Genomic DNA, 72089 nt, shown 5'->3' on the forward strand with positions numbered 1-72089 from the left:
TTGATGCGCTACTAAGTAGCGATGGAATAACTAAGAATTCGCACTACATGAAATGTTCTTGGTTGTACAGAGGAATACTTCCCTATGAATCTAAAAAAAGAAATACAAAAAGAAGAGAACCAGATTAGCCATTTATGATGTTATGATCAAAATATTTGAAGTGTGAAATTTCTTTATTTGTACAGTTAACAAAAACCATTACAAGCTTCTAAAAAGAGACTGAAAAGTAACTTAACATGGTTTCAGATGAGTGCTCTCAAAAGCGAGAAAGAAAAGCAAGAAAGCTAATTACGAGTCCCTTAGGAACTACACGAAAAGACAAAACTTTCTGCCGCTAACGTGTGAGTCCTATATACATAGGCCCGTATTTATACTTTTTTAGCGCCGCATTTGCGCCTCTTTTTGACGCCAAAGCGACGCAAACTTACAAAATACAATTGAATTTTGCGAGTTTGTGCCGCTTTTGTGCCAAAAAATAACTCAAACGCTGCGCAAAAAAGTATAAATACGGGCCATAGTGCGCAAAGGCTTAGGGATAAAAACTAAACATGATTGGTTAAAAACATATACGTTAAAACATATGTATTAAAACATAGGTATCAAAACATACAAGTCAGTGCATAAATGACTGGATCTATGCCCCCACGGAATGGGTAAGAGGGCCCCCAAAATGCATGAAGTGATTAAAGTGCTGCTGGTGTTACTGTAGCTTCTTCGGTCATGGTGGCAATACGAATTACTGTATTTCCCTGTCGCTCTTACCTTTTAAAGATAAATCAGTTCTCAATTCGATGAAAGCGGGCATGTTAATGATATTAGGTCCTTGGGCCAGTTGTATGACAGAACCACACATGCCGAAACCACGCATGCCTTAACAACACAGTCAGAACCACAATCGTGTCTTTTCCATGCATGCCTTTATCATGCATGCTTTTACAATGAATTTTGTTGTAAAAGCATGCTTAGTAAAGGAGTATGTGGAAACGGCATGAGTGGTTGTGTCATACAACCCCCTTAACCTAAAAAGTACCCCAAATGAGGCCCAAAACTATCCCCACCACTAATAAGTAAAATACCCAGACACCCCATCCACCCTATGCTGTAAGAAAACTACCCCAACCTCCACTGCTACCCCTAAAAATGAAAATACCCCAACAATGAGCCCTAAAACCTTCCCCTGCCCCTAATAACTAAACTACCCCAAACGCCACCAACCCTAAGCCCTAATTTTTTTTTACCCCAACCCCTAACCCTGCCCCTAAAAACTAAACTACCCTGACACACCCCACCCGTCCTGAGCCCTAAAACCTTCCCCTACCCCTAATAACTAACCTACCTGACCCCCACCCACCCTAAAAAACTACCCTGACCCCCTCCAGCCCTGCACCTAAAAACTAAACTACCCCAACACCCCCCACTGGCCCTGAGCCATAAAACCTTCTCTGACCCCTAATAACTAAACAACACTGACCCCCACCCACCCTAAGCCCTTAAAAAACTACCCTGACCCCTCCTCTTCTGTACCTAACAAATAAACTACCCCGACCCAACCACCCACCCTAAAATCTAAATCCACCCCAACACTAAAAACTACCCTGAACGCTGCCCCAACCCCACTTACCTCACTGCGTCCTCTCCTGATCCTTCCTCCTCTTCTCTCCTCCCTCCTCCCGCCTTTCCTTAAACGTTCCCACACCCCTACAAAATAGACTACCCCTCCTCCCCACCCCTAATAAATAAACTACCCTGACCTCCCACCCACCCCAAGCCCTAAAAAAAAACTACCCCAACCCTCCCACCCCCTAAAAACTAAACTACCCCCCAACCACCCTAAGCACTAAATCCAACCCCACTTACCTCACTGCATCCTCGCCCAATCCTTCCTTGCCTCCTTCCGCCCTTCCTTAAACCTTCCCTGCCCCTAGAAAATAAACTACCCACCCCTACCCTAAGTCCTAAAAAAATACCCCAACTTCCCACCTGCCCCTAAAAAATGACCTACTCCGTCCCACCACCCACCCTAAGCCCTAAAAACAAAACTTCCCCAAATACCCCACCCCTAAAAAGAAAAAAAAATAGCCCACCCACCACAAGCCCTTAATCCACCCCACCCCTACAAACAACCCCCTAACCCTGCCCCAGCTCCACTTACCTCACCACCTTCTCTCCAGATCCACTAGCCTGCTCTGTGCCTTAACCACACATATGCGTAGTTTGGCACATGCGTGGTTAAGGCACAGAAAAAGGCAGCAGTTGTTACAGCAAGCATTGTTATGCTTGCATGATAAACGTCCGTGTTGTTTACAACGCGTTGTTTAGGGCGTTTCCCCTTGGGCAAACTAAGATATGCAAGTCCATACACAGGCTTCATGATTGCAAAGTGTTTAGACCCGCAAAAGTGCATTAAGTAAACAAAAGTGCTGCCTTGACTAGTTCATTGGCCGGTCCCTTCTCAGTACGGTGTGGGGCCCCCAGTGTATCGACAATGGGTGAAGTACTGACTACGCCGTTGGGCCCCACCGTGAACATGCAGAGAATAAAATGCTGTCTGGGCTGCTGAGCTGCAGGTCAAGGGCGTAGGAATGTTGCCATCAGCAATAACATGTTTGATTTCGGATCAGGGCATCAAGACCTTGTTGCAAGCACCAAACACACGCTCACGCACACTCCGTCAGAAGATATGATGACATCTAGCATTTTTACACTGCATATGGTGAACATCTGATAAAGAGAAGGCATAGTTACCAAAAATCGACTTAGCAACTAAAGGTGATAAGATAAAAAGGAAGTGAGCACAGATGGATATATCTGTCAGAGGGGTTGTGCCTGGCTGCGAAGATGCTATGAAACTGAATGTAAAGTTGCTGAATTTGCAACAGCTGTCAGATCGGAATACCTCAAAGAGGGTAGATAGTGTTAGGAGATATTTGTGTACACAGAGAGTTGTGACCGTGCGACTCAAAGGAGAAATATCAAAGGCAGAAATGGATGTTGTGTTACTCTTGTACACACAAACGAATCCTTGCATGGACATTTTCTTCACCTCTGAAGATTACATGTGAAGCAATGTACCCTGTACTCGCGGCGACATGTGGGCTATTGTTCCAAGTTCACGTGTGTCCTATTCCCAGAATCCCTCTGGAGTTCTATATCCAGCTGTGGAGACCTGCTACGGAGTACACTGCCCTGCTCTTAAGGGCACATGTGGAGAATTGTGTTCCATTCTTCAGGCCACCTCGGAAGTATTGCTGCTGACTCTGGATACCACACCTCAAGCTTTCGCAGTTGAGATACTTCATCTTGAATATTTATTGTGGTGAGTTCTGTGGGGCACATCTGGAGTACTGTATCATTTTTTACATGCCACATCTGGGGAAATGCCCACAGTACTGGACGCCACATATCGATTATGTTGCCAGGTAAGGATGCCTGCATCTGGGATGCTGTTCCCAGCTCTGAATTTCACATCTGGAGTATTGTATCACTTTTTACATGCCACATCTGAGGAAATGTCCGGAGTATTGGACGCCACATAAAGAGTATGTTGCCAAGGTCTGGATGCTTGCACCTGGGATGCTGTTTCCATCTCTGAATTCCACATCTGGAGTGTTGTGCCCTTTTCTGATGCCACATCCGGAGTATGTTGCCCAGGTATGGAGTCCTGTGTCTGTCATGTGGTTCGCAGTTCTGAATGGCACATCTGAGGTATTGTGTTATTTTCCAGATGCCACACTCGGAGCAGGTTGCCCAGGTCTGCATGCCCGCAGTAGCTATATTAATTCAAGTTCTGTATGCCACACATGAGATATTGTGCTCTTTTCTGATATCACATTTGGAGTACATTGTCCATGCCTGCAGGCCCACATCAAGGATTTTGTTTTTTTTTCATTTGACAATGCCACAATTGGGGTACAGATGCCACGCCTGGAGCATACTGCCCAGGTGTGGATGCCAACCTGAGGGATGTTCTATTCAGTTCTGAACTGCACATTTGGGGGCCTGTGGATTTTTCCAAATGACGCACCTGCAGTGCAATGTTCAGCTCTAGGTGGCATATCAGAAGCATTGTGTGCTCCTGTCCTCATTTACATGGCTGCAGGAACTTTCCTCTTGCAACACTTGAAAGAGAGGGGCTGGATGAGACAAGAGAGGGAAGTGAGAAAAGCAGGAACTAGCACAGGGTGTTGGCTAAGCTCACAGCAGGAAAATCAACCTTCGCGTCCTACATCGGGAGGGCGGACTCTGAGATCGGAAATGTTCGAGGACCCCCGGGAGCTAGACAAGCAGGAGCCCTGCAAAGGTACCATCCAAGGGTGCGCCAGGGAGACTGATGGGACACCGATTGGCGTAGGACACACCCGAAGGGCAGGTGACGCTTCCCAGCGCAACAGGCTTTTGGGGTCCCAGTGTGTGATTTCATGTGCTGGGCACTAAGGGGCCAGGGTAGAGGTGGGCGGGTAGAGGTTGAGGGCGGGAGTGTGTGTGGGGGGGTGGTTTGGTGGTCCCTTAAGGAGTTGTGCGCCTCACCAGTGAGCCACTCAGCGCGCGCAAGGGCGATTAACTCTTGTTTATCGTATGCACGAGCGGCAGGATTCAGGGCGCTAGAGATGCTGTTGTGCCCGCAGCCTGGGGTGGGTGCAGACGGAGATGCCGTGGCAAGAGGAAGCTACGGGGAGAAAGTTCAGTCTCTTCTCCCTCTTACCCGGGGTTAGTTCACTGCTCGAACCCCAGATTCCGCTCCACAGCTACAGAGGCTGAGGACGGCGACGGTTGAAGCGCGTTGCACACCTGGAAACATGAGATAGCCTGGCCAAATCTCGGTACCGCTACCGACGCGCCGTGTGACTGTGGCAAGGGCACATATGTCTGACTGCAGTCCGGCCAACAGAGCTGCTCAGTGATAATCACTATGAGTGATCTACTTCACCGAAAAATACCTATTCTTTCTAATATGATTTATGCTGTAACCTTAAAAAATGATGACCTGATTGTTATTTTTTTACAAGATAATTGTATTTATATGTAGAACATACTTACAGTTAGTTACTTTCCCCTGCTCTGTATCATAAAACCCTATTAAAAATAACACCGCATTGTGGTCTCCTTATAGCGCCCAAATACGTGCCGTGTACTCGTCATCGGTAATGTGTGCTGTCTTACATACAGACATGAGGTAGAATGGTGGTTTTGTGTTCTTGTTTGAACAATCTGAGTTACTATATTTTCCTTGTGTATGTTTCTGATTTAGTGGACAGCGGAGCAATGTGTGACAGGCATCTCTCGAAGGGAAAGAGTATTGTTTTAAATTGTGTCGGACACATCTGGACTAAAAGGTCCAGATCTGGAGGGAACTAAAAGGTCCAGATCTGGAGGGAACAATGTTTTACTTCATGTGTGGAGTTTTGTGTCAGGTTCGGAACATTGTGCTTTGTTGTGCAGGCTGCATCTGGAGAACCGTGACCAGTTCTAGAGCCCAAACCCAGAGGGTTGTGTCAAGGTTTGAAGGCCACATTTGGAATTTGTTTTCTGGTTCTGGCTCCCCCATTTGGAGAGTTATGTCATGTTTAGGAGGTAGAACTGATATTTTTCTAGTTCTGTTTACTAATTTGGTAGTTTTATGTAGAGCAATCAAGACACAAAGGTTCCCAGAGCGCTTTACACATGAAAGGTTATGTTTTGCTAAGTTTGATCACTCAGAACATGCAGGTTACATGCAAGCAAGACTTGTCTCGTTTTGATGCTGAGGCCAAGTTAACGCACCACCTACTTTGTGGCTGTACTCTGCCCGAGGGGTGGGGCTGTACAGACATATAGAGGGCCAGTTAAAGTTTGGTGGGTGCAGGCGACCGGACAGAAATTGCTGGATGCATGTCTGCAGTATTTAGAGTGTGTACCCCTGTACACACTGTAGGGCAGCCAGGACACCCCCTCATTTTTAGCAGTTCGTCTTCATGCACCCCACAGTCTGCCCCTGGTTAGGTAGGAATGTCTGCTGGGAGAGCAGCGGGGCTGCAGGATCCCCTGGTCCAGCAAAGCCGACTCTGGTGTGGACAGCTGCCGTGGCTCATCCTCAAAGGAAAAGGGGCAACCTAGTAAATCTGGGACCAGGGTGGAATAATTATTAGTAGAAGAACAAAAGGTCCCTTTGGGGAAAGTGTAAGCCTCAAAATTCGTGGCAACATGTTGAAAAAAAAAACAATAGATTGGTTCAGTCTGAGATGAAATCAGAGTTTATTCAATACATTCCCTACGGTACCACTCGAAGTATGTCATATTCAGTGTAAGAAATAAGTTGAAAAATATGGTGCTCCAAATGCGCGGTGGCGCAGTGCAAGTGAAAAGGGTGAGTATACACTGAGCAAGTACTCTACAGAAAGCAAATATATACAAGTGACTGGTAAGCGACTGATAAGGATAAGTACAACACTCAGTGTGCGGGTGTTGTTATTAAATCAATTAAAAACAGTCCACTGAAATAGTTGTTGACGTTTCAACCCTAAAGTAAATTATTTGAACCAGAGTCATCATCAGGACGAGAAAATAATGGAAGCACCTAATAGTTGTGACAATGTTTAATACCACAAAATAATGTGGTGTACTGTAGATTGACTTGGTAACATCTTCTTCTGAGTGTTAGTCTTGGTAAAAAGCAATTCACTACATTGTGGGAACACAGTCTGAGAGTTAATATGGCAGTCTTTGTTAGTTTTTGCAACGGATATAGTGGCGAGGAGGACGGATGAAGTCTATTCACCTTTGTAAAACTGTGTTTAATTCTGTTTGAGTATTAAATAATTAAACTTGCTCGTAGCAATCACATCAAGTTGATCAATGAGCCCAGCCTTTCCTAGTCAGTCTACCGAAGAAGAAACGATTATCTAATGTAGAAAACAGCGTCTAACACTCTCTATTGGTGTCGACCGAGCGCACCAGATTACAAATACACAAATCAACAGACAGTATTTTCTACATTAGACAATTGTTTCCTCTACGATAGGCTGACACACATATGGGTTGGCTTTATTGTGACTGAGACTAATTCATGGGATTATTGGTCATTGCTGTCAAAATATCCAAGTCAATAATAAAGACCTGCACATAATTTGACTGCAGACTATCAGCTACCAATATACTGCAAGGGTAAGCTTATATAGGGAAGTATAGATTCTTAACTCAACATCTACTTACTTTGTCAATACATTGGTAGGCAGTGTTGTGGAGGCAGGATAAGCACAGCTCAATATTTTTAAAAATACTTCCTATTTTGTTAGAACAGAGCCAAGGGTGTGTGGGGGTCGGGTTCTCAGCCCTCCCTTTGCATAAAAAGTTAGTCGAGCTTGAGCTGAGTCAGTCACTCTTCCCAGAGTAGCCCCTGAGGCTGGAAATGAGATGAACCAACTAGTTCACGTAGATGGAAAGGAAGACAAAGCTCAAGAATGTTTATAATATTCACATATTGATATTTATTGCCTGTGTTAATTTCAGAGTCGATATCACGTTTATGGATCCCTGCAACAGTGCGCCAAGGGACTACAATATAGCCTTAGAACCCACCGTAGCGGGCTCTACCGGCTATTAAAGGCCTGCTCCAGCATTAAAGGCCCGAGCCGAAGTGAATACGTGCACCATCTGTTGTCCTCTTTATGTAACCAACTAGAACATTGTGGACAAAATATTAAATACCAAAATATTGAAAGTTAAGTGAATGCAAAAGAAGTATAATTTTTACTATTCTTAATTCTACATCTACGTACTTTGAAGATATATATCATCAAGGTACATATATGTGGGGCTAGGTATGGATAATATATACTTAAATCTTTTGCTATTTTGGGATTAATATTTTGTCCTCGAAATTTGTATCTTTCAATATTCTAGCTTTGATACTCAGGGGACAATCCATAAATTATACATTCTAAATACCAGTGAAATAGTCCACTGACTTTAAACGCCTACCATATGCTATTTCGGACGAGCCACTTCAACCATATATCCTTGCAAAGTTAAGAAAATTACAAGTGAGGAGTCAGGAAATCGCAATACCTATTATTATGAACTCAAGAGGCAATTCAGTTTGTGGTGTGCACTATGTCTATGTCTATGTATTTCTAATGGTGTTAACAGCATTGCCATGAGAAATTAAATAGGGCATCTAAGTGTGCCTCTATATCTCAGTGTATCCTAGATCCTGCGTTGCTTTGTTTGTATTACAAAATCCTTCAAAGCATCCTCATGTACTAGAATAGGAAATCTTTCAAAACACCCTGGGTAACCCCAGGATTAGGAGAATAGGGGATAAAGAAAAGCGTCTCCAATTATTCCTTATAGATGCGGGCTAGTTAACCTGATGGCGAATGGCACTAGTCTAAAAATCAAGGGGTGTGCGTACATAGAACGGACCCTGGTACTACTTGGTTTGGGGTCATATTGGAAGGATCCATTATCTATCCCAAAAAATGCATCACAGACCCTGAAGGATACATTTTGGCTCAATGTCCAACTTACACAACTGTCTGCAGTCTTCTCATCATCTATGACTGGCAGCTTTCTAAAGGTCAAATGCCACTATGAATCCGAGCAATATATGGACGCAGTACTCGCTCCACGCGCATTGTATATCAGATTTACGATAGGTTCTCTTCCCTTGCGCATCCTAACACACAAATGGATCAATACTAGCTGTACCTCTAAGATGTGCCCGATGGGCTGTGCCAGGGAAGAATCCATAACCCATGTCCTTTTCCAATGTCCTGCATACTACAAGCAGAGGGTTCGTTGGATTATTCCATTATGTAGGAAAATGGGCTTTAGGAATTGTCTACTGGCTCTGAGAGTTCTTATATCGGATCCATCTGTTTTAGTGGCTTGTTGTCTGGCAAAATATTTGGATTCCATTTGGCACCTTAGATTGAACACGCTCAAAAAAATAGGGGAAAATCCAACAATAGACGTTGGAAGTGGCCATTGACGAACTCACTTGTGAATTTCAATGTATGTATTTACTAATTTTATCACTTTTTTATTGTCTAACAAATTTTTCTATGTTCATATATTTTTATATCTTTTAGGAATGTCTTATCCTTATTTTAGTTATTGTGTTTAGTCAGGCACGTTTGCATGATCCCATAATATGGTAAAATTTTTAGAGGGAAAATGTTTATGTTTAAAGTCTTTTAACGTAATTTAACATTGTACTCTTGAGTTTTTTTTCCTTTTTGTATATATGAGCTTGTTGTCTTGTAAATTATGAATTTGCGATTTGTGGTGTGCTTTTATGGTATTTATTTGTACCGAAATAAAGCTAACGAACGAAGTGCATTCTGGGATGTGGAGTCCTGTCACATTTTCAAACAGGGCAGTGAGGTTATGCATACTATATTCCATTGATAGCAAAGCTAGAGATCTTAATGATTATTATTAAAAACAAGCATTGGCATAGCCGATAGGTCTCGCCTTTGGGACCTTATAAGTATTTAGCCATGCAGCTCATTATCCTGGGTGCTAAAATATCTACTGTTCTTTAACATGGAAGCTTTGACACTAATAGGCACATTATAACACTGCATTGAGAAGTACTTAATTAAAGAAACGTTTTTAAGAAACATTTGTAGTATACAAATTAAGGTAGTTGGGTTGTCTGACGGTACTAGCATAAGGTTTAAAAACTGGATTTGCAAACATAATTTATTTAGTTTGGCTCGGACTTGCTGGTTATTGTACTAACGCCAGATAGCATTTCCAACGTTGGAAATTGGGCTATTAGTTATGTGGCCAGCACAAGAAATAGTTCCTCAATCTCAGTTGTCCTCATTGAGAACCAAACACCCCATTGTAGTGCTTGACTTTCACAGGGTAGCGAGGCGGAGCAGTCTAAGGCCTACTACAGGGAGGTGGTGTGAGCTAGGACTCACCAATCACTGGCACGGAATAATAACACTCAATAAATGATTGTCCAGTCAGTACTTTTTCTTTAGAAAAGGAGAAGTACATTTATTACATATACATTACTAAATACTACTCAATAATTTATAAATATACATTGGCAGATGGAACATACCATAGCTGACATAGTGCAACTACTGGTGACCTCCTGGAAAGGTCACCCAAACATATCAAGAGCGTTCAAGCAGTAATAGTGTAATAGGATGTTACATTGGCATGAATCATGGTCAGAATTGCAACAAGGAAAAATCAATAAAACATATACAATCATCATGCAAACCCAATAAAAACCTTTATCAGAAATACACTTTGTGTTTGTGCTTTGTTTCATACTCTTGCATTAGACTGTAATGTCAGAACAGCCCTTACAGAGCACAGCAATAAAAATAGCATTTGGAAGAAACATGGTCATCTAACCATATAGTCAGCCCCTAGAGGGCACCACAATAAAAATAGCATTTGGAAGAAACATGGTCATGTAACCATATAGTCAGCCTCTAGAGGGCATAACACATGAAAACCAAATGGCAGAGAGCATTGCAATGTAACCATATATTAGGACCCTAGAGAGCATAGTGCATTACACATTTTCAGGCCTAGCAGGCCTGCTAGAATATTGCTACAAACAAGGCCCTTAAAACACAAACTACTGCCAGTTATAATGCAAAAGTTCCAGCCATGAGAAAGCTTAAAATACATCGAATGGTCTAGAAGTTATGATTTTGGATCCCCCCAACCTAGTGCGGGAACTCTGAATGTGACCTGGACAGAAAGAGCACATCGCGCTGAACATTTCTGTGGTGGTTCCAGTGTCCTAGGACCACCACAGGCTGAGTTATGGGGAAACATATGTTGTAAAAGGAAAGCAAAGCATCATAGGGCGAGTTTTCCGAGTACCGTGAATATTGTAGTACCAGCTCTCTTGCTGTGCTCGGAGAGCCGCTGTTGAGGATTTCCCTTTTGTTTTATCTATTTAAAAGGCGCAAGCTTGTATATTTTTCACCTGCTAAACCAATGTAGTACAAGCATCACACACAGAGTGCAGCATAAGGAAGAGGATGTGGTTTAAGGGCCAGCACTGCCTACTTTCGAGCTGGGGAACCAGGTTCGAGTCTCAGCGTCGGCTCAACATCTTGTGATTTTGGGCAAATCACTTAATTTCCCCATACCTACTAAAAATGAATGTTTTTTTGTTTAATGTAACTGGTGCTCATGTAAAGTACTCCAATCTTCGGGTCGCGTTCGCACTATATAAAACAGCCAAAAAAAATTAAATAAAAAAGAGCCCCCTTGCGGTCTTTTTTTTGGGGGGGGGGGCAGACCTCACAAAGCAACTGTGAGATGCTGAGATGCCCCAAAATAAGCAAGAAGAGGAAACAACATACCACCACAGAGCATGAAGCGTAGAAGCAAAAGAAAAAGTAGTGCACCGACACTGAGGTACATGACTGATGGTGCAATAATCCATGTAACAGGGTCAGCCACCAAGGCGGTAACAAAACAGTCTCAAGACAGGACAAACATAAGGCATTTACTTAAAAAACCAAAGAAACTTTGAAAGGCAGACGAAGGAACAAATGAAAGTGATGGGCGTGTGATGGGCATGGTGAAAGCCCTCAAAAGTAGATTACAACATGTCGAGAGACAGCACATGTGCGCTGCCTAGGCTCAACCTTAAAAAATGTAGCGCAAAGTGTTATTTAGAAAAGCATCTTGGCTCTTACCTATCAGAGACACGTCAAGACATGTGCAAATAAATTATAGAAAAAGCTTTCCTAAAAGCACAGCGGTTACTGATGGAGCAGAGCTATATAGGTTGGTGGTTCTAAAGACTGGCAGCCTGCACGGAAAACGCTCTGCCACCAGTCCAAGCTTTGTTAAATTTAGGAACCTTCAGAAGATTAGCATTAGCTGGGTGTAAAGATCTAGGCAGAATGTAGCATTATAGTTTTTGTCAAAGGGGGTGAGACCCGATATGATGGAAAACTGGATTTACATGGCTACAGGGAGCCAATGAAGAGAATCTAGAGTAGCTGAGGTACAGTAATGACGAGGCAAAGAGAGTGCAGCCTGTATATGATGCAGGCGCTGAACAAGGTAGCCCGGTGCACCTAGAGACAAGGCAATGCCATGGTCCCATCTGCTCAAAATGACACTTCACATCACAAGAGCGCAGAAACTGGTTGGCAATAAAGGTAATATTTTCTGAAGTACCCTCATTTGGCCAAAACAGGTGGAGGAACAATTATTGACATGACTAGAGAGAGATAAACCTTTATTCATATAGACTCCCAAATTGCGAACAGTCGTTGCAATAATTGGAATTGAGTTCTCCTCTGGCAGCCAAAAGTCCCCAGCCAAAAGATGAGAAAGGGACCCAGAAAACAAATCATAGCCTCTGCTTTATCCCCATTAAATTTAAGAGAGTTAACTCTGATCCACTGTGAGGTTTTGAGCATGCAATTAAGAAAAGAGGCCATTGAAGACTGTGAGGTGCAGTCCAGTGTAAGAATTAGTTGTGTGTCATCCGCATAGTTTACAAACCTTATGCAATGGGAGCTGATAAATTTAGACACTGGTCGTAGATACACATTAAATAATATAGGGGGCTTAAAGAAAAGCCCTGAGGGAGTCCCTGCACTACTAAACTGAAGGAGGAGCAAAAAGAGGGGAGATGGTTTGCTTACATCCTTCCTTCCAAAAATGATGCCAGCCACTGCAGAGCTCTTTTCTTGACCCCTATCTCAGCCAGCCTTGCGATCTGGATGTCATGACTGACACTGTCAAATGCAGCAGACAGGTCAAGTAGTACTAAGACTACCTGATGCCACTTATCTACTGCCATATGCAGATCATTCATTGCCGTAACAAGAGCCCCTTTGCTTCCATGGAGGGGATGGAACCCAAACTGGAGCTTGTCTACTAAGTTATGTTCCTCCAGTATTTTATTCAGAAAATGCTCCAGAATTGAACAAGGAAAGGGTAAAAAAAGAAATGAGCCTATAGTTACTGAGCACTGACAGATCTGAAGAGGGTTTTTTTTTTAAAGAGGAAGCATTAATGCCTTTTTGCATTCTGGGGTCACAGTGGTAATCTTCAGAGACTGATTACATATGGCTGCTAGAGGTGGAGTGAGACAGTCACATAGCAGTTTCCATACTCTGTGAGGTAGTAAGTCCAGCGATGAACAAGATTTAGCAGAGCTAGCAATAGTTAAGAAGCTCACTTTCCTATACCTGATCTAGGTCATCTAACAACACCCGAAAATACCATACATTTAGAGAAACCAAACTGGTATCCAATGTTAAGAGAGAAATTGATGCTGAATATTGCATATTTAATTGAGAAGTGAAGGTTGCAAGAATATCTTTGATCTTAGTTTCAAAATAGGCTGCTAACTCGTCACAAAACGACTGAGTAGGAGTATCCTGATGCAGCACACAAGAAGGAATAGAGTGTGTGTGATGATGGTCCTGGTCAGATTTGAAGATGACAGAATTAAGGCCTGGTCAGCTGTAGCCAGTGGTTAATTTGTAAAATAATAAGTGCCAGGGCCCAAACCTTTTCCTCAGACGCCCGCTACTGGCACCTCCGAATCTTAGGGTTGCAGAATATCAATGCTAAGTAGTCCTAACTCCACATCCTGCCTCTTTCATCTACTGCCTACGTCTTTATTTCACCTGCTGAGGTTCTTTTTCATCCCTGCTTTCTATCTTAGTCACTGTTTTTTCATCTTTCTCTTACTCTTCCTCCTTTTCTCCTTTGGCATTTTTTCCTCTCTTGTTCATTGGGACGATCTGAGGCTGTTTTATCTGAAGTGCGCATGCCAGATTGGCAGGTGTTCTCACTATGTCCAGCCTGACATGAGGAGTCCAGGCTTCTGCAATTAACAGCTGAAGGGCAGCTGATAAGCAGAGGCACAGCCCCTTTGGTTTTCGATGAAGAGCCGTGTCTGCCTGCTTCAGCCAATCTTAGCACTGCTCTTATGCTGTTTAGTCTTGTAAGCCGCACGAGAGCAGTGTTTGGATTGGCTCAGATGCCACTGGTTTGCAAGCAGCGTGAGGCAGAAGGAACTTCAAGTGTATTCATCCATCAAATGAGGTAAGTTTATTTTTCAAGGTTTTAATATAATTTCTGATGTGCCCTATCACTTTTAAAACATAGCAGCTGCCACTGGGCCTAAGGGGTCATCGTGGAAAGGCTTCTGTCCAAATGACGGGCTGGCTTGGACAGAGGTGAGAGGGCTGATAGTTGGAAGAGATCATCTTCTGTCTGTCCTCTAGACAAAGACAAGGCCTTCCACTTGTTTTATCGATTACAAGCAGGTCTTTGGCAGGCAAACCGAGGCTTCTTGTGGATAAAGTTATAAGGTTGGGAGATGTTCCGCCTCCACTATTGAAGGCCATTCAACTCTTACATCATGACATCTGTGTCAGGGAGACCAGATCCTCGGGCCTGCACACATTCCCAATATGTCCACCACAAGACAGCTCCAAAACTCTGATAAGAATATCACAGAGCCTAAGAGAGTCCAAGTGGGGAAAAGGGGATTAGGTAGGGAACAGCTGGGAAGGAGACCTGTAGGAAGCAAAAGGTTAAATAACACAATATCAGAATATAATCACATTGACTTTCACTAGACTATGATTCTAGGAGTTCAATGATACTCGAAACATGAAATAACACTCTGTTGAATCTAAGGTTCAATGATACTCAGAACATGAAATAACACTCTGTTGAATCTAAGGTTCAATGATATTCAGAACATGAAATAACACTGTTGAATCTAGGGTTCAATGATACTCGGAACATGAAATAACACTTTGTTGAATCTGGGGTTCAATGATATTCGCAACATGAAATAACACTCTGTTGAATCTAGAGTTCAATGATACTCGGAACATGAAATAACACTTAGACTGAAGGAACATGAATGGCCTAGAACTAGACTCTAACTAGGCCTCAAGAAATCTAGGTACCTGGAAAAAATCAAGAATGGGTTAATACAATGTTTCATATGAGCTCGTCATGAAATATCACATACAGTCTAGAAATACAAGAACCTTCTAGAATACTGTTTCAGAACAAACACTGCTTTTTTAACATGGGGGCAAAAGACAATCTGAAACATTCCCTGGAAAACAATTGGAATTGTACCAGAGACTTAATATGCACAAAGTGCGTCACATTTTGAATTTGTCATCTTCACAGGAAATCCATAGGCTCAGGATAAATGTGTGCACTTCAACAAACATTACACATCAAAGTTTTTACTTCTCATGAAATGATCGCGCACACTGTTGCCGATCTGAACACCAAGTTTTACATGCGGGAAATGAATTGCGCACACTGCCGATTCTAACAAGAATATGTAAATGCCATGAAATGATAGCGCAAGCCTTTGCCGATCTGAACACTAAGGGGGTCATTCTGACCCTGGCGGCCGGTGACTGCCAGGGTCACCGACCACGGGAGCACCGCCAACAGGCCGGCGGTGCTCCCAAGGGCATTCTGACCGCGGCGGTTCAGCCGCGGTCAGAAAGGGTAAACCGGCGGTCTCCCGCCGGTTTACCGCTGCCCCATTGAATCCGGATTCAGACACCCCCTACCGCCATCCTGTTCATGGCGGGAAACCCGCCATGAACAGGATGGCGGTAGGGGGTGCCGCGGGGCCCCTGGGGGCCCCTACAGTGCCCATGCCAATGGCATGGGCACTGTAGGGGCCCCCGTAAGAGGGCCCCACAAAGTATTTCAGTGTCTGCTTTGCAGACACTGAAATACGCGACGGGTGCAACTGCACCCGTCGCACCCCCGCAACTACGCCGGCTCAATTCTGAGCCGGCGTCCTCGTTGCAGGGGCATTTCCGCTGGGCCGGCGGGCGCTCTTTTGGAGAGCGCCCGCCGGCCCAGCGGAAATGTTTGAATGGCCGCCGCGGTCTTTTGACCGCGGTGCGGTCATTTGTCGGCGGTACCTTGGCGGACGGCCTCCGCCGTCCGCCAAGGTCTGAATGACCCCCTAAGTTTTACTTGAGGGAAATGAATCGCGCACACTGCCGATTCTAACAAGAATATGTAAACACCATGAAATCATCGCGCAACCCTTTGCCGATCTGAATACCAAGTTTTACATGCGGACAATGAATCGCACACTCTGCCGATTCCAACAAGAAGATGTAAGTGCCATGAAATGATCGTGCAAGCCTTTGCCGATCTGAACGCCAAGTTTTACTTGCAGGAAATGAATCGCGCACACTGCCGATTCAAACAAGAATATGCAAATGCCATGAAATGATCGCGCAAGCCTTTGCCGATCTGAACACCAAGTTTTACTTGCGGGAAATGAATCGCGCACTCTGCCGATTCTAACAAGAATATGGAAATGCCGTGAAATGATCGCGCAAGCCTTTGCAGATCTGAACACCAAGTTTTACTTGCAGGAAATGAATTGCGCACACTGCCGATTCAAACAAGAATATGCAAATGCCGTGAAATGATCGCGCAAGCCTTTGCCGATCTGAACACCAGGTTTTACTTGCGGTAAATGGATCGCGCACACTACTGATTCAAACGAGAATATGCAAATGCCATGAAATGATCGCGGGTGCCGCCACCTATCTGAACACCAAGGTTTACATGAGAGCAATGACTCGCGTACTCTGAAAGTTCCACGAGTAGGCACAAAACTCTAGAATCTCTGAGAACGGGCTCGGGGGCCCAGCCCAACCTCCGCCTTACCACCCTGCTCAAGGATCACCAGAATAATGCAGGGCAGGCCTGGAACATCAAGGTAGGCCTCCGGAACAGGAGCTCAGGAAATTGCTGCTGCTCTGCACCGGGACCTCTGAATAGTGAGCATGTGGAGCTGGGCTGGCTCCCTTATATAACCCAGTCATGCTGCAGGGAAGGCTTCTAGAAAGTCCTAGAAAGGGACCACACCCTGATACACTCTGTAAACCTGCAGCAATACCTTGCAAATGAACATTATTTGCAAACATCATTAATAGTAGTTTCAAGGTAAAACTCTGCAATGCAAAAGGTTAAAAAACTGCATATAAACACAATGCATGAATTATGCTCTTGCATGAAGACTGGGTTTTTGCATTTTAGTCGCCCGTAGAGCACACACTGTCTTGATGTTGACAATCTGGTTCAAATCAAATGAAGCCAAAACGCACATAATTCTGACAAAATTTATACAAATGGGGGAGTCTCGGGCATGGGTGTGTTTTGGGACCCCACGTTATGGAATTAATATACATCTTCTATAAGTACTTATATTCTGTGAGCCCAATATTCCCTTCTAAACTGGGAAGCTGCTCCATTTCCTACAGTATGCTGTTAACACCATTCTCCTCTTTAGCGAGCGTTGGATGCTGTGACTCAATATCATTGGGGTCCATAAGCTTGCAGTTAAACATAAAAGTCTACCACTGTTGCATTTGGTGGAGGGTTTTCCAGCAGGGATGGTGATCACTGAGGCTGATCATAGAGAGGAGCCTCAAAATACAACTATCTGGGCGTTTGGATGGAGGTAAGGTGAAGATGTAAGAGGCACTTACCCTCACTGAAACCTAAATTGAATCTCATGTTGTATGCTATGGGTGTCCTAAATTAAAATCTCCAGCCTTACAACCATTTCTGAAGGTAGCTTCATCTAATCTATTACCCTCTATCATCTATAGGCATTTATTCTGTCCCTAAGAATTATTCTGCTGATGTGAAATATAGGGTGACTATCTCACTCCATGTCATTATGGACACAGTTTCCAGTTCTGGCCTATTAGGTGCCATTAAAATCCTTTTGGTTACTGTAATCTTGATTTTCTTTCGTACACAAAATTAGAGCAAAATTACCTGAAATTACGTGTATCAAGAGTGTATATTTAAACAAAAGCCACTCAAGTTCTGTTGCTCCTGTGTTTTTGCTGTAAAGCTTTACCGTGAATTGCGCATTCACTGTAATTTTATACAACAAACGGTGCATAATTATACAAAGTTGTGCAGAAACTTGAAACCTCATGTTACAAGCATGGTTAAAAAATCCTGAAATCCCCAGAATTACGCCAGCGTAATTTAAATTTTGCACATTCCTACTAATTAGACTAACACAGCTGAATGAAGCCAATGATTTGTAGGTGAAAAGTTCAGGACTGGCAACTCAATCGACGATGACCTGGAGTGAGGTGGAAACCATCGGACTACAGCACTATGGAAGAATTTTCAAAAGCTCCACCACCTTCCTCATTCCCCCTCCCAGTGTCAAATCAGGCTGGAGATTATTTTATTGCAGCAATCACCGATTTTGCGACTGCATTTCTTGACTCAAAGGGGCATATTTATACTCCGTTTGCGCCGGAATTGCGTCGTTTTTTTGACGCAATTCCGACGCAAAAGTAACTCCATATTTATACTTTGGCATTAGACGCGTCTAGCGCCAAAGTCCATGGAGTTTGCGTCCTTTTTTAACGTGGGCACCTACTTTGCGTTAGTTATATGCAAGGTAGGCGTTCCCGTCTAAAAAACTGACTCCGCGGCATGTGCGCCGTATTTACACTCCCGGGCAAAATTCACGCCCGGGAGTGGGCGGGTAAAAAAAAATGACGTATGGCCGCTTTTGCGCCGTTTTTTAGCGCCTGTAAAAGGCAGGCGTTAAGGGACCTGTGGGCTCGGAAGGAGCCCAGAGGTGCCCTCCCATGCCCCCAGGAGGACACCCAAGGCTGGAGGGACCCATCCCAGGGACAATAAGGTAAGTTCTGGTAAGTATTTTTTTTAAAAAAAAATTGTGGCATAGGGGGGCCTGATTCGTGCCCCCCTACATGCCACTATGCCCAATGACCATGCCCAGGGGACAGAAGTCCCCTGGGCATGGCCATTGGGCAAGGGGGCATGACTCCTGTCTTTGCTAAGAGAGGAGTAATTTCTATGGGGTTTGGGAGTGGAAAAAAATGGCGCAAATCGGGTTGAGGCGAAAAATTTGCCTCAGCCTGACTTGCCCCATTTTTTCACGCCCAAGCTCCATATCCCCCTACGCCGGCGCTGCCTGGTGTACGTCGTTTTTTTCAACGCACACCAGGCAGCGCCGGCTGCTAACGCCGGTTAACGTCATTGCTTAAATACAGCGCCCGCATGGCGCTTCAGAATGGCGTTAGCCGGCGCTAATTTTTTTGACGCAAAACTGCGTTAGCGCAGTTTTGCGTCAAAAAGTATAAATATGGGCCAAAGTATTTGCTTCTGATTGGTAAATGAAGTCTTTTCTAAGCACATCGTTTGACAGGAATTAGGGAACGGTGTCCAAGCGGGCAATCTTTGGTCAGAACTTGTTTTCAGGCCTCTAAAAGACCTTAGGATGACACAAAAGTGGTGTTTGATGAGATAATTGAGGCAGTTCAAATAAGAATACCATGGGCAGCGAATAAACAGACAGAGGACCAGAGTCAATATTTGTTTATGCCACGCAGTGTAGCGAACAAATTTGTTGTGCTGCATTGCACAAGTGAGAGGGTGCCCTGCGCTGTGAACAGCCCACAAAGATCCAGCATAGGATGTGAACTGAAGCGTACTTTTCACCTATAAATTCCTATGTCTAGACAAATATAGCAGGATAATAGGCGCTAGATGTGCGCTGTGTGCTTCAGCACACGTCATGTGCAGGTTTTTTTGAGAAAATAAAACTTTGCCCTTTGTTAGGGCCTGCTTCAAGAAAGCATTAGTTTATGACACAAAAGCCAGTCTGGCAATCTTAGGCCCATATTTATACTTTCTTAGTGCCGCGTTTGAGCCGTTTTGTGACGCAAAAACGGCGCAAACCTACAAAATACAATTGTATATTGCAAGTTTGCGCCACTTTTGCGTCAAAAAAGGACGCAAATGCGGTGCTCAAAAAAGTATAAATATGGGCCTTAGTATTTCTGGCTTTGTGTCAAAACCTATGGGTGCCTGTGGTGATCCTCCCCTGCAATGCTCGCCTTTCTAGTGCAAAATCTCGTTTGTGCTTGAAAGCAAATACCAATGCTTTGCTTGGCATCACTTTGCATGGGGCAAAGCCGTAGTAAATCTGGGCCAGAGTGTTTTGCACTTTTACCAAGGTAGTACCAACAGTTTTTTGGATGTGATTTGCACCTGGCCAATATTATATATGCAATAAGAAAACGGCTTCACCCCTTATTCATAGAAGTGTGTATTTGCAGCTGTCGTGATGCCAGTGTTGTTGTTATGTATGGTGACATTCCTATAATGGTGGGCTGCTTCATGAAATGTATCAGTTTTATACTGTACTGTGTGAACTGATGTTAACTGATCGTGTTCTGGGTGTGGGGCGTCCACTACTGGTCTTTAGTTTCTGTATCAGTAAGCATGACTTCTCGCTTCTGTTATTTTTTATTAGGATTGTATTCATTCATTTAGACAGAAAGAACTCTATGGGTGATGTGTCACATAGTACAGGGCCTATGACCACCTCCAGATTGTTTATAAATTGGTGTGAACTGGGTTTTAATAATTCATGACAGCATATTGGGAGCCACAGTAACAAGATCAGGTAAGTGCTTTACTATAATCCTTCCACGACTTACAGGTATACGTGATGCCCCTGCCATTGGCAGCGTATGAAATCCTCTAGTGGACCCCTCCCTGTTAATTATTCTGCACCTGGTATATATGTGCTGTTTTTGTGGCTTCAGTCTCCTTTGTAAGTCTGTCGTCTTAGTTTAATACAGTGGAACCCACTGAGCATCTTTCAGCCTTTGTGAGCGGTGCAAAGAATGTGTGTGATTAGATGACCTTGGCAATTCTAGAGCACCAAGGGGCATATTTATACTTCTCGATGCAAAACTGCACTAACGCAGTTTTGCATCAAAAAGCTTAGGACCGGCTTGCGCCATTCCTGAACGCCAACCGGGCACCATATTTATGGAATGGTGCAAGCCGGCGCTAAGCTTGGGCTAATTTACACAAAAATTACGCTAGCTGGGTGGGGGTGGCGGTACGGGTGAAGGGGTTTTGCCTCAAAAAAAGACGCTAGGCTGGTTAGAGGCAAAAAATGCCTTTAACCAGCCTAGCGTCCTTCCCTGATGCAAAACCATCCATACCACATGACTCCTGTCTTATAAAAGACAGGAGTCATGCCCACCACCCCAATGGCCAGCACAGGGGACCAGGGTCCCCTGGGCATGGCCATTGCACCCAGTGCCATGCAGTGGGTCCCATATCAGGGCCCCCAATGCCACTTACATTGTTTTTAAATACTTACCTATACTTACACTAATTACCTGGGATGGGGTCCCCCACCCTCTGGTGTCCCTCTGGTGTGGGTGGGGGTCATCCAAGGGCTTGGGGTGGGCACCTGTGGGCCCATTCCATGGTGTTCAACCATGGAAATGGGTCCACATGTCCCCTAACGCCTGGACTGACCCAGGCGATAAATAATGGTGCAAAGCAAGTCTTGCACCATTATTTAGACCCTCCTCCCACCCGTGCGTCATTTTAGCACTGGCGATAAATATGGGGTATGGGGTTAGCACCATTTTTTAGATGGGAATGCCACCATGCATCTCATTGATGCAAGGTAGGTGCATGCATCCAAAAAAATGTGCTAACTCCAATATTTTGACACTAGACGTGTCTAACCTCAAAATATAAATATGGAGTTAGGTTTGCGCCAAATTTGCGTAAAAAAATGACACAAATTTGGCGCAATTGAAATATAAATATGTGCCAAAGTATTTTTGGTGGATGTTTCTGAGGTGTGACTGCTGAACTTGGCACCTGTCACATAGGTGAAGGGATACTTCATTATTATTGTTGGGTTATCTGAAGACATTTGTATAGTGCTGTATTGCCATTAGTGTGGCCTTGGAGCACTGTGGGGTTTAGGTACCTTCACACCCTGGTCTTCATGATCTCTCCATGAGCTCAATGCAGACCACAGTGTGTTTTCTGTTTGAGGTGTATCATTAGTAGTGTGGGTATGATGGTTTGTTTGTTGAAGCTCAGATGGTGCTAGAGGCCTGTGACCTAACCCCAGGTAAGAGTGGGTGTCATCTGCACCCTCTCACCTTGTGCACAAGTGCTTGTCCTCACTGACATGTGTCAGATATATTTGTATGCCTTCTGTAACCTCTATCTCTGGCACATCTCTCCATTTCCTTTTGCTCTAACCCCAAGAAAGAATGCACCCAACGTCTGAGCCATTTGTCTAGATACGTTCTATTGGTTCTGTGATTTGAAACACCAGGTGTTGACATGTCCCTTCTTCAACCTGTAACCACAAATATAAAATGGGGTCTCTTTGACCTCTAACTTCATTCCCATAAATCTCATAATGGCACAAAGAAAAGGGTGTCCTCTTTGACCTCTAACCCAACCTAACGCCATGTTAACTTTTGACCTTTAACCCCTGGTATGTCCTCTTTGTTGCAGGCTCTCTGAATGAGCAGTGATCCAGTGGACACCTAGCCCATCTGTACCTGTGATGGACACTGCAGCCCGTGCAGTGCTCACTGTCTACATTGCGGTGGAGGTTCTGCTGGCCCTCCTGACTGTGGCTGGCAACCTGTTGGTCATCTGGGCTGTGGCCTCAAATCCACGCCTGAAGAACATCACTAACTACTTCATTGTGTCTCTGGCTGTGGCAGATGTGGCTGTGGGCCTGCTGGTCATTCCCTTTGCCATCACCATCAGTGTGGGCTTTCACATGGACTTTCATGGCTGCCTCTTCCTAGCCTGCCTGGTGCTCGTCGTCACGCAGATCTCGGTCTTCAGCCTCCTGGCAATTGCTGTGGACCGATACCTGGCCATTCGCCTCCCACTGAGGTAATTCACTGGTTGTGATTTGGGGATGGAGTGGAGTTAGGTGAAGCCTGAGGTGTAGCTGACTGACTTTAAGGGCTCTATGCACAAAGTTAACTGTACACATGTAGAGTTACTCACCTGTACATTTACTCTGGCACCTAGGTGTAAGTCTACACTTTTTAACTATTCACCAATTTCAATTGTAATTTTACTCCTACATTAAGACCTACATATCTCTACCTCATGAAACCAGAGGTCACAGACATCTAAAACTAAATTTACGAGTGTAAAGTCACTACTCATAACTTTTCACCTATAGGCAATGATCTCCACATACAAAAGATAGGCGAGCCAGAGGTCTCCCTTATTCATCAAACGGTCGACTTCCATGTTAAAAATGCCTTTTGACAAAATGTCCACACATTAGAAACATAAAGTGCGTCAAACAGCAGAGGAGATTTATAAGAATGGGATCAATTTCCTCTAGTCATAAGGATCTTGTATCTGAATCTGGGTAAGTAAGGTATACATTTTGAAAGTGTGCTTATCCGTAATTTGTGATGCAGGAAGCACACACTAAAGCTAAAAGAAGGATATGTCCATCCTTATTTGTTATTGAGAAAAAACAGCTGAAAAGAAAATCAAACATGGCACAGGTATACTGCAGAAAGTTGTATGCTTTATAGACTACATGGACGTATGTCAACAACCTTGATTGTTTATAGATAGATAGATGTATTTATAGATATAGACACATATAGATATAGAGATATATATTAACTAAAATGAACAAAGGTTACTGGGACGTTATAGTTAGGTTCAGACTTTACCGACACAAAACATAGATATTCAGCAGTTAGAGTTATCTCAAGCAACTATAACTCGTGCCCTAAAGTAACTATAACTTGCACCCCCACCATGTACAGATTTGTCATCAACAATTTTATTGCAAATGTTGCAGTGATATCATTAAGGCCCATATTTATACTTTCTTAGTGCCGCGTTTGCGCCGTTTTGTGACGCAAAAACGGCGCAAACTTACAAAATACAATTGTATATTGCAAGTTTGCGCCACTTTTGCGTCAAATAAGGACGCAAATGCGGCGCTCAAAAAAGTATAAATATGGGCCTAATAATGTCATAGAAGATTGTATGACTAATGTAATATGTGGTAGCAGTGCATGGAGAGGGCGCAAGTTATAATGATGCCAAGGGGTGGGGTCTCCAGGGCCATTAATGACTCCAGAAGGGGGGGCCCTGGGGATGGGGACACTGTGGCCAAAATAAACCCAGGGAAGGGATCCCACATGCCCTCCTCCTCTTGTAAATATCGACCTTGCCTGGGGGGAACAGCGGTCCCTGGGGACAAAATCGGCCCGTGGAAGGGGGCCACGTGCGCCCCTGCCCCATTAAATATAAAGTATTTCCCCAGAGATTTGGTCCACCCAGGGGGGCAAAAAACAAGCGCAGGAAACACTTTTTTTTTTTTTTTTTTTTTAATTACTGTGGATCCACTGATCCTCTGCAAATTTGCAGCAAAATTAAACAAAAAATGTGGGCCTCGGTGGGGTCTGAGTCCTAGGGGGTTAGGGTATCCCTACCCTGCCCCTTCTGATTTTTGTGTGTTTTTATAGGACTCGGAAGTCACAAGATGGCTGCCAACACTTCCTGGTTGAAGTGCTGGCAGCCAATCAGAACTCACTATGGGATCTGTCAGAATCACAGAGGATCTGCATCCCTAGATATGCATAAATCTACTTAAATTACAAAAAGGGATCTTTCTGGACCACGATCTAGCTGCCTGACAAATTTTGTGTAATTCCGTCTAGTGCCTCGGGGTGTAGTCATGTTTAAAATCCGTGTGGGAAACTGTATAGGGAAAATGCATTTTGGGACTCCCTTTTTTCTCAACCTCCACGTTACGGATCACCCCCAAACTTTCAAGACAGCAGCAGAAGTCAGCGGCAAACACATTTGGAAAATGTTGTGAAGATTAATCAAACTGCTCCAAAGTAATTAGCAAAACAATAAACACTTTTCCTATAGAAACTAGGTCCTAACTATAACTACCTACCAGTAGTTGACACTAGGCAATACATAAATATATATATATATATATATAAATATATATATATATATATATATATATATATATATATATATATATCACTTGTCACCTCCTGGTCCGTATGGGGGCCACAGACCCTGCAGGGCGGCATGGGTTACTGGGGCGAAGCATCCCACAGAAAATATCTCCCAAACACGAAATACCCAAGCATTTAATAGCTCTTCTGGGCAGCAAGACAGAAAGTCCTGACGCGTTTCGGCAACAACATGCCTTGTTCACAGGTAAGTAAGAGCAGGTGTGAGTAAGCCAGTGCTTTTTAAATACACAGTCATGTGACTTCAATATCAAAACCCCAATTCCCATAATGCACAGTTCCATGTTAATAACATCCTGAACTGGAGCGCATAATCTACATATATCTGCAATAGCATTACAGGCGCTACAGTTCCAATGGAAATGACATGGTGGTGAACACCCCAGGACATAGCAGGAGCCGACTTGGGGAGGTGGTGGTCCCTGGGGCCGGGGGTCTGTGACAGACCACATTCATTGTTTAAACTTAGCCCTGGGGAGGTGGTGGTCCCCAGGGCTGTGGGGGGTGCATGGCATCCCCCTTCATTAAGATGAATAGCCCTGGGGATGTGGCGCTCCCCGGAGCTTGGGGGGGTGGGCGCATGTAACCCCCACACACATAAATTGTTTTCCCCCTGGGAGGTGGCAGTGCCCAGGGCAGCGGGGCATCTCCTGGCCCCCCTTATTTCACAATGTATTTATTCCTTCTGAGATGGTGTTCCCCAGGGCTGCGGGAAGGGCCACACAGCACCCCCTGCATTCACAATGTATTTAGCCCTGTGAAGGTGGCGGCCTCCCAGGCTGTGGGAGGGGTATGCAGCCCCCCAGCTTTCACAATGTATTTAGCCCCAGTTAGGTGGTGGTCCCTGGTCCCCCCACATTCATTAATTATTTAGCCCCTGGGAGGTGGCGGTTCCCAGGGCTGTGGGGGGCCATGCGCCCCCCCATATAATGAAAATTAAACCCTCGGGGCATAAAAATGCCCTAGGAGGGGGGCCCCTCATGCCCCCCTACATTATTTTTAACATGCTCCGGGGACCTGGCCCACTGGGGGGTTATAGTAAAACAAGAGCGGAGCCTGCAATTGTTTTTTTTTAAACTTTTGCCACAGATTCATGGATCAGGGTAGTTTTTTGCACTGGGAATCCTTCTGAGACGCCAGCAGAAAAGCTAAGGAGTCAGGGTGTCCCTACTGTGGCCCCTTTTCCTTTTCTTTCATTTATTTTTTGTGACCAAACTGAAGCTGAGTCCCAAGATGGCTGCCAACACTTCCTGGTTGAAGTGTTGGCAGCTGATCAGAGCACTGCATTTCCCTGCACGAGCTAGTCATTATTTGCAAAGTCGTCACAGCCAGAGATATACAAATTTGTATTTTCTTAAATTTCTCAACAACTACTGAACGGATTTACACCAAATAACAAAAAGCACAAACTGCAGAACAAAATCTAGCTTTCTGCTAAATTTGGTGTATTTCCGTCAAGCGAATCAAGCTGTAGTCGTGTTGAAAACTCCTATGGGAATTAACCTGGGAAACACACGTTTATTGACCCACAACGTTTCCTCAGCCCCCACTTAAAGGATCAACCGAAAACTTTCTGTGTGCAGCAAGAATTATCAGCACACTTTTGTTGGGAAAATTTCATGAATATTCGTCAAACGACACCAAAGATATAGGAAAGTCCAAACATGCTTTTTCTATGGTATGGAAGCATGGTCCTGACTATAACTACCTACTTGTGACCGCCAATAGGTAATATATTTATATATATATATATATAAATATATATATATATATATGGACCACCACCTCCCTGGTATCCTTGTAAATGTATATATATATAACATATATGTTATATATATATACTGAAGAAAAAAAACAAAGATTACAGGCACATTATATTTAGGCTCACTTTTTAAACAAGCAAAACCATAGAAATTCAACAGTTATAGTTAGAGTTATTTCAAGTAACTATAACTCATACCCTAAGGTACCTACAACTCACACCCCCACCATGCACAGTGTTTTTTAATGAATAATTTTAAAACAAATGTTACAGTGATAATATCATTGACATTATAAAAGATATCATGAGTGCTGTAATAGCTGGGGTAATTAGCAGTGCATGATGAGGGCATGAGTTATAGTTACTTTAGAGCACGACTTATAGTTACTTGAAATAACTCTAACAGCTGAATTTCTATGGTTTTGTACATTTAAAATGTGAGCCTAACTATAACGATAATGATATCATTACAGTTACAAATAGTTCTGTTGGATTGTGCACCTGGCACATGTAAACGTTGCCTCTGTTTAGACACACTCATTTCAATCAATCAGGAATTTGTAAAGCGCACTACTCACCCGTGAGGGTCTCAAGGCGCTTCTCCCCCCAAACAAACAAAAAATGACTTTCGAGCATTGCATTTGTTTATAATGCTCATTTGTTCGTATTTCTGTATTGTACGGTACTCTGCTGTGCCACCTGTAGCATACATGTTGTATAAAATGCTCTTAAAGCTGTTAAACTCCAATGACAAAATGCCAATAACAAGATTTAAAAAAATAGAAAGTCTGACCTAACTATATCTACACAGTGGCAATCACCACTGTGTAAAGTAGTATATTTCATCTTTCTTTCAGAATCAGTAAAAAAATACTTTCACAAATAAAGAGCTGCTCGTAGACCCATAAACAGCACACCTGACAAGCTCACCCTTGCACACTATAGAGTATGTTTAGCAAACATATCTTTAATGTGAGAAGCCCCTGGCAAACATTCAATGAGAAGGCCTATCTATTGATCTATCTATCTATCTATCTATCTATCTATCTATCTATCTATCTATCTATCTATCTATCTATCTGTCTATCTATCTATCTGTTAAGCGGTGGCCAAGAAATAGGGGATGTCCCAAAAGTGTGATTTCACGTGTTAATTACCATAGGAAAGCATGGTCTCTGATACAGAAAAAATGGCTAAGCATTACTCAGAGGTCATGCATTTTGTTATTTGGTGTGAATTTGTTCAGCTCTTTTGCAGAAATTGGTGTTTAAAAAGGTGCACAGGTGGTAATGAAGGAGTTAATGCTAGTAAAACGTAAAACGTTGGAGATATCTGGACTGTTGGTGTCCGGCTATGCTCTGATTGACACATTGAAAGTGAGTGGGTGGATTATGATTGGCAGGTCACAACATGGAGAATATGTTGTGGCAGCCATTACAGAGCTCAGGGACTCAATCCTTTCATCTTGAAAAACAAATCCAAAGCCACATAAAGGAGTAGGGTGGACATACCCTGACAGCCACGGCCATATGGGTGGTCCCACAGGTACCCATAAGTCAACATTTATAAACTGAAAAAAAGTATTTTGAGTTGTGTGTACTATGGTACCAGAAATTGGTACAGAGGGAGCCAGCAAGGTACCCCAATGTGGTACTCTGGTACCAGTGTTGCTACCACAGTACCAACAGTACTAAAAAAAAATAAAGAAAAAATAAATAAGGGTCTGGTTACAGAACAGACCAAGAAGCCAACTGCCATTGTGCAGGCTGTAAGCCATGCGCAGTGAGGGTTGGCCGCCTGCAGTGGGTTGGGTGCAAGTTCAACCCACTGCTGCACACAGCTGAAGGCTGCTGGGTGTTGAGCATCCATATGGAGTTGGGTGCGAAGCCTAGCAAGATGCCAAGTTCTCAGGCCAACTCTCTGTAGTGCCATGACAAAGGCCATGTGCAGGGGTGGGTTGGGAGCCCATGGAGTTTTGGTGCTCAGCCTTGCCAGAGGCCAAACCCTGTGGCCAAACACAGAGCCACAGTACTAGTATTTGGTACAGTGGAACCCAGCAAGGGCCCAACTGATGTACTGTGGTACCAAACAAAATAGAGAATGGGCTGGTCATAGATCAGACCCTGCAGCCAACCACCACTGTGCATGCCGTAGGCTGTATGTAGTGGGGGACAGAGCAATGATTGCCTGCAGAGGGTTGGGTGCCAGACCGAACAAAGCTGTGCATTGCTGAAGGCATGGGGGTAAGGACCTTCAAATATTGAATTTTCAGGTATCATGGGAGATGATTGAAATTCATCACAAATTTGCTACCACCAACAAATGTTGTAGTTTTTAGACAGGAACAGAGGTATGGAAAATGATGAACTAAGGAAATAGTTGGTTTGAAACAAGGTCACCATAACAAGATCAATGGTAGTACCAATATAATTTATAATTCTGAAATAAATCCTACATAGTTCTTCACAAAACAGAAGAGATAAAATCAGAGGGGGCATGGTAGTCTACCATTACCAGCACCACCACTATTCTCACCAGCACCGCCACCATTACTACTACTACCACTCCAACCATCTTTACCTCTCCACCATTAGAGTCAATACTGTAACCACCAGCATTTCCATTACTACCATCTTTAACACCACCATTATTAGCATTACCACCATCAACATTACCATCAAACAAAAAGATTTTAGGTCAAAACACCCACATTCATAATCTCAAACAACTGTTATCATGCACAAACACACTCATCATTTTACATCAACACAACCAACATCATACATTCACACAACCAAGGACAATACACTCCCCATCATACACTAACACAGGTACCATCACAAGTTGAGACAACCAACATAATACACAAACACACCCACCATTACATGCCAATATACCCACTGTCATCCATCCACAAAGACAACGTAGCATACCAAAACACAGAATAAAAACACAACAAAACAACAACAAACACAACTAAACAATGGAGTTCCCTACAAAAACTAAGTTGAAATTGAACTGACAATTGACTAATATATTAGCTAAAAAGTCAGGAAATTCATGATTTGAGGTGTGTGCCCCAACTTCACTGTACCAAGTCATCCCTAATTTCTATTCCCAGTTTACAGTGTTTGACATGTCACACATCGTTTCAATCTAAAGGTAAACACTACACAACATAAACATCATCAACTACACCTTGTGCCAACACACCAACCATTGTACTTCAACACAACAAGAATAAGACACCAATATACTCATCAAAGTATGCCAACACACCCACCTTCATACATGCATCAACCCACCACTATTTGGAAAAAACACCACCGTACGGCCACCCTTCCAACATCTTATATGATCATACACCCAGCCTTTTGCATTCAGCACAACCACCAGTTTACACCAAAACCCGTCCACCCACCCACTGTCAAATGCCCACACAGCCACCACAAATCACCTAAACACCTATCCTCCCAATCCCACCACCGTACAGGTACACATACACCTCATACACCCACATACCCATCATCATATGCCAACACAGAAAACATCATGCAGCCACCATTTACCTATGTTTCTGCTGCTTCACTCTAAGAACTTAGCTACACCATCATACGAATATGTCAAAACGTAATCAAGGACCTTCTCAAACACATCTCATTCAAAGCTTTTTCACGTAGTAAAAAAGAGTGGCAGTCATGGCTCACCTCGTATGGAAGGAATAGACACAACTTATAGAATTGTTAACAGGTGCTATGGATTCTGGTGACATCTCGTTCAATGGCCAGATTGTTTGTAAACGTCGCCAGAACATCAAGATGGCAGTACAGGAATATATTACACATGGCACCAGTTATGCATTTTTTTACATATTTATTTTAGTGCCATTATCCTCAAAACAATGTTTGTTTTTCCAAACATGGAAATTTTTATTGAAAACAGTATTTGAAATTTTTGACTATTTAGCTTGCTTGTAGTAAGAAGAGCACATTATTGTATTACGTACTTTAAAATGTGGTGGTTTTAGAGAAAACCTGGTTGAAAACAGTCGGTCCATTTGAGCTGGAGGTGCTGCCAGCAAGGCTGAGCTACGATTTGGTTCAGATTGCATTTTTTCATGAGTAGACTGCTGATTAAACCATAGGCCGTGGTTAAGCTCAGAGACTTCTGAAGCTGCTGCTGCACTTCTCTGGTAACAATGGGTCCTGATTCCTAAAGCGTTCATATTTTGCCTAGCTTTCACGAAGAGGTTTCTATTAAAATAAAGGGAAATTGTGTAGCTTTGTTGTGTGGTTTGGTCCTGTCATTTACGTGCGCTATATTACCTCCAGAATTACCTGGCGGAATGGGAACCAGACTGGATCCAGAACCCCACTAAATGAAATCCATATCTCACAGTTATGTGTGAAAGAACATCTTGTACTTCTGAAGTGCTGTCTTTTGCCACTCTATTTCACATCACAAACAACACGTGGATGACAGCAGAAGAATGCCTGTTACTTATTGCTTTCCTCTTGTTCGTCATTGCAGGTACGGAGCCCTTGTGAATGGTGCCCAAGCTAAGAAGGTGATGGCAATCCTCTGGATGTTGGCTGTCCTCCTGGGAATGATCCCCCTCTTCGGTTGGAACAACCTTCAATCTGTTGAAAGTGCATGCAAGGACCAAAACAGTGAGTTCTCACTACTGGACGTCACTCACTCATCAGCTAACAAGACGCTGACCTCCTGCCGAACAGTGGCGTGCTATTTTGAGGTGGTGGTGGACATGAACTACATGGTCTATTTCAACTTTTTCGGCTGCATATTGCTCCCTCTCGTGTGCATGATGTTCCTCTACATCAGCATCTACAATGTGGCCTGTAAGCAGCTGCGTCAGATGCGTCCCAAGGGTGGAGGTCCAGGCAGCGGTGGAAAGACCCAAGCCTTTCTCCTCAAGGAGATTCATGTAGCCAAATCACTGGCTCTCATTGTGGGGCTCTTTGCTCTCTGCTGGTTGCCCCTCCACATTCTAAACTGCCTGCCTGTTTTCTGCCCTGACTGCCCAAGGCCACCCATCTGGCTCATGGACCTGGCTATTGCTTTCTCTCATGCCAACTCAGTGCTTAACCCAGTCATCTATGCCTTCCGTCTGCGTGAATTCCGCAGGGCCTTCTCTGTGCTTGTCGGAAAAGCCTGTCGGCTCAGGGAAGGCTACCGGGATGAACTGACCAGGGTAAGCATGATGCGCTCTATGAGTCGAGAGACCAGCATAGTCATGCTATCAACCACACGGGACACGTGATGGCAAAGCATAGGGGCTCTCTTCTGATTATGCCCTATGATCACTGAAAGGATAGGATAGAAACCACATGTGCATGAAGCCAGGAGTTGACGACCACACAGAAGATGAGATGACAGTACCTGCTACCAAGAGCTTACAAAGCAAAGGTATATGTGGTAGAAGGACATGGCATCGAGGCTATCTGATAGGAGGCTATGACACCAAGCCTTAACTAGGCCTCTAGTATGATGGAGGCCAAATTCTCATCGATCTGCTGGATGCATGGTTGGAAGATATGGGGTGATTGCCTCAACACAATATCTACTGTTTACTAATTTATTTATTGATGGACACGGGTGGGTGCTTCTTATCCAAAAAAAGCTACATCATCCTGATACCAGTCTAGTAACCGCGAAATGTGAGCTACAACTCTGTCTATGGTAGCAGAGCTCCCTCTGCTCAACACTGGAGTGACAATATGCATCCCTTTTGCGTATAGGTCCCTCTTCTACAGTGGTGGTGGATGGAGAGAGAGGGAGAGACCATGTAGAACATCTTTACTCACCTTCAGTGTCTTGGTCAGTGGCACAAGCCCACCTCAGCAACCTGAGAATACACAAAGAATCAAAGTTCTTCTCACCAATCTGAGAATCTGCAGGATCAGGGAAACGGTCTACAGAATAAACAGAAATTCAGATTTATTCTAATCCAGCCGCCAGTACCTGGAGAGAGACTTCTTCTCACTCACGACAGAATACCGAGGCTACCAACGTTATTAGTGTTATTCTCACCGACCTGTATAGGAGAATCAGGGTTATCCCTACAATCAGAGCATGGAAAGAGATTAAGAGAATGCACAGGGAAGGGTAAGAGTTATTTCATCACCACGAGGTCACAGTTTAAACCTTCCTGATAACACATAAGGGACTGCATGTATTCTTACTGATCACACAATACATAGCGAATCAGGGCTATTCTTACCTACCAGAGGATACAGACGATTTCAGTGTTATTTTCACCACATGGAGTCAGAATCATTCTCGCTATACCGAAAATAAACAGAATCAGAGTTAGTCTCAGTCCCAACAGATTACAAGGGATCTAGAGGTAGTCTAACATGCTAAAGAATATACAAGTAATCGAATTGTTCTCAACAACCAGAAAATGCACAGGCATCAGAAATATTCTCATTCAATAGAGAATGCAAAAGGAATCCAAGTTATATTCACAGTGCAGGGTGTGCACCCAGGCTCCCAGAGTTACTCTTCCCAACCTAAGAGTTCCAGGGAATCACACTTATTCTCACCAATCACCGAGTACATGGGCATAAGAGTTATTCTCGCCGACACGGAATAACATATTGCTAACTTGTAGAGAATATACAGGAAATTATAGTTATATAGGAATGAGAGTTATTCCAACAAACTAATGAGTACACATCGGGTCCGAATTATGCTTCCAAATCTAAGTAAACAGAACCAGCTTTAGTCTCACCATCCAGAGAAGTCTCTGAGAATGGGAGCTGTTCCCTCGAAACTGTGAATGCGCAGGGAGTCATATTTATTTTCACCATTCACTTTGCACGTTGCATAACTTAGGCTAACATGGATATAGAGCATTCTGTCTCAATGCCTTCTTTATCTATATTGTTGTGAAAGAGAGGAATACAATGTGTTGTACATTATAAGAGCCTCCAGTCCTGCCTTAAAATCAGAGTTTGTGTCTCAAGCCGGGGAATACAAAGGGATTGAGAATTAGTCCCATCTACCAGATAGAACACCTAAATTGTATTTATCACCAGCGAATACTCTAATCCGATTTATTTTTACTAACCTTGGAATAAAAAGGATTCGGGGTTATTTTACACAAACCATAGAATGCACAGGAATCAGAGTTCTTATGAAGAACCTGTAAATACACAGTGAATTATTATTACTTTCACCATTTAAGGAACACTAGTATTTCACTCTCACATTTCAGATGGTGCAACGAATCATAATTATTCAAATTAACTTCATAAAAATGACAGGAAATTAGAATGAATCCCACCCACTAGAGAACACACAAAAGATCACGTTACTAATATCCAGCGGAAACAAACACATAGAATGAGTACTCATCACTTAGAGAATGCTTAGAGAATGCTCAAATAATTAAAGTGATGCTCACTATCCTGAGAATGCAAATGGGAACAGTTATCACAACAATCTTAAATCTTAGAGGAGTTCTAGGGAAAAGACAAAAATATGAGGAAGAGGAATATTTGCTGGGCACCCAGCACAGCTTAACTCCCAATCAAACAAGAGGCAGTTTCACGCTGTGGTATCCGTTGTAAGTGATGTTCGTTCTTATACTCCCACTAAATTGCTCTCAAACAAGCTTTAATGGTTCCTTAATCCAGTGCAGATCTTCTTCTTTCCATTTCCATTAGAACGTGGAAGTAATTTTTTCAGACCCTGCACCTTAGATCTGAGATATATGTTGTGGCAGTGGACTCAAGCGGACTGGGTTAATACACACTTTTTGGAATGGTACTACCACTAATGCACGTTGACCTCTAACAGACGATGTTATCACACCGCGCCACTGGTCAGCTTGCGGATTTCACCATTTAGACATTCTGTACTGTATGTGAAACATTAAACAACAAATGCATGTGATACCCACTTCTCTAGAATGGTCGTCCTGTCCAATAAACTGCATTTCTTGCTCCAGCAATGTTGGAAATGGCTGTTTTCATCTGGTCATAACATATTACAAATCAATATTTAAACATGGTGTCAGGACTAAGAATCCATTTTACAATGGTTTGTAACATAAATGTATTTAAAATCAAATGATGCAATTTCATACGTTCTTCTGTCTGGTAATTCCTGAGCATCTAAATCTGATCTTAATGTACTTTCCCAAATACACTTTGTATTGCCATCATTAATCTCCTAAATACAAGCAGCACTTCTCCTCACAGTCTAAATTTCTTATTTTTCTCTTTTCTGTTTTGATGTGTATCCTTAACTCTGTTCTAGCTCTTAGTCCTTTAGTAGAGTGCAAGTTTTCTCCCCTGTTTATGTTGATGATATCACACAACTAGTATGATATAAACATTAAATCAATGCCCCAATTGGTGTTCTCATCAAGGATAACTAAAACTAAGGGATCCTGCCATCTAAATTCGTGTCACCTCTCAAAATGTAGTAAAAACCCACTATTTATCTAGAAATGAGCTAGTTCTCATAAGCAATCATATAAATTATGTTTTTGTCTTTAGAATGCATGTCTCACTGAGAATATGCTATAATGATCAATTATTTACTGGTAATCTTAATTACTCCAAGTCTTAGGTTCCTCTATCACAATTTTTACTTTATGGGCAAATGTGCCTTATATAAGAATAGTCACAACTAAGCTTAAATTACACGTTTCCCATTCCTTCAACATGGCCCCACGCTCTTCCCTGTCACATGATATAAAAACGAAGTACACTAACGTCATAACCTGTAATATTCAAGCACCCTGTAAGGAATAGAATCTTTTTTTGTATGGTCACTCCTTCATTTTTGGCTTTGGACTAATGCTTTTGTAAAACTCGTAGTACCACTGGCTAACATAGGGTTTCACAAGCCCATGCTCTCTAAGTGATAAATTATATTTGGGACCACCTAACATAATACTCCAAGGTATAAAAGCCGATAATGCTGAAGTAAAATTTAAAGTAACTTTTAATTCAAAAATGACGTTAGAAAGTCACCACTTTCTTGCCCTAAAGTTCTAGTAGCTATTCTTACAGCGGTTGTCATTGAGACAGCCTGATGCCCTCCTACCAATAGTTGTGAATCACTCTCAGAAATGGGCAGTGCTTTAAATGGAAAAATAGAAGTGCAGGTACTCTGTACCAGAGTACCTGCTTGTTTCTGAGAAGTGCCGGTACTCTCCAATTAAAAGTATTACGTTTTTCTTGAGATATGCCGGTACTCTCCCTCTCAAAATAAAAAAGTGCCGGTACTCAGTACCGGAGAGTACCGGCCCATTTAAAGCACTGGAAATGGGAAAAAACAACTTTTGGTGGGAGGAGGTATGACCTCCTCCAGCAGGATGGCCAGAGGACTGTGACAACAGGTGGTCCAACTTCAAAGGGGCTACAGTTTCTGGCAAATGTGAGTCACACTGAAGCCTGCCCTGCCCTTTTTGTAGGTAAAGCGGCTGGCATCTCTTCCAGAGGGGGAAAACCCATTGGAGAACCAGTTTTCCAGGCAAGGTGGCTAATTATGCTGGGCAAACATCAAGGGTGAACCACAGCTCTCTCCAAGGGAAGAAGGATCCAGACATCTTGGATTGGGGAAAAGACATGCACTGGCAGACTTTTTAGTGCAAACCTCACAGAAAAGTATGTAAAAGTGGGTAGGGTTGCCCGATGGGAATACTAGCACCATTGACTAGTGAGTCCTCGCTTCCACACACTTGAAATGGGCATAAAAGTGGCACCTCTTCTCAGAACACTGCTGAACTCTGAAAAAATCGAAGAAGGACTGCACCTATGGAATCTGTGGACCTAAGAAAGAAAGGCTGCACCAAGAAAGACTGCACCTGCTGCACCTACTGACATGAACATCAATTTACCAAAATGCCATGAGTAGCGTAAGAAACATCACACATATTCAACCTTTACTTTCATTCACACATGCATACTTACACATACACACATTCCCACAAACACATGCTCTCACATAAACATACTCTCACCCACATAAAATAATATTCACTTTTAGTGTAATAAAAAGTTAGTTAAAAGAAAACAATGAAAGTGGCACCCCAACTGATGTCCATAAGGGCGAGCTGCCCTTGTGCTCCGGCACTAATTTTGCCACCTCTGAAGCCAGTGGTTGCAAAGGTGAGGTCAGGGGTCGCAGGGGGCAAGCCAGTGGTTGCAGCTGCACCCCCTGGCAACACTTAAATGACATCCAATCCTACTGAGCCAAGACAGAACCTCAGAAGGAGAAGTATTTCTCCTGCTGTTCAACCCATGAATAGAGCCCCAAAGGACTAGACCTGTTCCCACTTGTGCCAAGGACTAGCGAGTGGACTTCAAGGGCTAGTTGGCTAGCCTCCTAATAAACTTCATTGACACAAAAGTTTAAGAAGCAGTGCACTTGCAAAGTGCCCAGCTAACCGGTTCACCATGGACTTGACCTGGACTCCATTGGTGTCTAAAAGATTGAGTACTAGCCCGCAAGAGGTCTCTCTCACATTCTGGACCCTTGGATACTGCTGGGGTAAGTTCTTCGTTGCCATTTAATTGCAACTTGTGAGCCAGAGCCAAAAGATAATGGTTTTTGAACACCACGATGAGGCTCATGGACTACCACTACTTGCCAGAATCAAAGCTCATCACAAGATTGTGGTGGATTTGTTATTGTCATGTTTCTTACTTGCCGACTGTTTTGGTACTAATAATTGATTTACACTTGATTTCCTTTGAGCTAAGCCAGACTGTTCTGTGCCACAGCTACCCAGAACTGAGCTAAGGTTTAATAAAAAAAAAAACTAACTGAACCTGATTTGGATTAGTGATTTTATTACTTGGTGAGATCTCACAAACAACCCAACTGATAATCCATTTTTCTCTCACAACCCTTAATTTAAAGTCGAAAAACCCCATCAAGTTCGTAGGGATGTGAAACCTGTACTGTGATGGGTTTTTTTATCTTCAAATTCAAATGTAACAAACAGAGCATCAACCTTCCAAAAAGGCTTTTTCTGTCCAAATAGATTGACAGTGTTCTGCATACAAATATGTTCTTCCATGGAAAATGGAGAAGGATAAAATAAAAGTGAAACTAGATAATTTGAAGAGTGAAATGCCGAAGCAGCTTTAGGGGCACATGGTGTACTTGGGGTCAGAGGACAACATTGTTAGGGAAAAACTTTACAATGTACTCTGAACACAGAAAGGCTCCCAATTCCCCAATGTGTCTGGCAGAATAAAAAGCCACTAAAAAACTTACCTTATATGTAACACATCTGCCATGTCCAGAGGTTCACAAGGTGACTTGTGCAAAAACTGCAAAACTGCTGGAAGATCACAAAAGCATAAAGGGTCACAAATGACTGATTTGTTATGGCTAAAACCTCTCAGCAACATAGAAACTAATTGACCTATAATTTCTAACTCCGGGTTCCTGAATGTCCTTACTGTGCCCATTGTGCCCACAATTTAAACACAGGCAGACGTTACTAAAACCCATCATTTAGAAATTGAAGGACTTCTAAGAGCTCAATCATAACCTCCAAAGAATCCTCTCTTCTACACCAGTAAGCAAAAGACTGCTAGGGGCAAGAGTATGATTGTGAAGTTGATGGTCGCCTGTATTGCTGGATCAATAAAGCTACTTTTGGGGAACAACTTTTTCATTCTAGGCCCCACCTTTCAGTACCCATGCCCCTATTTACAGACAGGACAGAACTGCTAGAGGCATCTGAGGGATCCTCAATGGATAAGGAGCAAGAGGATTTATCCAATGAGGTTGAACTAAGGAAGGAGCGAGAACTAAAGAAGATGATTCTAGCATGGAACTAATAAGAAAACCATTGCTTGACCTCCTTGATCTTCTGTAAACATTTGGTATCAGAGGAATTGGAGGGAAGGTACAAAGAAGACACTTGGGTCATTTGAAAGGCACTGCATGTATCATCCAGGCCCTCTAGCAAGGCTTACTTGTGTAAAATACAGGAGACTTCCATTGTGGTCGGCTTGAAACTCTGACTTTGCCTTGGACTCTTGCATTTGAGGTTCATAGACTCAGAACATTCTCCTCCAAATGAAATATATCTCTGTCTGGCCAAGCCTCCCCACTAACTACTGGAATACAAGATTTGTCATTGATAAGGAAAACATCAGAGAAAACACCCTGCTTACATGATTTGCTGCACAATTATCTTCCAGTGGATAAACCTATTGTTACAGATAGAAGATTGTCCTCTACCCACTGACATACCTCCTGTGACAGAATATGATTTCACCAGGCAATGTTCATGGTGGTTGACATAGCTCATTACTACCCTGCTGTCTGTTCTTCTCTGAACCTCCTCATAAGATATCTGTGGGGCACAATTCAGAAGAGCTAACAGACAGCCTTCAATTCCCTCCAGTTGACTGAGGCTACTGCTTTATGAGCGGACCACTGCTCCTGTATTGAACCGTGATCTAAAACCACACTACAACCCAAACTGCTCACATCTGCTGTTACTACTCTGTTGGGGAGGGTTTAGAAAGGATTCTCCTTTATAAGAAAATCCTCCTTTAACCACCACTGCAGTGCTTGTCAAATGTCTGGCTCTACAGGACTTCCTATTTATAATCATGGGTTACTTGACTCCAATGTCTCAATAAGTGACCAACGGGGGGATGTGTAAATGGGCCCAGTGAAGAATCAGCACTGTTGAGGACATGAAACCTTTAACTCTTAACCATACTCAGGCAGATGGAGATTTGCTTGGGAGAAGGCTTGATAATTTCCCCTACAACTTCTGAATCTTTGGTTCAGGCAGAAATACTTTCCACAAGATTGTATAACAAAGGGCTCAAATAGCAATGTTTAGCAAAATCTGTGATGTAAGATCAGCTAACACATTTTTTAACTTGTGCCTTAGATAAAGAAGAGGAACAAATAAGCAAATAAACCCATCATCCAGACATATAAACAACTGAATTACTTTAGAATGAATAAACCCCATCAATGGAGTCAAAACCTTGATAAAAACCTTCAAAGATGAAACACAGCCAAAGGGGAGTACCTGGAACCGATAATGCTCTTGCTTCACACACAAGAGTGGACAAAGCTTTGTGAACCTGGAGGAACTAGTCCATGGAGATAAGCACCTAGTAGATCTAATTATGGTAAAATGTATCTTATGTTTATGAATAAAAAAGAACTGTCTGAACATCGTGAATCGTATGTGCAGAGTTAAGGAATTTACTGACTTTAAATCCAGAACCGTTCTGAACATTCTTGTTGGTTTTCTCTCCAGATTGAGTATGTTCCTTTTCCCATATGATGATATGGAACACAAACAACAGCCTTCTTCTGTAGAAGCGTTTTGTACCCATTCCATCGGGCAGTTTGTTTCTCTGGATTACTTAGAATAGTACTTTCACAAAACATCTGGAGAACAGATTGAAATATTAACTGGTATTCCTCGCAAATAACCTGCAGAACCTATTTGTCCTTGATTGCCTTTTCTGTACCTCTAGGAAGAAATGTAACTAACCTTCCTCTTGCAGAAGGTTCTCTGAAGTGGCAGTGAGGACTGAGAAGCTGGGTGTAGTTGGTATGTCCCACTGGATTGCTGCATCTAGGGTTTTTCTGAGGTAGGAACACCTCAGCCACGTCCCCTCCCTCAACTGGGCTGATTCAAGGCCTTCAATTAAAAAGCTTGCCCAAACTCTCTATGAGCTAAAGAATATCTTACTGCTGATAGCTGCTTTACTGCTGCAGTCAATTTCCTGTCCTCTTCTGACTTAATCAGGGCATCCAGTTGGTTATCAATTAATGTTGCTCCTGAAAATTGAATTTTCATTATAATTTTTTTCTGCTTTCCAAGATCTCATCCACAATTGATGTCTTGCCACCACCGACGACCTGCTGCTGCTGCAGCTCGACTAAGAGAGTGTTAGGATACAATGGACAAAAAGCGAACTTGTTGATAAATAACCACTAATACCAGATTGACACCCATCCTCTGCTCTAAAACGTATGGGAATCCTTAAAATTCAATAATCAAAGATTGCTTAGTATAACTAGATTATTCTGCAGCCCTGACAGAAGATGTTGAGGCAATAGAAGCTCTCTTGATTTCCAAATCTGCCCTTTGAGCCACACAGTCATAGTGTATTGTGTCTTCTGAGATTATAGTTCCCGGGTTTGATAAACTAGCCATCAGTGAGTCAACTTTAACAATAGTGTGAAAGTCACCTACAAAGCCTTACAAAGGATATCTTTTGTAGAGAATCTGTGGAAAAGTATGATTATCCGTTGTACTCGGTGGCGCTATGTAGGGGCCACATTTCTGGTTCTTTCCTTTGACAATGGCAAAACAAATCTTCAGATTCATCCAATATCGGGCCTTTTGGGAAGGCCATATTAATCTTTAATGTGTTTCATAACCTCCTTAAGCTCAGCCATCTGAATAAATCTTCGTCTGATCTCCTTTTCCTCCATGTCCTGATCATCAGCATCAGTAATGTCTCACAAGCTTTCCTGGGGATGAAGGAGTCTTTGTTTCCTGAAAGGCAGCTGCAACACCCATCTCAATCATACGATCAAAGTCAGTTAAAGTTGAGACCCCTTCAGAAGAGCCCTTCTGGATCAGAAGGGGTCTCTACCTCAACATAGTACCTCTTAGGAGCACAGTTTCTGTGTTACTCCCTCATAACTCAGAAATATATCTGCCAGCTCACTCTTCAAACACCAAACATCTCTACATGCATTATATTTCCTCTTTTATATAGGCTACTTCCTGATTATAAGTGTTGCTAAGCAACACCTCATCCAATGCGTATGTGCATCCTTTAGCTCATCACGCTGAACTCTGCTCGTCATCCTGTTCATCACACATTGCTCAGCAACTCCCAGTCCACTATTCCAGTATGGTATCCAGTATTATAGTAGTAGTATAGTACAGAAATCCAGTATTGTGTCCAGTCCAGCACAACCTGTTGCCTTCGCTGCTCTGGCTCTACTGTAGCAGAGGCTCTTACAAGCATGTCACAACAATTATATGAATGGATCTGTTACAGCAGGACTTCTTACTTCAAACTACAGTATCGAATGGGGTCCCTGAAGCAGACCCTCTTTGAAAAAAGAAAATATCATATAAAGCAAACCATTACTTACATCCGCCTGGTGACCATACCTGACGCAGAACCAATGAAACGGGTTGCTTCCTCCAATTAGGCTAGTATACTTCCTTTTAAAACCATGTGACAGGAAAAGAGCGTGGCCATGTTGGAGGGGTGGGAAGCTGGTAATTTAGCTTTGTAACTATTCTTGAACAGGAGCCTTAATTCATGGAGTAAGGGATCTGATAGAGAAGGGGGACAAGGAGGGAATGTGCTGAAAAATGCTTGTTCATATCCACAAAGAAGGCATCCAACAGAACAAGAGTTTGCTTGCTTTCATAAAGGTGGCCCAAGTAAATATGATGCAGAGAACACTTGAAAAAATAAAGAGTGGCATTCTCCCTTTGAGAGGGAAAAGATGAGCATTGATGCATATAATTGTATTTTACTATTATTATAATGAACCAGGAGCAGACACCCTCTTGCTGCCATGCTTTTCACTCAGACTTCTCAGAAATGTTTTGGAAATATCCCTTGAAAGTTTTAAAAGTTTGCAAACAATACATACACAAAAAACAACACATGAGAATAAAAATGTTTAATACAAGTGTCTAAAGTTAGTTTAGGGAAGACAGATGTAATAATTTATTAATTTACTGCAGTGACTTGTACATAACAGTAGCCAGAGCAGTAGCAGTAACACGCAAATTCATAATGTTTACCTCATAATACCTATCTTTAGCCTGGCAGATGGTTAAATGAAACTAATTCAAAGAAGGCAAGAGGGTGGGAAGGAAGGCTGATTAAACATCTGATATACACAGTATGTTTGGTATCTCAAAAAAGAGTCTATTGGATATCTGTTCAAATTCCCAGAGATGTGTGGGTCCTAATGCACACAATTTAGCATGTAAATGCTGAAACGAGGAACTAGTTAAATGGTAAGAAGGAAACTTATAGCACACTGATAAGACACTTCACAAAATTAGTATTTGTCATATATTTATAGGCATTGCATTAATAGCTCTGGGAATTTTATGGCAAGACCAGAGGCTCATATTATGCTGTCTCTTGTCTTGGTTTTATTAAATAGCACAAGTCAAGAAAACATGAACAAACTACAAATCCCATGAGGCCAGGGAACATAAGCCAATGGGAATAAAGAAAACCAGAGTATTATTGACCGATCAGTGATAAGGCACAGGCTTTTAGACCTAATTTGACTGCAAGCAGCCCTCCTTTCTTGCTGCTCGCAATCAAGATAAGTATACTTTCACTTACTCGTTCCATCTCTTGGATAATAAGTTATTATTATGTGTACTATTTATATTTTATTATTATACAAGCCTTCTACATTACATATTCCACACTAAATGGTTTTCCCCCTTACCGCATGCTCACACGCATCTCTCATCTTCTCCCCTGTTATTGCATCTGTTATTGCCTGTCTTCTCAAACGGTGCGCTCTGCTCTTCCTGACACGGCTCCTGCTTTGTTTATCTGCTGCTTACTTCGTCGGACATCCTCGAGGAAGAAACTTCATGGAGGCGTGTTCTTCGTTACTGCTTCCCTGGGTCTCCTCCTTTGAGGAATTTTGTTGAACGCTCTATGTTTGGGACATGACTTAGGGGCACAGCCTACCATAGTTCAACTGCCTCTCCTGCTTAATTCCTCACAGTGTTCCTCCTATGGGGAGGCTTTCTTATCACTCTGAGTTTTATTAACCCTTTGTTAGCTTTTTCTACAGTACTCTTGTTTATAAAACATTTTAAATTTTCCTTATGATTTTATAAAAATGTGATCAAATAATTTGTTCCCTTTTGAAGCAAATAATGATAATGAAGAGGATTTTAAGAACAGTTTAAATTACTTTATTCAATCCTCTGTATCTCAAGCTGTTTTAGCTTCCATGACTAAAGTCACTAAACAATTTTACAATACTGTTCTGAATTGGATGTCACAATCCAAATTTGCCCTCTCTGCGAGGGAACGCAGAAAGTGCAGGGCTACGGAAGTCCTTGCATCAGCTCAATCTTTAAACAACAAACCTAAAAAGATTTCTGCGCTGGTGACTAGTGAGGATTCCTCGCATGTGACTGCTCCAAGGCCTCCAGATAAGGAGAGTTATTCTTTCTCTACATCTGGTGTTAAACATAAAATCTAATAATAAAAATACGGAGAGCAGATATGAAAAAAAGGTAATTTCCAACATTCAAGATATGAATGATGACATGGGTGATGTGGACACTGATAATGACCCTGACGCAGGAGATGATTCAGACTTTTGGTCCGACCCTAAAGCAAAAGAGTCAACATTTTCCCTTTCTCTCCGAGATACCTTTCACTCTAAAACAATTCTAGATACTGATGGGAACCCCATGTTCAATCCTCAACTCATATATCACCCTTCAGATCATGTGGGGAATGGCTCCCTTCAGACCATGTGGGGAATATTGCTGCCAAACTCCATCTCCTTCTTCTCTGGACAAATAGACCAGAGCAAAATTGAGATCAGAATGTCCCAGACATTTCATATCACCTCCACTCCCTTTTTCAATTCAAACATGTTGACCTTTTACTTGAGGTTTGGCAAGGACCCTCATAGAAGCATGGACAAAGCTTGGTCCACGTGTCAAGACAAACTAATAGATATTGTTTTTCCCTTGGGGCATATGTTTGATATTGTGGAAATGGCAAGATTGGGTAAAGCTGACATTGACGCTAAAGAACTTTCCATGCGTACCCAGAGAAGTTTCAGTCTCTTGGGGAATGCTAATTTTGCTATTACCCATGAGCGTTGCAAAGGACTCCTTCTAAAATTGGATCCCAAGTTGGCAAATCTGGCTTCCATGGCTCCTGGCCTCAAAGGAGATAGTCTATTATTCAATGACTCTTCCCAAAAACAACTGAGTAAATACGTTACAGCATTCTATCCCCTGGATATAGCTCAACAATCCCTTAAATAATATTTTCCAATCAGGTTTTGGCCAGGGGCAGTCGAGGCAGGAACCCCTTTACCAGCCAATTTCCCAGAAACCATGGATACAAAGGTTCCTGTCCGACAACCTACCAAGATTTCCGCGCATAGTTCTACCTGCAACGCTCAAGAGGTTTCCAAGGTCGCCAGCAGAGAAACTCCAGATTCTCACAACCAGCAAGTAAGTCTTTCTTCTGGCCTTCCTTTTGTAATGGGTTGTTTACAATTTTTTCTAACCAAATGGCAAACTATCACATCCGATCCTTGGGTCTTGAGCACTGTCTAAGGCTATTCCACAGAATTGTATGACACTCTTCACCAACCCGCTCCTCCCCTTCCTCTCAAGTTCTCAACCGAAACGTCTCTTCTCATTTCTTAGGAAATTTCAAACCTGTTGCAAAAAAGAGTGATTCAACTCACTTCTCCTCATCCTTCAGGTTAATTAAGCACGCTTTTCTTGGGAAAAAAGAAAATCAAGAAATTCAGACAGGTTATAAACCTCATACACTTCAATCAGTTTGTCGTTTATCGACATTTCAAGATGGAAACCATCGTTTATCTTCAGGATTCACTACTCTAATTCAATTGGATGGTTTGTTTAATCTTCAAAATGCCTATCTTACCATTCCTATTCTTCACACAATCACAGGAAATTCCTCCAATTCTGAAGGCAAGGAAAAATGTAGCTGTTTTCTTCCCTTCCTTTTGGCCTAGCTTCTGCACCTTGGTGTTTTACCAAACTCATGAAATCAATTGTTTCCTCTCTCAAAGCTCAAGGTATAAGATTAATCACATATTTAGACAATATTCTCCTGATGTGCCAAAACCTGCAATCCCTTCATTCTCAGATTCACATCACTTGCTTTCTCCTTTCAGTTCTCGGTTTCCTAAAAAAAAAAGACAAGTCAGTCCTGGTACCAACTCAACAAATAGAATTTCTCTGTTTCCTCATAAATTCTATAGACACAACTCTTCATATTCCCCAGACCAAAGCTCATGCAATCAAATCAGAGATCCTTCACATTCTGAAATTCCCTGATATTTCCCTCAGATATCTTGCAAGGATTTTTGGGCTGCTTTCCTGATCGATTCAGGCCATTTTCCAGGGACCACTTAATTATTGAGCCCTTCAGAGACTAAAAATTCACCATCTCCGCAAAGGTCTTGCTTATTCATACTCCATTCCACTAGACCAAAGGGCCAGACTAGAATTTCATTGGTGGCTAGACAGTTTAGATGCCCGGAACGGCAGAACTATCTTCACCCCTAGATCTTGTATTAGAACCTGATGCAAGCCTAACAGGCTAGGCCACTGTGCGTGGTCCTATATATCAACTGGCAGTACATGGTCTCCTCAGGAGTCCTCATTGTACATCAATTGTTTAGAGATGCTTGCAGTCACCTTTGCTCTCAAAAGCTTCACAAAAAACAGAATTTAATGTTCCGTTCTTTGGCAATCCGCTACATAAATCATCTGGGTGGAACCAAATCAAAACCTCTATCTGAACTGGTAAAAAACTTTTAGGAGGTTTGACTCCTTCACAAACTGTCAGTTCAGGCAGAATACTTACCAGGCACTCTCAATTCCATTGCAGATTTGCTCTCTTGTCATCTTCACGATTACAGTGATCGGAAACTTCATCCTCCAGTCTTCAATATACTGCTTCACAGAGGGAGACCTTTTCAAATAGATCCCTTTGCATCTCGCCTCAACTGCCATCTTCCCCAGTTTTTCAGTTGGCTTCCAGATCCATTAGCTTTGGCAACTGATGTTTTTCTTCAAGAATAACCCCAGTCCCTCAAGTATGTATTTCTCCCTTTCATAATGATCAGCAGGTTCCTATTTCACATTCGTCGCCAGAAGGCTTTGGTGGTCCTAGTCATCCCATTCTAGCAATCTCAAATATGGTATCCTTCAATTCTGAAATTGGTGACAAACTTCCACCTTCTCCTTTCCTCTTTTCAAGACCTCCTTCTCAGTCCGGAGAGGCTCAGACACGATCTGGTCCTCAACAACACCCCTTCCCTCACAGTCTGGAGAGCTTCGGGTGTTCCCAATCTTATTCAGGAATTTTGGCAGAAGCTTCCAACTATATCCGTAAATCTTGGGTGCCAGGCAATACCAAGGCCTACAAATCAGCCTGCTCTCTTTGGGCTAGCTGGTGCTTGGGAAAATCCATCAATTCCTTTTCAACAGATATCTCCTTCATAGCCAACTTTCTTGGATCCCAAGTTGGTACAGGTATTTCTCTGCAATGTCCATCAATCACACATGTATCAATGGGAAACTAGTTAGAGAACATCCACTCATATACCACCTATTAAAACGAGTAACATTTTCTAATCCTCCCACTCCATGATACAATGACGTTTGGGAGGTTAACCTGTTTTTTTCAAATGTTTACTTCCTGGCCAGAAACAAATTCTTTTTCTCTAAAAATGCTTTCAGCCAAGTTAACAATGTTATTTTGTTTAATTTCAATTAAACTTTTATCGGATGTTAACACTTAAGACATTTCCTCACACTTTTTCACTCCCAAAGGCATTCATTTCAATATTCACAGATGTACAAAAATTAATTCAACCTCTGTGTTTTATCCTTATTTCCCTACTCAACCAAACCATTGTGTTGGCAATTGCCTTCAAGTGCATGAAGAAAATACAGCATATCTCCGAACGTTCTCTCATACTCAACTTCTCATTTCATTCTGAAAACCTCTGTTTCTTCCCCTACCCTCACCTGTTGAGTCAAATGGATCATGCCCCTCACGGATATTGACACCTCCATCTTCGGAGCCCACTCTGCTGGGGAGCTATGGCATCCAAAGCCTTCTGGGCGGGTTCTCGTGTAGAGAATATCCTGTGATCTGCTGACTGGTCTATTCCCACGACCATTAGAGCTTTTTATTGTAAACCTATTGTAACTGCATCTTCTACTGTAGTTAATATGTTTTAAACAAGCATAATAGGAGCCTCTGGTCTTGCCATTAAACATAGATTTTCCTAATAATTATACTGAAAGTCTTAATTCTGTTTTTTTTTCCCACCCTAACAGTCTCTGCTACACCAGCTTCTACATCCACATAAAAAGATTTTACTTCCCAAGGAGGCATCATCAACGCCTTTCTACAAGATGACAACTCCTTCCTGCTCTAGTTTTTGCATGGTCTCGAATCCCCTTTCTAGATCTCTTTGGCTGGACTTTCTTCAGGATAATTTTGCATTTATGTTAGCTCCTCCTATTGTATGTTCAATTTTCCAGTGTTTACTACTTACTGTAACTCCTTGCACAAGAAAAGAGTGCTACTTGCAGTCAAGTTAGGTATAATAGCTTGTGCCTTATCACTGACTGGCCCATAGTACTCTGGTTTCCTTTATTTCCATTGGCCTATGTTCCCTGGCCTCATGGGATTTGTAGTTTGTTCATGTTTGCTTGACTGCTGCTATTTAATGAAAGCAAGATAAGACACAGCATAATACTTACCGCTGTGTTTTAATAAAGTTAAGACTTTCCCTCATAAATTACTAGGAAAATCTACAATTGACAGCTCAAATGCCTTTCCATTTGTAAGGAACCATAACAACTCAGACATACATGTTACCAAAGAGCTTACATTCTTAAGAGGGCAAAGGAACTGGTTGTTGTTACAACGCACCCAGCATCAAAGCTGTGTAATCATGAGCCATGTGCTGTTTCTGGTGACCAGTGGCCACAGGTAGAATTCTTACAGTACTTATTGGGTGTGGTGATGGTACTCTACATGTCCGCTGACTGTACGTGTAGTCCTTTGTCCATTGTCATTCTAATGGACAGAGAAGTGACAGGGCATTTCTGTTGCAATAACATCATTAGTAAACCAATTGATCACAATCGCTTCAAAAAAGGACCACACTTCCTACCTTTAAAGCAGAAAGGACTTGTTCTTCTTCAGCAGTAAATGGTTACTTCACATCATTTTTTTCAGACATGAATTTCTTATTTCCAATATTGGGACTCAGGCCCTGATATACTTTAGGTATAGAAATTCCCAGGAGACTGGCAAGGAATGGGAATCTCCTGGGAATTTCTATACCTAAAGTGCATACGCCGCAACAGTGTATGCACTTTGAGAAGTGGTGAATGCCAAGCAGCTACCATGCTGAAGCAGCTCACTTGGCACTTGTTCTGCACAATGAAACTTCTAAATTGGGGGTTTCATTCTACAGAACAATATAAAAATATCACTGGCATGCAGAGAGTTTTCTTCTTGCATTTGTGGGACATTTCACTATTTTATTGCCCGGAACTGCTCTGTCTTGCAGGGCGGTCACAAGCAAGGAAAATCAGTGGCAGTCGTTCTGCCCTGAGTAGGGTGGGGTGGGGTGGGGTAGCCGGCATTGTGGACCACACTGCCTGTGGTGGAGAGGACGTCGGTTCAAGGTTCTTTATTTAGGTTTTGCAGATTCAGAAAATCAAAATAATTTTTGAAGCAGAGCCAGGTGAGATTCCAATGTTAGAAAACTACCAGTTCCCTCACCTCCAGATTAGGCAACGGAACCACAACTTCAGCAGAGCTGGAGCTCTACCAATTTATCTCAGACCACCTGCCCAGCGGTCATCACTGGACACTGAAACAATGTTCTGTCAAGTGGTGTGTACATAGAAGGTGACAGAATGGTATTTACTGTGTGAACACAAAGTAGAACAATGTCAAAGAACCTCTTAAAGTTAATGCACAAATAATAAAAGGAATGCCTTATTCCTTTTTTGGGTCAAGCGCATGCAAGCTCTCTGGCCCCTGTTGTAACCTCTCTGTGGGCTTTTAACCAAGCCCATGAGTTTGGTTGGTTCGTGGGCTTGCCTTTTAAAATTTGCTTGATTTGATTAGTGGAAGGCATACATATGTCATGCCTTTGCTGGTGTTTAGCCCTCCTCGACAGCACTGGTAAACTACTGAAAAAATATGAGGCTCCATGTTTTCCGTATGGTTTCTGGACTACTTTTTCTTTTTATTTCCTACACAGCGTGATCTTGCTGGGCAGTAATCGAGCGATTTGCATGACATCAACCTTATTATATGGATAATTGCATTTTTGCTGATACGTTTGCTTGCAAGAGAACTTCTGTTTTCCTTTTTATTTTCAATTCATGCGGCAAGAAAAGTTCCGTTAGAAATTTACAACTCAAATAGCTCTTACTCGAGCAAAAACGCAAGTCCCATTGCGTTGCAAATGCTTGTTTATGAAGGAAATAACATTGCTTCGACAATCTATAGTAAATAGCACTTGTGTAGCCTGAACTAGACGTTCTGTCTCAATACAACCTCCAAGAGGTTTGCCAACTCTCCCCTGAAAGTGAAAGACTTAAAAGGACAGACTTGGTGATTTGGTGCGTTTGCGGTAGTACCTGGTTCCTATGTTAAAAAAATATTGGTAATACTTACCACAAGGATTGCTTATCTGCCCTTGATTTATGCATGTCCCAGGAAAACTGACCTGACAGTGAGGATAAGAGCAAAGTACGTTACGTTATTGGAATTTGTATAGCACTAAATCTACCATTAGTAATAATGGTGTCACAACTGCTTCAAAAGTTTGTGGTAGACTTCTCCAAGAGGCATAGGTAAAAATCCTTCTCTGTGCAGAAAGCTCTGTTCTGGAACAACACAAGTCAGGAGAAATTGTGAAAATGCATAGAATATCCCTGACAAATGCTGCTACTGTCTGAAGGCTGTGGTGTTAAAAGCATGCATAAGTATTTTCTTCTAGCAAGAATGTTTGACGGCAGGGATGTTTGTTTACCTTCAGGAAATAAGGCCCACTGTGTCAAACCTATGTTTGTGGACATTCTGAGCAGATTGATTGGACAATTTGTGAAACGAATGTTAACTAATAAATGTGTGGGCCGTTTAATGAAGGGTCATGCCTGCAGATATTCATGTTGCTCACACCCAGGACGCCAAGGTCCCAGGAATTACAAAAAGGCTGTGTGAGGTTCTGTGGTGGCAATTCTACTATGACCACTTGGTTAGTCGAGTCTCGGTTCTGTACTTCCCCCCAGGCAGGGGCAGATCCTTCGCAATGGTGAAGGAGCGTCGCCCCCCCTTTATGAGCCAGGAGCTGAAAGATAAAACAATATTTGTTTATCATTTTATCTTTCAGCTGCTGGCTCAGGAAGCAGTGTAGGGAGGGGCTGAGCCATGGCAGGAGGGAGGGGGGATGAGGAAAGATTGAACCTAACGTATGCATACGGGTTTGGCCGGCCACGTTACGCTGGCCAAACACACACACGCACTTGGGTTTCTCCAGCCCAGCTGTGTTTAACAGACGGGCTGGAGAAACTGCACAGACCCCAGGGATGTGGCTGAGCGGCAATCCAAGCAGCTCAGACCTATCCTGATGCTGCTTTCATGGTAGATTTAGCATGAAAGCAGTGCCAGGATTGCTGAGGAGCCTGTGCTGGTGTCTCAGTGAATGCTGGGACACCAGAAGAGGATTGAGGCAGCAGGAGGCGGCAACGACTGCAGTAGGTATGTTTTTTTAAAATTAGTGCTGCTGTGCTTACATTCACCAGCATCCAATGGCCTTCTGCACTGCCTACCACATGTGTACACTGAATCAATACCACTGCATTGAAACTGTGGATGTCAGCTAGGCATGAATAAGGACCCAATTGTGATTTTGGTGGTCGGGCTGTCCAAGGCGACACACTAAAATACACCATCACACTGGCAGAGGACCCGACTGCCAAATTTAGAAATGTCTATCGAGCCTACTGACATTTCTAGGACTCACAGGAAGTGCTGTGAAGGTGGTTTCTGTGAATGCTTTGCAACATTGACCTGTGGCTCTAACAGACTTAACAGAACTGTACAGGGAAGCTACTTTTTTTAATTTTAAAAGATAAAATCCCGAAGCCAGATTTTATTTTATAAAGTTTAAAAAAATGCCACCCTTACCATGGGTGTAATCTCCCATGGTAAGGGGGGAATTAGACAGTTTTCAGTGCCTCTTACTGCCAGGGTTTTCCTGGCAGTGATGAGCAGAGAAAACTGACTTGTATATCTACCTATCTAAATTAGGTAGGTAGTCAGAGAAGTCAACCACTGGCTGCCCTTACTCAGTTGGCCTGTCAGAGAGGTCTAAGCACAGCGATGAGGTAGTCTCTGTTGTGGTTACACCAATCGTCCGCCCACATTTAGACCAGGTAGGCGGACCATTATCTCAGCAGTAAGGATACTACTTTATCATTGCGACAGAGTATCAATACCACCAAGACATGAATCAGTCCCTAGGTTTTTATGTTGCTACAAATGGAGACCAGAAGGAGATGCAATTCACCCTCATCAGTTCCACTATGCTGAAAATGAGGTCCACAAGAAGTTCAGCGCTCTCCTCAATGGTGGCAATGATGATGATCATGGGGCAACGGTGAGGGCACTCAATCTGCCCTTTTCCCACAGATGAATTGCAACTACAAATGTTTCAGTCTGTGACAAGGGAGACAGGGTCACATAAATTAACAATCACGTTCAGCTACAAGAGTTACAGACCATCTTTCTGGGGTCAAGAGCAAGGAAGAAATCAGAGTGCAGATCTTTCAAGCATGTTGATCCTCCAAACACCAACGGCAAATATGGAAGAAGTGGACAATCATATTAAAATTGCATTTTCTGCTTCCAACCTCAACCAGTAACAACGTAGTGGACTCAAAAAGATAATTTCAAATGATGTCAGACAAAGAAGTGAATGTAATGCAGAGAATGAAAAAAACCCAGACATACCTGTATTATGGACTCAACTACCTCAGAAGAATGACCACCACAGGTTGTCCTGAAAATACTAAGCATGTGGAAAGAAGTCTCATATTGCCCAAGTGTGCTAGGCAGAATGCCTGATGGTCAAGAGCAACAATAGAGTTGCTCAGAAAGGAGAGGAGCATGACAAAGAGCTCCACATCAGAGGGTTTCAAGGTTGAATAGGAGGTTTGCGTTATCTGCTTAGCAAAAAGACAGACTGTAAAATCACATTCTAACATTCTAAGCACAAAATAATGAGTTAACCACTGGATATGATGACCATGTTTTACATGTTTTACAATAGAGCAACAGCCAATGATGTGATGACAACTGACAAGTACCAATTATGGTGGTCACACTCTGGCTGTCCATAATCAAGACACAAATTGTGTAATTAAACCAAACATACCAGGGGCACAGGTGAATACTAGATGCATGTAGCATAGAAATACTAGCAAACTATTTTGTATTTTTTATTAATGCTGGCAATGGAAGCCTGTTGAGCTCCAAAGTATCAAATGAAATCCAGTTAATTCAATTTGATCTATGTGCCAGATGATGTGACATTGAGTGTTTCTTAGAAGAATATCAGGCAGAGAATACTGGCAAGCTGGTTATTTTTTAGTGCAAGCATAGACAGGGTGGTTATATACTTTTTGTTAGAAAATGGGTCTCTAGTTGACAGAGGTATTCACCCTTGTCCAAGAAGGGACCAAAATCCTAGTCAGGGTAAGTCACAGCACAATCCAAATTATCCTCTGTCCACCCTCTGGTAGCTTGGCACAGAGCAGTCAGGCTTAATTTAGAAAGCAATGTGTTAAGTATTTGTGCAATAACTCATGTAGTAACACAGTGAAAACACCACAAACGAATACCACACCAGTTTAGAAAAGTAGGTAATCTTTATCTGAATAAAAAAAGGTAAAAATGTAAAAAATGCAATGTGTACACGCCAAGATATGAATTTTTAAAGAGTAAATCCAAATAAAGCCCTTAGAAATGCAATAGATCTAACTGGGACTATCACGGCGTCGTTGATGGCATCATTCCCAAAAATCTGACGTCACTGGCGCCGGTCACGGAGTCACAAGGACCCCCAGGCACAGTACCTTTGAAAACTAAGGGGCATATTCATGCTCTCTTTGCACCAAATTAGCATCATTTTTTTTAACTCTAATTCGGTGCAAAACTAACTCCACATTTACTCTTTGGTGCTAGACCCGTCTAGTGCAAAATCCACGGAGTTAAAGTCATTTCTTGGATGTGGAAACCTACCCTGCCTTAATGAGATGCAAGGAAGGCATTATTGTGCAAAAAATTACTCTATGGCCTTACCGCCATATTTATATTCCCATGCAAAAATAGTGCACTGGAGGGAGGAGGGGTCAAAAAATGGTGCAAAACTTGTTTTGCCCCATTTGTTAATGTTTGGGTCAGGGCAGGCGTTAAGGGACCAGTGGGCCTATTTCCATGGTGAAACACCATGGAATAAACCCACAGATGCCCTCCCCAGGCCCCAGGGACACCCACACCAGAGGGACAACAGAGAATGGGGGACCCCATCCCAGGAAAGTATAGGTAAGTACAGGTAGGTATTTCACTTTATTTTTCAAAGTGCCATGGGGGCCCTGAAATGGGCCCCCATACATGGCACAGGGTGCAATGGCCATTCCCAGAGGACCCTTGTCCACTGTGCTTGCCATGGGGGTGGTGGGCATGACTCCTGCCTTTTCTAAGGCAGGAGTCATGTGGTATGGATGGTTTTGCGTTAGAAAATGACTCTAGGCAGGTTAGAGTCATTTTTGTTTTCCTCTAACCTGCCTAATGTAATTTTTTTGTGTAAAACCCCCTTCTTCCATACCACCAGCCCCACCCGACTAATATCATTTTTTTAAATGCTAGCCTATCCTTTGCACCGGCTTGACCATTCCATAAATATGGTGGCCGACTGGTGCATAGAAATGGTGCAAGCTGGTGCTAAACTTTTTGTTGCAAAACTGTGACAGTGCAGTTTAGCACCAAAAAGTATAAATCAGGGCCCAAGAATCAAAGACATTACACAGAGTCAGGGAGGTGAGGCATCATTGGATCTGGTGCAGCTTTGGTTCCTTACAGCGTCCGGAAAGGTGAGGCGTCACTTCTGTATTGCGAGGTAGGGGATGAGAGGCGTCGGTTCCATTCGGTTGCAGGGGAGCTGATCCGGCGTCAGTGGCGAGGTGTCGGTTCCTTGTGACCTGGCGGGGTCAATAAATCCAATTGGTCAAGAGGTGATATGTTGACTTCGCAGTGCTGCAATCACACAGCGGGACATCAACAGCATCGTGGCGACATCGGACTTGCGTTGCAGGCCATGGTTGAGTCGTTCAGAGAGTACCACGGAGCCGGAGCAGGCAGCGTTGTGGCGTCGGGCAGTGGCCTTGGTGCTGGAGTCGCTGAAGTTGGTGAACTAGCTAGAAGCTAGTAGGTGAAGTCTTTGTTGGTCTTGATACTTCAGAACAGGAGGAAAGCTCAGTCCAAGCCCTTGGAGAGCATTTTTGGAGGAAGGCAGAGTCAGGGGTCAACAGGAAGCAGGGGAGCAGTCTTTCCAGCAAAGCAGTCCAGATGAGCCTTTTGGGCAGCCAGGCAGTTCCTCTGAATGAGTCAAGGTGTAGGTCCAGACGTGTCTAATTTGGTGGGATCAGAGATCCACTATATATACCCCAAAAATGCCTTTGAAGTGGGGGAAACCTCAAAGAGTGGTTTTGAAGTTCACAAATTCCCCTTTCAACCTAGTACTGTCTGCCAGGATCCCTGTGAGGGGTTATCAGTCCTTTGTGTGAGGGCAGGCCACTGGCCTTTGAAGTGTAAGAGCGAGCCCCTCCACCCTTCCTGCCCAGGGAGATCTATTCATTATGCAGATGAATGCAGATGTTACTGAGTGTCCTGTGTTTATGGCTGTCTGGGTGAAATGTACAAGGGGAGCTATCAACTAGCACAGACCAGACGTGGATTGGAGACACACTGTAAGGCACAGATGGCAGTAAGTGCAGGGAAATGCCCACTTTCTAACACTAAAAAGAACAGATGATGGACAGAATGCTGAAGAATGCCAACACTCACCCACAGTCATAAAGATTTGGGTTTAATCCATAGTTTTATTTGCTCACCATGCCACCCTAGTTTGGTCCCAGCCATATGCAAATCAGTTTTGACCCTGTTCCTCATCGGAACAGTCCAGCCTGAACTGCCAAGCCAGGTCCTCCCTGGACCAGAAACAAGCATCGTAGGACCGGCGTCAGGGTATCACCCTTCATCAGCCAGGCTAGCTTGATTCCAGTGGCATAGTGAGCCCGGGACCAATGTCTGGGCATGCGTGGCGCACTTATGGCGACAAAAGAAAAAAGAACAAATGATGGACAAAATGCTGAACAATGCAAACACTCACCACCAGTCACAAAGATCTGGGTTTAATCCATCATTATTTTGCTCACCATGCCACCCTAGTTTGGATCAAGCCATATACAAATCCGTCTTGACTCTGTTCCTTATGGGAACAGTCCAGCCCGAACTGCCAAACCAGGTCCTCCCTGGACCAGAAACAAGCATCCTAGAACCGGTTTCAGGGTATCACCCTTCATCCTCCAGGCTAGCTTGATTCCAGTGGCATAGTGAGCCCGGGACCCACGTCTTGGCATACCCGGCGCACTTATTGCAACCAAAGCAAAAAGAACAAATGATGGACGGAATTATGAACAATGCAAACACTCACCCCCAGTCGCAAAGATCTGGGTTTAATCCATTGTTTTTTGCTCACCATGCCTCCCCAGTTTGGACCCAGACATATGCCAATCAGTCTTAACCCTGTTCCTCATGGGAACAGTCCACTCCAAACTACCAAGCCAGGTCTTCCCTGGACCGGAAACAGGCATCCTAGGACCGGTTTCAAGGTATCGCCCTTCATCAGCCAGGCTAGCTTGATTCCAGTGGCATAGTGAGCCCAGGACCCACATCTGGGCATACCCGGCGCACTTATGGCGACAAAAGCCAAAATAACAAATGATGGACGAAATGCTGAACAATGCAAACACTCACCCTCAGACGTAAACATCTGAGTTTAATCCATCTTTTTTTTGCTCACCATGCCACCCCAGTTTGGACCCAGCAATATGCAAATCAGTCTTGACCCTGTTCCACTTGGGAACAGTCCAGCCCGAACTGCCAAGCCAGGTCCTCCCTGGACCGCAAACAAGTATCCTAGAACCGGTTTCAGGGTATCACCCTTCATCAACCAGGCTAGCTTGATTCCGGTGGCATAGTGAGCCCAGGACCCACGTCCTGGACCTCACAGACCTCAGGAGGTAACAAGTGGTCTAACCTGGAGCTCAACGCTGGATTCCACCAGCTCCCTGTGTGTGAACAAGCATTAAGTTCCCCTTAGGATTGAGACAGTAATAACACCAGTCCTTTTGGGTATTATTAGTGACTAGAGTAACCCAGACTATAATTAAAGAGATGCTGGGAATGCTGAATGTTTGCTATGACATAGTTATATTCACATCCAGCCCATCTGTGGGTAACACTCCAGAGGCTACAATATTTTAGCCTCACCCCCTCATCACAAACACCTAACTTGAGTTCTTCAAGTACATGTTTACTGTAGGGGTGTGTGAATTTTGCCTAATTTGCTTTCGCGTACTTAAGTGAAAATTCTGAAAAATTATATGAGATTATGTGTAATTATACAGAATGCAAAACTCATTTGGTGCTATATTTTAGCACAAAATATGTACTCATGTCCATTTTGGATGCAAAGACATATTTTGCACTAAACAAAATTGCACAAAAAACACAACTGCCACAAACAGCAGCTGCTCAAGTTCTTCTGGTACATATTTTCTGTAGGGGTATATGAAATTTGCCTAATTGTTTTTTGCATAGTTATAGTCATTATAAAAATAGCACACATACACAACTGTCAAAAACAGCAGCCACTCATGTTTTATTTTTTATAGTAACTTTAAATATTGGCTATTTTTTGCCTACACTCCTTTTTAAAATGTATGATTTAAATGGGCCTATTCACAAACTGCATTTTGGAGTACATATAATACTACTGCACTTGTACCACTAATGTACTATGAAATGATATTCACAAACCTATGAGTTTAGATATCCACTTCCACCTCTCCTATCTTTTCTATGAGGCAATCCTCAGAGTTGTTGTTGGCTACTAAATAGTAAAAGTGGGAGGCACCGGGAGAGTGATTGGAAAAAATGGCATTGTTACTGCTAAATGTGAGGGGTTTAGGGAGGAGGAAAGGGGGTTTAGGAAAGGTAAAGGCAGTCGTGGCTGCTGCCAGGAAGGGGTGGGGGTGGGGAGGCAATGTGCGGAGTGGGGGGCAAGGGGGCAGTTAAATAAATTAATAGGCTTACCTGCCCATCCTCAATCTGCCGCTCCCACCAGCCGCCTCATCTTCTGTGCTTCCCTCCAACACCAATCATGACGCTTCTCTCATGCTGTTACACAGCATGAAAGAAGTGCTGCAATTTGCCTGAGTGGACAGAAATGCTGCTCAGGAAGGGAGTGGGGCACTGCACTTGGTCTCCATCCGGCTGTAAAATATAGCCACGTGGAGAGTTTCTAAGTGCGCATGTAAGTTTGGCCGGCTTCGGACGGCTGGCTAAACTAGCATGAGCACTTAGAAGTGCACATACCACTCCTTCTGCACTTGATGTGGAGGAGGCTGGCCCCACCCAGCCCTACGAAGGCGGAAAAATAAAGGGATAATAAAATACTTTTATTGTCCCATTATTTTTTTGCTTTTCGTCAGTGGGGTGACGCTCCTCCGCCATAGCAGAGGGGCCAGCCATGGGTAAAGGAGGTGTTTAGGGAGGAACGTGATCCCACCCACAAAAGGGTAACCCCATTGCTCTTCACTAATGCACTTCTAAAGTCACTACAGCTAAAAAGGGACCAAAACAGTAGTAAATTACTCCACTTCAGATCTGGAGTAAGTCCAGCAACACATATGGTCAACCACTCGTACTGTAACACCGTCAAATAGAAAATAATGGAGAGAGGGCTTTAAAATAGTACCCAATAGGAAATAATGTTAAATTAAATTGTGTAAAATAATTAGAATGCTAATAAAAATAAATGTAAAAAAAATAAAAAAGCATCATTATGATTTAGTTACAGCATTTTTAATGACCTTTTTTAATTGAAAAAAAGAATGCAACATTACTTTGTATTACAATATAATTAAATGATCTTTAAATCATTATACACATCACTTTTAATCATTATTAACAAATAACATTTTTTAACTTTAGGTGGGAATGTAATTTTTCAATTTAAACTCCAACGAAATAATTTTATTTTAATTTAATATATTTAAACTAATTACAAGATTTATTTAAAATTAAGTTTATAGTGATGTAGTATTTATCTTCTTTTGTTCTACAGTTAAAATAAAAACCTAAAATTAATTTACATAAATATTTAATATAAAAATGCTAATTTATTTTTAGTTAAATATACGTTTTTACTTTTACCATTTACTTTACCATATGGAGACTGCAGTTGGGGTGAAGATGTCTAGATAGTAAAGTATATGTAAAAGTAAAAAAGTTTATTAAACTTCCCAAAAGTGAAAAAGTAAAAATATTTTCATTTTAAACTTTATTGTACATTTTTTAAATTTTTTTTTAATGTTCAACAAAAGAAAAAAATGCTATTGCATTATTGTCTTCATTTTGAACATAGGACCTAATTTAGGTGTTGGCATTAATGGTGCCGCCATTGACTTTTGGATGGGAAACATTTAGAAGTCAGTGGGAGCATAGACGAAAGAATGCTGACAATCCGCCATCACCACCAAATATCTTCATCTGCATCAATGGTGCCATAGGATAAAGCGTCTGGTGGCAGAACTCCAGCCTCTTTTGCCATCAAGCTAATCATGTTGTGCAGTTCCGCCAACGCAACTGTGGTGGCTAAACCTCTACACCTGAGTTGACGGATTGGCACCTATATAAAATTGAAATTCACAATTTCAATGCTTTCCACGCATCCTGTCACCATGAAACCGCTGCTACCAGTACTCCTGTTTCTCCTGGGTCATGTCTAAGATGGAAATCAACCAATATTGTCTCCGGAACCAAAGGTAAGTCATGGACATTCCTGTTACCCTCGAGGTTGTAGCTGCATAGCAACACTGGACTTGTGCATGGCTCAATAATTTGTGTACACAACACCATACTGTGGCACAATGCTGAAGTGTGTAATGTAGAAGCCTGCAAATGTATCCGAACAGACCTGGACATGTAGGTAGCACCCACAAGGGTACAGTAAAAATTAGATTTAACAAAAAAGATGCAGAGGGAAAGCTAAACAGAATAAAAAAACCTGTGTCCTATGTTGTGGATTTGGCTGACTGTTTTGTCTTCTGCAGTGGAATGGCAAAGAATCATGGTCTGAACTGAAATTTGTTTTGTAGTGTGCTTTGCAGGTGTTCACAATTGTCCAATTTGCCTCAGATGTGGGTTACTGGCATCCAACCAATGGCCACAGTAATGGTACTATACTGAACAAGTCTCACAAGGGACTCCCACCGTCATCGGCCCACCGCTGACACACCGCCAGCACAAATGTGTGATCAGGATAGGCTTGGCTGTATGCCGCCATCAGAACGGCAATAGAGTGCTTATCGTCGGCACTGGAGTCCTCTGCGTCGGCTGCGGGATGCAGCGGTGCGACAGAATACACTCCATCGTGGAGGTTTTTGGCCTAGCTGCAATGCATCTAAATACGGCAGACAGGAGACCATCAGTGTGATGGGCCAACGCCGCTTTGCGGTAGGACCGTTAACATCTAAATCAGGCTCAAAATCTTTAATTAATTTAAACATAATAAATTAAATATTTGTTTTGCTGAAGATTAAATTAAATACATTTCACCCTAAGGTAAAGAAAATATGTATTAATAATTATTTAATATAATGTATTGAATTAATTAAAAGTAAATTTACTATATTTTATTACAATGTAATGTTACATTAATTTGTAACTTTAAAAGTTGTTAAAATATTTCATAAATGTTTAATATATATGCTTGATGTTCATATTGATTTATTATCAAATTATATGTATTCCTGTGCATCCCAGCCAGATGGCAGGCCCAGGATTGGAATTTGCAGAAGGTCTGGAGGGGGAATGTCAATGGAAATGAGTCACACCAGTAGGTTGGTTTAGCCACTTCTTACTCTTCTGGAAAGGATTCCCCATCTTAAATTTTAAAGTGCAGTGCTTTGTGTGACAATAATATGCCACACTTTGGAAGAAGCTGTCATGCTTTTGAGTACCTCATTGGACAGGGGTGCACCTCTGCTTGTCACCCCAGATCACACCTCAGATCATTGAATAAATATGTGAGAGCTGCATAGCAACTCAGATCTGCTGCCTGAAACTACAAGAAGAAGGGCTGCCGTGCTGGAACCCTGGTCTGCTCCCCAAAGGATTGCACTCTGAAGGACTGCTCCTGCTGCACAATGGGAACTAAAGCTCTGAGGGTTTTGCCTTGCTTCCAAAAGGATTAAGGGGTGGACTCCCTGAAAGCAACAGGTTAACAGAGCTTCCCTGCATCATCTCCCTTAAGACGTCCCCACCCTGGAGTGCATCCAGTGGACTTTTAAGGATTTGGACTGGTGCATTGTGTAGTTCTAAACTTCCAAGGACCATCTCAGAGGTTTGAGACCCTTGGATTTGTGTTTTGATTTGTGTTTTGAACTCTTTGAACCCTCAAGGGGAACTTCAGGAAGAAGTCCCAGAAGTTTGGAGAAACGTTAGGAAAAAGCTCCATAAGTGGAGCGACCCGACATCCAGAGTCAAGCTGACTACCTTCAATATCGACCCATCCTGGATTTCAGGTTCAACCCGTTGAAAGCTCCAGAGCTCCAGACTCCCAGGATTTGACTTGGGCCTCGCACAGAGGCAATCTGATGATGTTGCATTGAAATCGGCCTACTGGAGGGGACCACACGATGTTGAGAGAAAATCCTCCAGAAACATTTCTAAAGTCCGAAAGAAAACTTTTGACCGGGGCCTCCCATCTTGTGTATCCTTGGAGGGCTCCATTGCAGTTGGCCTCAAACTTTGACTCTGTCCTGGTCAAGTGCGACCAGATGTCCCAAGTTGGCGCTATAGGTTTTTGAGCACCAAAAAGCATTTAATCTTTAAAAATTCATATCTCCAATTCTCTGTATTGAATTATTGTCATTTTAGTGTCATTTTAAAGATAACTATATTTCCTATTTTTTTATAAATTGGTGTGGTATTTTTATTGTGTGTTGTGTCTTCCTCATTCAATGTATTGTTTTTTTTAAATGCTTTACATAACTCTCTCCTGAGTTAAGCCTGCCTACTAGCACCCGGCTACCAAGGGTTGAGCCAGGGCCTAATGTATTGAGAACTTGACTGGACCTTATATTGCGTTGGTGACCTTATTGCTAGTGGTGGGTGCATACTTACCCCTACTAATAATCCACCTTCCAACACACAAGCACAAACATGGCAACCTCAAAGGTGTGTTGATGTTTTGACCCTAATAAAATGAATCCACTGGTCCCTTCAGAACAACACTGTCTGACTATTCACTTATAGGTTAAGAAACAACACCCTTCGGGGCATATTTACAAGAAAGTGGTGTATAGGTCCTCATGTGCCTCTATTCTTGAGTCCCCCTTATGCCCCCCTAATAACACCATGATTGCTCCATATTTACAATACGGCGCACCATGGCTGTTGTTTCTATAACAGCGTCACTATTTTTCGCACTGTTGTTTTGCTTTGCTGCATTAGCGCCAAAAATATTGGTGCTAGTGCAGCAAAACACATGGAGGCCAATAGAGGAGCGCCACATTAATGCGTGCCCTGGGCAGGCGATAAAAATGATGGAAAAAATGGCGCAGTGAAATCTTGTAAATTTCACTGTGCTATTTTTTCAGGCAGGCATAATGGGGTGCAAAGGGTTACAAAGTGGTCCAATGCATGCATTGTGCCACTTTGTAAATATGGGGCGGAAGGGTGGCCTCCTTAACACTTCATTATTGTAAAAACAAATGAGGCAAGGGCTGGGCAAGCTGGCGGTAGGGGCTTGTAAATACACCCCTTAGTTTTTAAGCCACTCTTATTGCACTACCAGATAGTCTGAGTCATGATCTATCACATATCTTGGTTGAAGATTGCTGCTTTCAAACCAGCCAAGATCAGTTCCTAACTTTTCCTGTCACAATGCCTGTAAGGTCCAAGGGCACATGCAAGTAAAAGAGAGACACAGGCACAAAGTCATTGAATCAGTGCCTCCAGTATTTTCCTTTGCACCACCTTTGGAAATGTGTGAGGGCCAGAAGTCGTCCTCTGGGTTCCAATGCATGTGCAAAGTGTAAAACTATAGAACTATGGTATAGATCAAATACTAACTGTGATTTCCTTCCGAACTGGGTGAAGTCCCCAGAACTGTCTAGGTGCACCTGTGGTGTACATGCCCCTCAAGTGGAATGAGAAGTATCAAATGGGTGTGATGGATTCCACCCTAATCATGCTAACAAGTCACGTCTGGCATAAGGTACACAAGGTGCACCTATGAGTAAAGAATGAATTCTATCTCCTGGTAAAAGAAGTGGCTATGGAAGCGTGGTTTGCGCCGGACATAGTGAATCTCTTTGTTGCTGAATTTGAGTTTAGAACAGTATATTGGCCATCAAATCTATACATAAACAACACAGGGGTTTGGTACCACTATATAGAAGATGTATTCATGGCATGGCTCGACCAAAGAGTGAATTGGATTTGTTCACTGCATGGCTTGATATTCAAAGGGTTTTGCCTGTAATTTAATAACTGGAGAATCTATACAGCTCTGTTCGTCTTAGCAACTCTAACTTCCAGTTCTAACTTGACATCCTAGATAACTGAGTGCTCTTTTCTTCAGTGTGCAAATCACCAAGTTCCTTGTAGCCCTAATTCCACTTCCATCTACAGTATGCCCAAGGTAAGTAATTTCTTCCTGACCAAAACAACATTTCTTGGCTCACAACATCTATGTATGCCTTTCAAAGCAACATTTCTTGACTCACAACATCTACGCATGCCTTTCAAAGCTTTTTAGTACACCAGGAACCCTGGTGTTATGTTCCACCCAGGTTGCATCAAAAATTGGAACATCATCTGGTTAAATTTACACACCTTGGAGATCCCCCTAGATCTTTGATCTCACCCTTTGTGAAACAGAGACTGCAGAAACTTAACCAAATGACATACATACAGACTTGAATGTGCGTATGGGAGTGATGCACAAAGTAAACTCCTGACATTCTTCATGCAAATGGAACTGGTGATAAGCTAATGCTAAATCCCATGTTGTGAAGTACTTAGCGCCATTCACTTTTGACAGCAATTTAGAAATGTTTGGCATCTGGGAGGTATGTACAATTGTCTCATAATTAAGTGCCCTTAGATCAACACAGAACCTGATATCACTGAGGCCTTCTCTGTCACCATGATGGGAGACACGCACTCTGAAGCCTCAGAAGGCACAATGACCCCAGCCTGACACAATCTACCACACTCCACCTTGGCTCCTTCATGAACCCCCATAAGTGAGCTTCTTAACCTTGAGGCTACTTGCCTTGCTCCCTCCCTCCTTCAGACATATTAGATGAACATATTAGAACAGCCCAAACTATTACTAGAGACCTCTAGAAATGTTTGTTCAAAGTTCATGCACATGTTCAATATTTCTGAAACTTCATGTAGTATCTCTTTCATCTGTACCAGAGGTCCAGCATTGGGTTCTTGAAGGACCCATAACTCTTTCTCATGTGGTCATCCAATGATACAGTCATACTTTGCAAAAATATAAACCTTTTCGATAGTCATTCTTCCTTTAAATTCCAAAAGTGCTTTGAAAAAAAACAACATCTCTATAGATTGCCCACAATAGTTTTTCAAACTACTGTCTGTAAAAAAATCTCTTCTGATATAATAATTATTCTGGAGCATGAGTGGAACACCATTCTGAAGTTTATGTTATCCACCATCACCATTTCAGGCAGATGATCTCTGCCTTTCCTTTAATTACCAATTACAATACAACTTCAGCACACATGTCGTTAACAGCCTTGGCGTTCACATAACCAGTACCACACTTGAAAGAAAACAACAAAATATCCTCTTTTCCCACAAAACTTGCACACTGCTTTTACTGCCGGGCATGACTTATTATTATCCATATGACGAGCTCTACCACACCTATAACAAAGTCCTTTGAAATTAGTTTCAACATTTTTTTACCAATGTTCTATTTTTCCTCCCCTTATTCTTGAGATAGTTTAGTCACTACGCTTTCCACTTTCACTGTGTCACATTTGAGAACTTTCACACACTTATGCATGTGTTCCACTCTTTTCCCATTCATGATCACTTCATTGACTGGAGTCTCACCCTTCAACCATGATTCCACACAAATGTATTCACTATTACAATCTGACCTGTCTTTACGAAGGGTGATAGGTGGGAGCCTAAGTGCTACCACCCCATCTCTTTGATTGATACCTCGTTCAAGATCATAGAGGGAGTGATATTCAACAGGATTCGTGAGTGAGTCTGGTCATATAATACACTCCACCTTAGCCAGTGCGGGTCAGGGTTCAGCTGGGTATGGTTGAGGATGTCTGATCTTGCATCGTATTGTGGGGATCTGCCCACTATACCTAGCTTTTATAGATCTCTCCATTGCCTTCAACAGCGTGAACCATCTGAAGCTCTGAGAGCTACTGTTAAAACTGGGATTAGTTGTAAGTTTTGTACCTTTCTTACACATCCTGCATGAAAACTTGAATGCTAGGGTCCAGCTTGAGACAAATGGGGAGCTTATGAAGCTTTTTTTAACTTGCACATGGCATGAGGCAGGGATGCGTCCTAGCACCACAGCTTTTAACCCCTTAGCTGCTGGGCCTTTTCCACCCCAGTGCTGAGCCCTTTTTTGGCTATTTGGGGTAGTTCGCGCTTAGGGCTTCATAACTTTTTGTCCACATAAGCTAACCACGCCAAATTTGCGTCCTTTTTTTCCAACATCCTAGGGATTCTAATGGTACCCAGAGTTGGTGATTTCCCCTGGAGGAGACCAAGAAAATAGCCAAAATACAGTGAAAATTTTGTTTTTTCCAAAAAAATGGGAAAAAAGGGCTGCCGAAGAAGGCTTGTGGTTTTTTCCCTGAAAATGCCATCAACAAAGGGTTTCTGGTACTGAAATCACTATCTTCCCACCTTTCAGGAACGGGCAGACTTGAATCAGAAAACCAAATTTTTCAATACAAATTTGGCATTTTACTGGGACATACCCCATTTCTACTATATTTGGTGCTTTCAGCCTCCTTCCAGTTAGTGACAGGAATGGGTGTGAAACCAATGCTGGATCCCGGAATGCTAAACATTTCTGAAAACTAGACAAAATTCTGAATTCAGCAAGGGGTCATTTGTGTAGATCCTACAAGGTTTTCCTACAGAAAATAACAGCTGAAATTAAAAAATATTGAAATTGAGCTGAAAACAACAGCCATTTTTCTTTATGTTTTACTCTGTAACTTTTTCATCCGATGTCAGATTTCTGAAAGCAATATACCGTTTTGTCTGCTGGACTCTTCTGGTTGCGGGGATATAAAGGGCTTGTAGGTTCATCAAGAACCCTAGGTACACAGAGCCAATAAATGAGCTGCACCCTGCAGTTGGTTTTCATTCTATACTGGGTATACAGCAATTCATTTGCTGAAATATGAAGAGTGAAAAAGAGGTATCAAGAAAACCTTTGCATTTCCAAAATGGGATCAAGATAAGGTTTTGAGGAGCAGTGGTTATTTGCACATCGCTGAATTCCGAGGTGCCCATACTAGCATGTGAATTGCAGGGCATTTCTCAAATAGACGTCTTTTTTACACACTCTCTTATATTTGGAAGGAAAAAATGTAGAGAAAGATAAGGGGCAATAACACTTGTTTTGCTATTCTATGTTCCCCCAAGTCTCCCGATAAAAATGATACCTCACTTGTGTGGGTAGGCCTAGTACCCGCAACAGGAAATGCCCCAAAACACAACATGGACACATCCTATTTTTTTTATAGAAAACACAGCTGTTTTTTCCAAAGTGCCTACCTGTAGATTTTGGCCTCTAGCTCAGCCGGCACATAGGGAAACCTACCAAACCTGTGCATTTCTGAAAACTAGAGACCTAGGGGAATCCAAGGAGGGGTGACTTGTGGGGCTCGGACCAGGTTCTGTTACCCAGAATCCTTTGCAAACCTCAAAAAGTGGCTAAAAAAACAAGTTTTCCTCACATTTCGGTGACAGAAAGTTCTGGAATCTGAGAGGATCCTCAAATTTCCTTCCACCCAGCGTTCCCCCAAGTCTCCCGATAAAAATGATACCTCACTTGTGTGGTTGTAGGCCTAGCGCCTGCGACAGGAAACGCCCCAAAGAGCAACGTGGACACATACAAATTTTTGGAAGAAAACAGAGGTGTTTATTGCGAAGTGCCTACCTGTAGATTTTGGCCTCTAGCTCAGCCGGCACCTAGGGAAACCTACCAAACCTGTGCATTTCTGAAAACTAGAGACCTAGGGGAATCCAAGGAGGGGTGACTTGCGGGGCTCGGACCAGGTTCTGTTACCCAGAATCCTTTGCAAACCTCAAAAAGTGGCTAAAAAAACAAGTTTTCCTCACATTTCGGTGACAGAAAGTTCTGGAATCTGAGAGGATCCTCAAATTTCCTTCCACCCAGCGTTCCCCCAAGTCTCCCGATAAAAATGATACCTCACTTGTGTGGGTAGGCCTAGTGCCCGCGACAGGAAACGCCCCAAAGCGCAACGTTGACACATCCAAATTTTTTGAAGAAAACAGAGGTGTTTTTTGCGAAGTGCCTACCTGTAGATTTTGGCCTCTAGCTCAGCCGGCACCTAGGGAAACCTACCAAACCTGTGCATTTATGAAAACTAGAGACCTAGGGGAATCCAAGGAGGGGTGACTTGCGGGGCTCGGACCAGGTTCTGTTACCCAGAATCCTTTGCAAACCTCAAAAAGTGGCTAAAAAAACAAGTTTTCCTCACATTTCGGTGACAGAAAGTTCTGGAATCTGAGAGGAGCCACAAATTTCCTTCCACCCAGCGTTCCCCCAAGTCTCCCGATAAAAATGATACCTCACTTGTGTGGGTAGGCCTAGCGCCCGCGACAGGAAATGCCCCAAAACAGAACGTGGACACATCACATTTTTTCATAGAAAACAGTGCCTACCTGTGGATTTTGGCCTCTAGCTCAGCCGGCACCTGGGGAAACCTAGCAAACCAGCACATTTTTGAAAACTAGAAACCCAGTGGAATCCAAGATGAGGTGACTTGTGGGGCTCGGACCAGGTTCTGTTACCCAGAATCCTTTGCAAACCTCAAAATGTGGCTAAAATAACACGTTTTCCTCACATTTCGGTGACAGAAAGTTCTGGAATCTGAGAGGAGCCACAAATTTCCTTCCACCAAGCGTTCCCCCAAGTCTCCCGATAAATATGATACCTCACTTGTGTGGTTAGGCCTGGTGCCTGCGACAGGAATAGATCACACAACGGTCAATGTTGGTCCTTACGTGTGGCAGCTGTTGACCCTGGGGTGATCCATTCCTGACACAGGCACTAGGTGTAGGCACTCAAGTGGGGTAGTGTTTTTATCAGGACAGGTGAGGAGTCACTGGGTGGTAGGAATGTTGTGGATCCCAGCATATTCCTGTAGTTTGTGTGACAGAAATGCGAGAAAAATAGAGTTTTTTTTCAACATTTCAGCTTTGCAGGGTATTCTGGGTAAGAAAACTTTGGGGACTCCACACAAGTCACACCTCTGTGGACTCCCCCGAATGTCTAGTTTCCAGAAATGTTTGGGTTTAGTGTGTTTCTCTATATGGCCGCCGAATCCAGGACCAAAAACACAGGTGCCTGCCTTACAAAACCAGTTTGTTTTGCCATAGACAATTTTGATGTCTCCACAATATGATTTGGGTGGTGGAATTTGGGGCTGAACTAAATTGGTGAGCTCCCAAGAGAGCACTCTCTCTCTGCTTGCCGCCGCATTCACCTGCTCTCTGGGTTGGCCTAACCCACTATTACCCAGTTGCACAAACAGCTTGTGAAGGGACAGCAGGACTGTCCTCATCACCTCCCTCATAATGTACTGGAAGAGGAGTTTTCGAATGGGACTCCTCTGACTGAAAAATCACTCCCAGAGTCTGCGCCATTATCCTATCCCTCAGATGCTGTCTCAGTATCTGATGTCTCAGTCTCTGATCCTATGTCAGAGCGGTCCTCTATAACCCAAATGCAGGCAGCAGTCATCCATCAAGATGCCATCTCTGCTATTGGCTAAACTGTTGCTCTAAAACACCAGCCTACGTAGACAGTCACAAAATCGATGGTGTGTGTGAGATACGTGCAACAGTAGAGGCCACCTTACCTGCGCTTCTTCCCTCAATCAGCACGTACTTTCAAGACACTCAAAAAACACCTTGTCACATACCATTCGTCACAGTCTTTAGCACCTCCTGCGCCCAGTCCAACAATCATTATTGGTGCTCCCACTCCCTCCTCCTCGGGTTCCCTCATTACCACCCAGCAAAAGTGCCCTTCATCTCTCCATAGACTTTACTAATGTACTCAGCTATTTACATAAAATACAGATGTGCTCTTTGCAGTAGGCATATAAACCTTCTGCGCTTCTTTATGGCACTAAAACTGCCACTAGACAAGTCGGACCCTTTTCCCCCCAGGGAAACCACACACATATTGACAAAAGTGATATATATATGACAGCCAACCACCTGAAACTCAACTCAAGCAAAACCGAAATAATCCTCTTTGGCCCACACAAAAACACCTGGGACCCCCCATGGTGGCCCACCACGCTAGGCCCTGCACCCACCCCCGCCAACCACGCACGCAACCTCAGCATCATCCTAGACTCCTCCCTCTCGATGACCCAACAAATCAACGCTCTTACCTCCTCATGCTTCAACAAACTCCGTATACTGAAAAACATTCAAATGGATCCCCACAGAGACCAGAAAAACTGTCACTCACGCACTCATCAGCAGCAGGCTTGATTACGGAAACGCCCTCTACGCCGGCACCACTCTAAAACTCAAGCGCAAACTACACGCATCCAGAACTCAGCAGCACGACTCATCCTCGACCTCCGCCGACACGAACACATCTCTCCACACCTCAAATCCCTCCACTGGCTCCCCATTGACAAAAGGATCACCTTCATGATCCTCATCATCGCACACAAATCACTCCACAACACAGGCCCTGCCTACCTCAACGAGAGTCACCTTCCACACCCCCACACGAAACGTCCGCTCAGCTGACCTCTCTCTCGCCTCTGTCCCCCGCATCAAACACACCACCACCGGGGGCAGATCCTTCTCCTACCTTGCACCCAAAACCTGGAACGCACTCACAACCCACCTTCGCAAGACCCAAAACCTACTTCTTTTCAGGAAGGGCCTCAAAACCTGGCTTTTTGAACAGTGAACCTCCCAGCCCCTTTCCCTCCCCCCACCCCCCCCCCCACCCCCCACCCCCCCCCCCAGCGCCTTGAGACCCTCACAGGTGAGTAGCGCGCTTTATAAATCTCTTTGATACAGATCTACCTCTATATATATATATATATATCTACATAGATATATCTATAGATATATCCATGTACCTAGATATATCTATCTACATAGATATATATAGACATATACATATATTTTTTTTTAGTTGTTGTATGGTTTCCTTGGGGGCCAAAATGGCCCCCAGGGAAACCCTACAACATCTAAAAAAAAATTTGCCCAGCACAGCTGCGATCGGGGGCCAGAAACAGTTTCAGAAGGCCTCGTAAGAAAGGGGAGAGTCTCCCCTTTCTTACGAGGCCTTTTCAAAGTGTTTCCTGGCCCCCCCGATCGCAGCACAGCTGCGATTGGGGGGGCCAGGAAACCTGAAAGTGAAAGCTGAAAGCACAGCTGCGACCGGGGGCCAGGAAACACTTTCAGGAAGGCCTTGTAAGAAAGGGGAGTGTCTCCCCTTTCTTACGAGGCCTTCCCGAACGTGTAAAAGGCCGTTTTCCCCATTAAAGCAGGAAGCGGCCGCAAGGCTGCTTCCTGCTTTGATGGGGAAAACACCTTTGCAACGTCAGCGCGCCTCGCGGCACGCTGACGTCACAAAGGGGCGGGCGGGGGGAGACACGGTAGCTTCCGTGTCTCCCCAGGGAAGTAAAAAAAAATAAAAAATCACTGAGGATTTATTAATGCCCTTCCTGGTGTCGGCCACTGGTCGTGACCCGCACCAGGGAGGGTGTGTGGGCGTCGGCCAGTGGCCGACGCCCGCACCAAAGCGGTTAATTTTATACTTAAATAACCTGAGTCCCTTTTTAATAAATTTCTGTATGGACCTCACAAAATAGGTGGTGAGGCCAGACTAGAATTGTTGTATACATACTATGCGGTTTTAATGGTGTGCACACCCACTGCACTACATAAGCTGGTTAACTCCTTTGTCCACTTTATGGCCAGTCTTGATTTACCAACACATTTTAAAAATCACAGACTATGGCGTTGGGTCCTAAGAGATGTGGAATTTCTTTCCTAGCATGCAGAACCCAGCGGCTAACCAGCACTGGGAATCACGTGTGACTCTTTGGGCACTTGGGGATCCCACATTTCATCCTGTAACCTAAAACCCACCAGAGTTATCTGGGTACTGTTAGGTCTCCCCTGGCACCTCTACTGACCATTTACCACCCTCAGTGGGCCCCGAATGCAAGTTTTGGTGCGGGGTCTAGGTTTTTCAAATTGTCACCCCTTACAGGTTGAATAAAATCGGGTATTTAGGAGCCTGCTGCATCTTCCGCCAACCAGCTCACCTTCTATTTCCCATAGTGAACTGGAGTTGCCTTACATGGAAAATATTATTAAGCTGACCCCCATCTTATTGTGGCTTTCAGTTTGGCCTAATCCTGATACCACTCTGAATAGGGCTATTATCAAGGATTGTCTTTGGCAAGAAAAGGGAACACTCACGAATCGCTTCTGTCGCTTCATCTTGAAAAGATATAGGATGCCTTGAGTTATTTCAATCACCATCTCTCATTCAGAAAGAAGATCAAAATATAGCTAAATTCCTTTTAGAAAAGAAAACACGAGATCTATGGATGGCAACGAACTCTTTAAAATTACATCACGGATGTAATTCAATTTGAAGGAAGTAGTTGCTATGGAACCATATGTATCTTGGGTGATGGAAGGGCGGAAAAGGTCTTTATTATTGCATTTTAGAGTGGGTACAGTTCACTACTTGCCCAGCTACCCTAGTTGCCTGTCTGTGTGATGGCTCTTCGGAGCTAATCCCGCTTCATTTTCAGGTGAGAAGTAGGGATGAGAAGCAGGGATGAGGGATGAGAAGTAGGGATGATGGAAGAGAAGTAGGGATGAGAAGCAGGGATGAGGAGTAGGGATGATGGATGAGAAGTAGGGATG

General features: G+C 43.1%; 1 protein-coding gene across 2 annotated transcripts; it reads left to right on the forward strand.

The window, feature by feature from the left end:
• The first annotated feature begins 4166 nt into the window (after window positions 1-4166).
• Window positions 4167-34575, forward strand: LOC138304377 (adenosine receptor A2b-like). 2 transcript variants are annotated; one of them, XM_069244368.1, is made up of 3 exons: window positions 4167-4300; window positions 22360-22752; window positions 31186-34575. In XM_069244368.1, the coding sequence occupies exons 2-3, from the start codon at window positions 22412-22414 to the stop codon at window positions 31934-31936; spliced, it is 1092 nt and encodes a 363-aa protein (XP_069100469.1). In that variant the 5' UTR covers window positions 4167-4300; window positions 22360-22411; the 3' UTR covers window positions 31937-34575. The 2 variants fall into 2 exon arrangements, with proteins under 2 accessions (XP_069100469.1, XP_069100470.1); XM_069244369.1 differs by lacking the exon at window positions 4167-4300 and adding an exon at window positions 4307-4369.
• Window positions 34576-72089: the final 37514 nt, after the last annotated feature.

The sequence above is a fragment of the Pleurodeles waltl genome, chromosome 7, assembly GCF_031143425.1.
Source record: "Pleurodeles waltl isolate 20211129_DDA chromosome 7, aPleWal1.hap1.20221129, whole genome shotgun sequence".
NCBI lineage: Eukaryota > Metazoa > Chordata > Amphibia > Caudata > Salamandridae > Pleurodeles > Pleurodeles waltl.

Bases quoted from the DNA above. Each gene is read 5' to 3' on its own strand.
- LOC138304377 (XM_069244368.1), top strand. From the start codon at position 22,412: ATGGACACTGCAGCCCGTGCAGTGCTCACTGTCTACATTGCGGTGGAG. The intron at 22,753-31,185 runs GTAATTCACTGG...TCGTCATTGCAG, and splicing joins GCCATTCGCCTCCCACTGAG to GTACGGAGCCCTTGTGAATG.